This window comes from Tasmannia lanceolata, unplaced genomic scaffold (assembly GCF_043159265.1).
Source record: "Tasmannia lanceolata isolate RefF3 unplaced genomic scaffold, GAP_Taslan_0.1 ptg000006l, whole genome shotgun sequence".
NCBI lineage: Eukaryota > Viridiplantae > Streptophyta > Magnoliopsida > Canellales > Winteraceae > Tasmannia > Tasmannia lanceolata.
Window position 1 is genome coordinate 37054850 of NW_027518683.1, and position 72089 is coordinate 37126938.

The 72089-nt window shown below is 41.2% G+C and overlaps 2 protein-coding genes across 2 annotated transcripts; both read right to left on the reverse strand.

Moving 5' to 3' along the window:
• Positions 1-2467: 2467 nt before the first annotated feature.
• On the reverse strand, positions 2468-4534 carry LOC143878961 (uncharacterized). The gene is made up of 2 exons (XM_077381174.1): positions 3407-4534; positions 2468-3055 (listed from the first exon to the last, which is right to left on the reverse strand). Exons 1-2 carry the CDS (start codon positions 4532-4534, stop codon positions 2468-2470), a joined length of 1716 nt encoding a protein of 571 aa, XP_077237289.1.
• A 55788-nt stretch (positions 4535-60322) lies between these two features.
• On the reverse strand, positions 60323-61928 carry LOC143878962 (uncharacterized). Its single transcript, XM_077381176.1, has 2 exons — positions 61253-61928; positions 60323-61152 (listed from the first exon to the last, which is right to left on the reverse strand). Exons 1-2 carry the CDS (start codon positions 61926-61928, stop codon positions 60323-60325), a joined length of 1506 nt encoding a protein of 501 aa, XP_077237291.1.
• Between the last annotated feature and the right edge of the window lie 10161 nt (positions 61929-72089).

Consider the following 72089-nt stretch of genomic DNA (forward strand, 5'->3'; position numbering starts at 1 on the left):
TAGTTTAGCATAGGACACCGAACTACGTTGGCTCTGATTCTTCCCGAGGCCGGGATACGTAGTGCAGCTAGGATGGATGGCCATCCTGGTCCGAGTCAAGTCCTACATTAGAATTTTAGGATTTGTCTTGTTGAGTCGTGTGTTGCGTATTTTGCTGTGTTTTCTTATTTTCATGTACAGATCCTATACCTTTAGCTGTAGCATGCATGTGCTTGTCCACCAGAACTTAGACACCAATTAGGCATGTCACATATAATCTAACTATTCTTAGGCGACATATCTTTCATTTCTTTTGTGTGTGCTTCTTATTCATCTCCGAGACATGCATGATTAGCTAGACGTTATCTCGGAGATATTCGTTCCCATTTCACATGATTTTCTCCCAAAACTCTTCAAAATTAATAATAAATGGCATAAGAGACCAGGTGCTAGCACTTGGGCGAATTGGGGGCGCCTAATCCCTTCCCCATTCGTCATCAGGCACGAACCCTTTGTATCTCTGGTTATCTGTTGCGACAGAGCACAGCATGGGATCCAGGGCCCACTTCCTTGGATGGCGACTCTTTCTTTGCTTAAGGTGCGTCTCGAATCCGGGCTAGTCCCCGAATCGAGAGGTATCTCACTTTACATCGCCGCTCATGCTGTGAGGGGCACTCTTTCGAGGGTTCCTTGGTGGGGCTCTCTTTCACGTGGATGGTCCAGAGACTCGCGCGGGGGCCCGTCCCCTCACGCCCGTCCCGGATCTGGTTCCACAGTACGTAGATAGCCTCCTTTAAAATTCGTCTCTCCACCCCCTTTTTTTTTTTTTTTTTTAATTTCTTTTGTCTCTGACTGGTTTCGTTTTCGTCTATCTTTCAGAGATGCAGCAGCAGTCGTTAGTGGATAAGATGAGGAAGGGGGCCTTCGGGACGGTCCGTCAGGGCCAGAAAAGGAAGGCCCCAGAGACGGCGAGTCCGGCTCCGACTCAGGACGCACCGCCCCAGCCCAAGCCCAAGAGTTCGGTGAAACTGGTGAGTTCATCCGGCCGGGGCGCAGGGTCCTCGAAGACCGTGGCGACGTCTGCTGGCACCCTTCCGCCCCCGACGAGGCACGGTGATAACGTTTTTCGGCCGAACTGGGCCGTCCAAAAGACTGATTCCGGCCTTGGAGAGAGCCGGGTGGCTGTAGAGATTCAAACTAAATGTATTCTTGACAAAGACAAGCAACAGGTTCTCCACGAGCCGCCGGCTACGGCCGAAGAGGCCGTATTCTCTTCTCTTTATCAGGTAAGATGGCTGACGAGTACGCTTACTCTTTGCTCGCCTTCTGCTTTGTTTGCTTGTGTTAACACTTGCTCCTCTGTATTTTTACAGATCGGAGTGTACTTCAATGATCTGCGGGGGAAGAGTAAGAAATTCTCTGATGCTATAACTAAGTCTGAGGAGGAGAATGGGAAGTTGAAAAAGGAGGCGAAGGAGCTGAAGAAGTCCGTAGAAAAATCTGCCGAAGAGATCAAGCGGCTGAGAGAAGAGTTTGCCGCTCAGCTGGCCGCGCAGAAGGAGGAGGCGACGGAAGCCCTCAACGCTCAAAGGGAGAGAGCCCTATCGAGGCAGGCGACTGCCGTTCAGGAGAAGGAGGACGAACTCCTTCTTCTATCTAGTGAGGCCTACAAGATAGGGTTCTTTGACTGCCTTGGGCAGGTCAAGGATTCCAATCCGGGCGTTGACCTGTCGAGGATGGTTATACCTGATCCACCGGCGCTCACTGACGAGGAGCCGGCCGCAGCTGACGCACTCTTGCCCCCGGGGGCAGATCCAGCGCGGGATGGGGGCGATGAGGCGCCCTGAGTTCTTTTCCTCCCCTTTTTTGGCGATTTCTTGATTCCTTTTTGTAATGGCCCCTTGGAGGCCCAACTCCCTTTTGTAATGGTCCTCTGAGGCCCCAACATATGAATGGAAAGAACTTTTGTTTGTCTAACTCTTCAATGCTTGTCCGTCTCTAGTTTATACTGCTTTTTTGTATGATGCGTAACTATCGCTCCAGGTAGGAGTCATGGACTTAGGAGTGGACTCCCGATTCTTTGCGGAGACGAACCGTGGCGAACCAAACGTCGAGTACCCTAGTTTTAGTGAACTGGGTTTCGAAGGAGCTTTGGTTTTTTGCATCCGGGCTGGTTCCGGACCAGGAGTGGGCTCCCGGTCTTTGCGGAGACGAGCCGTGGCGAACCAAACGTTGAGTACCCTAGTTTTAGTGAACTGGGTTTCGAAGGAGCTTTGGTTTTTGCATCCGGGCTGGTTCCGGACCAGGAGTGGGCTCCCGGTCTTTGCGGAGACGAGCCGTGGCGAACCAAACGTTGAGTACCCTAGTTTTAGTGAACTGGGTTTCGAAATCTGACGGACACGAAGGCATTTGCAAAAAGAAAAGGTTCTTTCATTCACATTCAGGAGATATTTACAAAGTTTTTTTTTTGTGTGTGTCGGCTACTTTGCTACTGATGATATTTGCGAAGGTTCTTCGAGTTCCAGGCATGTGGTAATAGTTGTTCCTCGAGTGTTTCCAGTCTATAACTTCCCGGGCGAATCACCTCTTTTACTCGGTAAGGCCCTTCCCAGGTTGGGGAAAGCTTTTCGGCCTTCTTGGGTTGGGAGATAGCAGCTTTCCTTAAGACAAGATCTCTAACTCGAAACTCTCTAGGGCGTATCTTCGAGTAATGGTAGCGAGATACTTTCTGCTTGTAGGCGGCGACTCTTATTCGGGATTCTTCTCTGGCCTCCTCTAATAAGTCAAGATTCGCGCGGAGCCCGTCACCGTTGAGCTGTTCGTTGAAGTTGGAAATTCTAGCGGACGGGGTGCCTACATTGACAGGTATTACCGCCTCTGTTCCGAAGGACAGGTTGAATGGGGACTCACCCGTTGGTGTGCGCGGGGTGGTGCGATAGGCCCATAGGACGTGATACAGCTCATCTGCCCATCGACCAACTTTTTTGTCCAGTCTTTTCTTGATCCCTTGCAGCAGGATTCGGTTTGTGACTTCTGTCTGCCCGTTGGTCTGTGGGTGTGCTACGGAGGTGAACCTCTGCGCAATTTTCAGGTCGGAGCAAAACTTCCGAAAGTTTCGGCAGTCGAACTGTTTGCCGTTGTCTGTTATCAGGGCGCGAGGAATCCCGAATCTACAGACTACTGATTTCCAGAAGAAGTTCTGCACATTCTGTTCAGTGATCTGGGCTAGAGGTTCAGCCTCCACCCATTTGGTAAAGTAATCAATAGCCACCACTACGAAGGTGCGCCTTCCGGAGGCCGGTGGGAAGGGGCCCAAGATATCCATTCCCCAAATAGCGAAGGGTAGCGGGCTGACAATTGGGGCCATAGATACGGCGGGCTGATGAATGGTGGGGGAGAACTTTTGGCATTTCTCGCATCTCTTTACCAGGGTCAGCGCGTCTTGTCTCAACGTTGGCCAGTACAGACCTCTAAGGAGGACTTTGATCGCCAGGGCTTTGCCCCCCAAGTGCTCCCCGCAAATACCTTCGTGTGTCTCCTGCAGGGCATACGTGGCGTCGCTGGGCCGGAGACACTTTAAGTATGGGAGAGTATAGGATCTTTTGAACAAGTTCTCGCCATCAAGTGAAAAACGGGCTGCTCTTTGGATCACCTTGCGCGCTTCTCTCTTGGCCTCAGGCAGTTTCCCACTACGCAGGTAGTCGACGATCTCATCCATCCAGCAGGGCTCGTGTTCCACCTGCATTATCTCAGCAGCCTTTCTTTCGATACTGGAGGCCTGTAGGAACTCCATGCATATATTCCCGAGAGTCGTGTATCCGGATGCGGCCAGCTTGGACAGTACATCTGCCTTTGTGTTGTCCGTTCTGGGGATTCTGACAACCTCAAAACTTCTGAACTTGGAGGATAGTTGCCGGACCTGGGAGAGGTATTTAATCATTCGCTCGTCGCGGGCTTCGTATATACCTTGGATTTGGTTGGCGACCAACTGGGAGTCACAGTAAGCTTTCAATCTCTGGGCTCCGGTCTGGACTGCAAGATTCATTCCGGCGAGGAGTGCTTCATACTCAGCCTCATTGTTGGAAGCGCGAAAGCCGAACCTCAAGGCGTAGTCTAGTGTGAAACCGTCCGGCCCGGTTAAAACCAGACCGGCTCCGCAACCAGCCTTGTTTGAGGATCCGTCCACGTGCACTTCCCAAAGTGCTTCGGCGATTGAAGGATCATGCTCAACTGGTGGCATGGGGATGGTTCCTGCTCTGGCTTCACCTTCTGCTGGTTCTCCGGCTGTAGTAGCACCTTTCGCTGCTGGGGCTTGGGCGATTTCAGGTTCGGCGATCTGCTGGGGGATGGAGCACTCAGCTACGAAATCTGCCAATACTTGAGCCTTGATCGCGGGCCTGGGCATGTACCGGATGTCAAATTCACTCAATTCCACGGCCCATTTAACCAATCGTCCTGAAGTATCTGGCTTGTGGAGGACTTGTCTAAGCGGCTGGTCAGTTAGGACCTTTATCGTGTGAGCTTGGAAATACGGTCTCAACTTCCTGGCCGCCATTACCAGCGCGTAAGCCAATTTCTCGACCCGCTGGTACCTTATTTCGGCGTCGTGCAAGGCTTTGCTAACGTAGTAGACCGGTTTTTGTTGGCTGCGCTCTTCACGAACTAGGACCGCAGCCAGAGCCAGGGGGCTTATAGATAGATACAAGATTAGCTCCTCACCGGGCTCCGGTTTTGTCAATAGCGGTGGAGAGGACAAATATTGCTTCAGCTCCTCGAAGGAGGTTTGGCATTCCTCTGTCCAGGGCGAGGTTTTGAGGCCTTTGACTGCGTTGAAAAAAGGGAGACACCTCTCTGCAGATTTTGAGACGAAGCGCCCCAGCGCGGCTATCATCCCTGTCAGTCGCTGCACTTCTCTGATGGTTTTCGGCGGAGCGAGCTCCACCACGGCCTTGATTTTTTCTGGATTGGCCTCTATCCCTCTCTGGCTGACCATAAACCCCAGAAACTTCCCCGAGCTGACCCCAAAAGTGCACTTGGTGGGATTGAGTTTCATCTTATTGTCTCTCAGGACTTGAAACGTTTCTTCTAGATCGGAGACATGATCTTGCGAGCTTAGGCTTTTCACCAGCATGTCGTCGACGTATAGTTCCATGTTGGCCAATCTGATTCCGGAAGAGTTTGTTTACAAGCCTCTGATACGTGGCCCCAGCATTCTTCAGGCCAAAGGGCATGACACGGTAGCAGTAAGTCCCCTGATCCGTTACGAAGGAGGTCTTCGGGATATCTGACTCATACATTCTGATCTGGTTATATCCAGAGAAGGCGTCCATGAAACTGAGCACTTCGTGACCTGCGGTGGCATCGATGAGCTGATCGATTTTTGGGAGCGGGTAGCTGTCCTTTGGACAGGCTTTATTCAAATCCGTGAAGTCGACGCAGGTTCTCCATTTCCCATTGGCCTTTTTCACCAGGACTACGTTTGCCAGCCAGTCCGGGTACTGGATTTCTCGGATGAAGTCAGCTCTTAGGAGTCTCTCCACCTCTTCTCTGATCGCCATCTGCCTTTCGAGGGCGAAGTGTCTCTTCTTCTGCTTCACCGGCCTGCAGGTCGGGTCGACACCTAGTCTGTGCGAACTGACCTCCGGGTTGATGCCGGGCATGTCCGTGGGGGCCCATGCGAAGACATCCGCATTGTCCTGGAGGAACTGGGTGAGGTTGTGCCGGACGCCGTCGTCAAGAGAGGAGCCGATCTGGACTACCTTTTCGTCATCTTTCTCGCACAGGGGGACGGGGACAAGGTCTTCGGCGGGCTGAGTTCCCTGAGCTTCGTCCCTCAAGTCCAGTAGCTCGATTGGCAACGACTCCGTCGCATTTCTGCCCTTAAGCGCCATTGCATAACATTCCCGAGATTGCGGCTGGTCTCCTCGAACTTCTCCCACGCCATTGGGCGTTATGAACTTCATCTTCTGGTGATAAGCGGACGCGACGGCGCGGATCAGGTTCTGGCCAGGCCGTCCTAAAATAGCGTTATAGACCGAGGTGGCCCTCACTACTAGGAAGTTGACCATGGCGAAGGCCTGGCAGGGCGGTTCTCCGACGAGGACAGGGAGCTCAATTTGTCCCTCAACCTTGACTACTTCTCCTGAAAAGCCGAAAAGATCTGAGTTTGCGGGCTTTAAGCGGTCGTCACCTATCATCATTCTTTCGAAGGGGTGATAGTACAGAATGTCGGCTGAGCTCCCGTTGTCTACCAGGATTTTCCTCAGCTCCCAGTTTGCGATGAGCATAGTCAGGACTAGGGCGTCGTCATGTGGTAATATCAGGCCGTCAAGGTCCGCGTCCGAGAAGGAGATCTCATTCTCCGTCTTCGCTTTCTTGCTGCATGTATGCACGGCATTGACCCGGCGCGCATATGCTTTCCGAGCAGCGGAGGAGGTGCCTCCAGCCGCCGGGCCGCCCATGATTGTGCCAATGACTCCTCTTGGTTGGGAGCCGTGTGCCTCTGGCGGTGGACTGGGCGGCGATGGAGACTGTCTTCGGACTGGGGGCGGTTGAGACCGCCGAGGGCTTCGGCCCTGGGGACCCTTCTCCTTGGGGTCACTCCCGCGGGTGTCACTCCGGACATATTTTTTCAAGTAGCCTCTGCTGATTAACTGCTCGATCTCCTCCTTCAGCTGTCGGCAATCGTATGTATCGTGTCCGTGGTCCCTGTGGAACCGGCAGTACTTCGATTTGTCTCTCCTGTTTCCCTTGGAGATCATTGGAGTTGGCCATTTTATGAACTCTTCTCCGCTGATGGCCGCCAATATATGCCTCCGGGAGGTGTTGAGAGGGGTGAAGTTTTCTTCCCTCCTGTGCGGGGATTTGTCCCTTCTGACGACCTTGTCGTCCCTGCACTGCTTAGCATGGGGCTTGTCTTGGTTCCTGTCATCAGAGGTTCTCCTCCGACTCGAATCCAGAGCTGCCAGTGTCTCTTCTACAGATATGTACTCCTCTGCCCCGGACATTAGGTCTGCCAGGGAGTGAGGATTCCGGCGGGCCACTGCTCGGTGGAAATCATTCGATCTAGCACCCGCGAGAAGCGCGTTCGTAACGGCCGAGGGGTCCAAATCTGGCACTTGGAGTGCCTCCCTGTTGAAGCGGCTGACGAAGGCTTTGAGAGGTTCATTATCCTCCTGCCGCAAGGTCATCAGGGATGCTGCTGTTTTCCTTGGCCTGCGGCTGCTCATGAAGTGACGAACTAGGTCTTCTCCGAAGTCCTCGAAGTTATTGATGGAGTTCGGTCGGATCCTTGAGTACCAATCCCTAGCTGCACCTGTGAGGGTTGTCGGGAATGCTCTACAGAGGAAACCGTCTGACGCACCGTGGAGGAGCATCAATGTCCGGAACGTCTCCAAATGGTCGACGGTGTCAGTGGTCCCATCATACTGCGGGATAGCTGGCATTTTAAACCCCATTGGTGCTGGGGCACTCATCACATCGTCGGTGAACGGCGTTCTGCTCGAGAACGCCCTAGACACAGGCCGGCCTTGATCCTTAGCCAGCTCTTCGATTCTGTGGCCCATCTCTTCTATCCTTCGCATCACTGGGTCGTCTTTATGTTCTGGTGATCTGTTTCTCCCCACGGATTGGCCTGCGGCAGAGCCGGAGTGGCTCTCCGGACTCCGACGACGGGACCCTGATTTCGCCTGTGGCGCGCGCTCCTCATGAGCTCGGCGCCTTTGCGCAGAGCGAGACCTAGACCTCCTACGGCGGTGCGGCTCTGTCTGCGCATGCCTGGCTATGGGGTGACGGACTTGTCCGGGGGAATGGTGAGTCCGGTCTTCACTACGACGCGACGACCCTCCCCTGTGGATTTCTGGCCTTTCGAGGACAGGTTGTGGAGCTTCCGGAGGAGGTTGGGGAGGCGCCTGGAGCAGCTGCTGATACTGACCAACGAGAGCGGTCATCTGTTGGAAGAGAGCTTGGACTTGCTCTGGAGTCGGCATGGAGTTAAGATTTACGGAGCGAGGCTGGTTTTGTTCAGCCGTGGCGGAGGCTGCCACTACCAGCGAGGCGAGTCGCTCACTCCGAGTCCTGCCGGGTAGCACGGCTCGGGTGGTCCGTGCGGTTGGCACCCGCGCACTCTTGCGTCCTGCCATTTTTGTGAAGTGGTTGGAACCACCTTTAGTTCAGTGGTCCCACGGATGGCGCCAATCTGTTAGGCCCAAAATCGGTTAACAGATATGGCAGTGACGTAAGAGCCGAGCTGGAGGGAAGTAGAGTCCGGATGAGCTGTGTTCTGCACAGGAGCAAACGAGGTCAGAATGACCGACCCGGAGTGTACTCCGGACAGGCCCTTCGACACTCAAGTCAGTATGAGCCGGAGTGAAGAGGGTGTTTTAAGAGTGGTGGGTGAGAATTCAATACCCGATTTATGAGCTTTGGAAGCCTTTTTATAAGGAAGGTTTGGGGTAGGTAGGGAGTTAATGCCTCCAACGCAGGTGTCGACCAGCTATAGGTTCGGGTTCACCTACCCCGAGGGAATTACCAAACTACCCCTGCTGGCGAGGGTCCTGCGGTGGGCCCTCCTCTAGCCACGTGTTGGAAGCTAACAGGCTGCTGCGTTGTCGCACCCCATCAGTTTGGATGTTGGTGGGTCTCGTAAAGATAATCCCAATCTTCTCTCTCAGTCGAAGATGTAGTTAAAGCTTATCCCAATCAATCTCTCATTGCATTGCAACTAAAAAATTGCCTTAACAGGGTTAAAGCTAACTTATTAAAGAGGAAAACCATCTAATTATGGATTCTTTATTGGAACGAAAAAATAGCATATAGATAACTGATAAAAGTGGAAAAGCGACCAATTAGGGATTTTTCTTTAACTCTAGTTAAAGAGACGGATTTTATTGCAAGAAAAATGATAGCTTGTCGAATTTGTAACCAATCATATCCAGAGTACATTGAAGCGGCTAATAAGCCACTTGATGCTAGCATTCCTCTAAAAAATAAAGGTTATTTTTTTTCCCCAAAAATTAAGGGGGGCAATTGCCCCCCTTCCCTTTCATGTGCCATCGCCCCTGGTCACGTGTGCAATATATCTACGGATACTGACAAATAAGGACGTCTCATGTATACATTTTAGCGTAGTTTTGTCATTTGGCATCAAGGTTTCCTTGGATTCCGTTGTTTTCTTGTCTTTGTGCTATGTGGACGTAGAACCTGCAGAAAGCACGGGAAATTTTGTAGCATGCCTAAGCTTAGGAAAACGAGTAAACGGGACCATCTTCCCTTCCCCAAAATACGCAAACAGAAAATGTTCATATTTTTACCGTACTACCTTTCTGTTGGGACTTGAGATTGTAAGCCATAAGTAAACGATAAGTTTCACATGAGCCCATTGGAGCTAATCAGAATGATCTAGACCCTTCATCTGGCAAGCCCCACCCTGTAGATTACATAGCGTGAAAATCATTTGAATGGAAGATTCCTAATATTTAGGCTGCCTACTTCACATGTGCGGATGCTAGAAGATTAGTTTTAAATATTATGGAATAAAGTACAGAGTAGGTCATGTAATCTCCAAGATGGGTCCGCTAAATGAAGCGACTAGATTCCATAATCCGTTTGGTTGCCGGTATTTTTTTGGTTCTCGGGACTTTTGTGGAACAAAATACTTCCTGGGAGATTGGTGGAAAAAAAACTCCCTGGAAGTATCCCGGTAAAATAAAAACTCCATGTTTGGTTGACCGGACTATGGTGGGAAAAAAACATCCCAGTAAAATAAAAATCCGCTTTGTTTGGTTGCTTGAACTGTTGGGAAGAAAAAAGTTCTTCTTTTGGTTATTTTGGTTCGTCGGATTTCGTGCGGGATTATTTTGGTTCCTGGGATTTTTTTTCCAGCTTTGGGTTTCATGCGGAGTTATTTTGGTTCGTGGGATTCTTTTGGGCCCACTATATAACCAGCAACCAAACGTGGGTTTCCTGCGGAAATTCCACAAAAGTCCCAAGAACCAAAAAAATTATGGCATCCAAAAGAAGGTGGGCAACATAAGCTTTTCTCACTTACGGGTGCAACTCTAGTTGGGTTGGGTCAGGTTGAAACCAACCCTAATCAGGTCTAAAACCCTAAACTGTCAACCAGACCCTGACCCGACTCTACTCTCAACCTGATTACCCAAATTGGGAAATTTGGTCGAGTCGGTCAGATTCTAGTTGAGACATTAAATTTTCGGGTCGAGTCGGGTTGACCAGGTTATGGTGATGTCTTTCTCCTTTCGGTTTGTATGTTCTTAAAAACCAAAACAGAAAAATAATAGAATTTTTTGTTTTTCAAATGTCGGATTTTGATGCTGGTCGAGTTAACCCGGCACCTCAACCCGAACTCGAACCCGACTCAACTCAAACTCAACCCGACTTGCGATATTTTCGGGTTGAACCCGACATGTACGCGTTGAACCCGACCCGAGTTGCACCCCTAATCTCATTTGCTTCCCATAGTAACAATCCTTAAAGAGGGATTAAATTTAGTAAATTTGTTTTGCTATCAAATGACCAAATTACTCTATTCATTAAAAGCTCGTATTAGTAATCATATGACCAACACTGTCATACTCAGTTATAGTATCATTACTCGAGGGATTAAAGGCATGTTTGGCACAAATAAAAAATATTCCATGTAGGGCTACGCGAGTGAGTGAGAATTCTGATAGGATGGGTGTCATGAGGCCAAAATATGGATCTATGATCGTGCGGCTGATAGAGAACCTACGCTTGATACCTACAAACATAGATAAAGGGGGTCAAGGGGTCCGGGCTTGATCCTGGACAACCACTTCGATACCCAAGTAAGATTTCAACTTCAACCAAATAAATGAACCAGCAAGATAATGGCGTAGGTAACTAGATTACCAGACCCATCTAACGGTTCTTTATGGGGTGTGAGTGATCCAAAGATGGGGTAGGGTCCGGGGAAAGGGGAGTGATGGTGTCTAGCACCTTTCTCTCCTCCTTATCACTCCCCACGCAGATGTCACCTGGAGTTTTCTTAGAGCATGGAAACGCACTGTCGACTGGAGAAAGAAACTTATGCCTGATCCTTCAGACTTCAATAAATTCGATCTGGCGAAGATTATGGCTGGTGACCCCATTGATGTTTCTGAATTCAAAGAGGAGAAGAATCTGAAGAGGTATAAGCTATATCGAGCCCCTAGTGGGAGAATTTTGAAGGTACGTGAAGAGGTGGGAGAGAGCTCTGCCAGTTATCGTGGTGAGCCCTACTCCTCCTAGTTGGTCCTTCCACTCTTTGACTTTCTATCCTCAACAATTGTTCATGTCACTGAATGTCATTTCATCGTTTGTTGATGGCAGATATGGCATCAAAAGATACTCCCTCCAAGGGAAAAGTGGTCGTGGGGGAATCCTCAAAGAGTACGGTTGGGGTTAAGGACAAAACCCCATCTTCCCCTATTTAAGGGGTAGAACCTTTCGCCAAAAAGGCTGCATCCTTGCGCGCTCTCGAAGGAAAATCCGCTCATTCCCTCAAGGCCAAGTCTACTATTATGTCTGATCCCCCGAGCCGAGTGGAAGGATCCAGCATGACAAAGCTAATTCTGGGTCAGACTCCCCTGGTTGACCAACAACTAAAAATGCAAGGGGAAATGGTCAAACCGAACTAGAGAATAGGAGAGGAAGATAATGGTCTTCAAAATCCGCGGGTTAGCATGGAGATGGGCCTTATGACTGCGCTACCCGGCGAGGAGGCCGAGTTGGAGGGTCACTCCCTAAAGTTGATCGCTGTCCATTATCTTAACTTTGCGCATGGCGTAAGTGTCCTTTTTTCCTTTTTCGCTATATGAACCTTTCCTTTCCCCCTTCCTTCTGTGGTTACTCTTGAGTGATATTACACAGGCCCAGAGTTTTACGAGGAGGATGCTGGAACACATGCTTGAAGACGAGTCTGAACTGAACACTTTTCGGGAGAAATATTCTCGCACAGATGATCGTATTAGAAGACTGGAGGAAGACCTAGGAAAGGCCCAAGCAGAGAACGCATCATATGTTGACACTGTGAAAGACCTCACTGATAAACTTAGGTGGGCCAAACAAAGGAGAGACCAAGCTGAGAACAATCTGCTCGTCGCCCGGACCACTCGTGCTGAGGATCTGGCTAGGGCTCGAGAAGAGTGGTGAGATTCTACAGAATTTCACATGGCGGCAACAATCTTCTGCTTACATGTCAAAATTGATGCCTTTTCCGAATGCCGTCAACGAGTACATGAGATCGATCCTTCTTTCGCCTTAGACCAGCTGATGCAAGATTCTGAGAAACCTACGCATGAGGCAACTTCGCAAGAGGGAGCGAGAGGAACAGGGGACGGGGAAGCAACAGAGGTACCCACGGAAACTGTGCCCCCTTTGGAAAAGAATCAATAGGTAAGTACTTCTCCTCATTCCCATTGGATTTTTCAATAACTTATGGAACTTTTAATTGGCCCTGTAGAGGTCATTATGTTGGGTTTGTCATAACTATGGTATATACTCTGTTCCTTGGTAGCTAAGTTTTACCTACAAACCTTTTTAGTTTATGTATAAATGCTCGTTCATACTTTTCATTACCAATTTCTGAGAGATCGTATGCTGACTCTTCCTGATATGGAGAACGTCGAACCCATCCCTGGATGGTTATAGGAGAGAAAGAATGCCTCTACCACACCGATATGGGTGCGATGTTTGGGTATTCCTTTTATATGACAGTCACCTTTCTCTCGAGTGATTAGCTCGGAGTCCGTAGGCCCGCCTGTCCTTTGTAGGAGCAGGTCTTTTACATGGGAAGCGTTTTAGGGTATTATTCGGGGGATCATTCCCAATTTCACCTCTTAACTTCCTGTTCCCTTCCGGGCCAGCTCGTGGCTTGGACCAGAGGGTGGAGATCCATATTGATTCTTTTGTAGATATTCGAGAAAACGTCATTTCATTAATCATTAACACGATTACAGAGTGACGTCGATCTTGCCAAAAGAAAACAAAACACAAAATACATTGTACTTTTTTCAAACAACCTTACCTATTGATTCTACTGATAAAATATTCGCAAATTGTCCATGCTCTAGCTCCTAGGAACAAGAGTGCCATCGAGATGTTCCAATTGGTAGGCTCCAAGTCGGAGTACTCGAACGACTCGGTAGGGACCCTCCCATCTTGGGGCGAGTTTTCCTGAGTTCGTCGCAATACTAAATCACCTGGCTGAACTGACTGGTTCTTTGTCCTTGAATTATAATATCGAGCAACTTTTTGTTGGTATGCCACGATCCGTAATCGGGTCTGTTCTCCTTTCTCCAAGATAAGGTCGAGGTTATTTCTGAGAAACTCAGAATTTTCTCTTTCATCAAAATTCTCTACTCTGAAGGACGAGATCCGACTTCTACAGGAATATCCGCTTCCACACCAAATGTTAAACTGAACGGGGATTCACTAGTAGTAACCCGCGGCATTGTTCGGTAAGCCCATAAAACGTTAGGTAATGCATCGATCCACGACTTGCCTGCCGCCTCCAGGTGCTTCTTGAGGCTCTGGAGTAGTATGTTGTTTGTTACTTCTACTTGGCCATTAGCCTGCTGGTGTTCGACTGACGCGAATCTCTGCTCTATGCTGAGTTTATCGCAGAAATCAAGAAACTCCGATCATGCAAATTGAGTCCCCTTGGAATCCCGAAGCGGCAGACAACATCATAGTAGAAAAACTTTTCGGTCGCCTTAGAATTTGGTTTCACAATAGCTTTAACTTCCACCCATTTAATAAAGTAATCAATGGCGACGTAGAGCATAGTATGCCCTCCCGGAGCCTTTGGGAACGGACCCACCAAGTCCATTCCCCACATTGCAAAGGGCATGGGGCTGGACACTGATGTGTACGGAGTTGCCGGTTGCCGAGGAATTGTTGCAAATTTTTGACAAGGACCACACCTTTAGACAAATTTCTTGGCGTCATGAAGAATGGTCGGCCAAAAGTACCCGTACCTCACGATCTTCTGTGCTAATGTTCTACCTCCCCCGTGGTCGCCACAAATTCCTTCATGCACTTCCCTTAAAGCATAGTCAGATTCAAATGGCATGATGCAATGGAGGTACGTCCAATGTATGAGAGTTTATACAACTTCTCTCCATGAAGTATGTAATGGGCTGAAATAAACAAGAGGGGGGTGAATTGATTTTAAACACTAAATTATCCCTTTTGAAAATTTAAGTAGTGAACCTAGTTTGAATTTTCTTCTTTAGATTAGATTTTTGGTTACTGCAAGAAAGATTAAAAATAAAAGAAATACCAAACCAAAAACAAGAATGAAGGTGCAAGAAAAAGGAAAGAACACACCGATATATAGTGGTTCGGGCAAAGCCCTACTCCACTCTTCTTAAGATCGTCCTTAAGGTTTTCCACTATTGGAGACCTCCACAATGCCCGGCTCCTAGGCGATTACACTTCCAAGGGATATTAAATAAGGATGCCCTTACACCTTTACACCGACTCTCCTTCTTCGCCGAGTTTTAAGCGATGCTCCCTAAGGTATTAAGGTAGGATTCCCTAGCCACCTTTACAAGAAATGGAAGTTGAATAGCTTGGCTTCTCTTGAAAGCTTGATGCAATTTGTAGTCCCTTGATTGCTCTTGAATAATGGTTGCAAGTGAAAGCCCTAAATCCCAACTCAATAGATTTGCAAGTTGCAAGGCAAGTTTGGGAAGAAAAACAAAATCTTAAACTCAAATGGGTTGCAAGTATTCTTGAATGCTTAAGGAGGTTTTTCAAATGTTCAAGAGAGAGGAAATAATCCTCTTGATGTTGTATATATAACTTCCTTACAAAATATGATCGTTTGGGGGTGTAGATAACAAAAATCACAAATTAATTCAAATCCCAACGGCTCTTTTTTGGTCTGTCGCGAGGTTCTCGGAGTTCCGAGAACCATTCTCGGAGTTCCGAGAGAACGGCCAGAAGAAGAAAATATTCTACTGGATCATTTCTCGGAGTTCCGAGAAAATGGCCAGAAGCTACTGGACCATTTCTCGGAGTTCCGAGCTCGGAGCTCCGAGCTCGGAGCTCCGAGAAAAATCTCGGAGTTCCGAGAAGCCTAAAAATCAGCAGATTTTGTGTTTTTATTGCTTGTTTGATTTTTTGGCTTTTGGAACTCAACTCCTATGATAATTTTGGAATGTTTATGAGGGTCCCAACATGTTGGTCCACCACATAACCATTCACTAATCCATTTTAAGTTCTTAAGTGTGTTTGAAAAACTCTTTTAAAAAACACTTTGCCTTGTCTTGGAAATCTAAAGAGAAAGGATGTACAATGATACCTATGTAACCTTCAACTTCTCTTTAGTCTTGGTCTTCAATTGATCTTCCATCTTTTGTATGCTTGCTTGAGAGATGATGTGAGCTCCACTTAGCTCCTTTGACTCTTGTGTTGGTACGTCTTCAAGCATGACCATGTAGTGTGTTGGTTTCTTCAATGATCAATCCTATCTTAAACACAACACTTCAAGGTAAATTGATTAGTATTCAATAACACAATCAATTATGTTTAGAATCATCAAAACAAGATAGGAGAGTAGACCCTTGGGCTTACAATCTCCCCATTTTTTATGATGACAAACAAAATTGATTATGAGGTGTGTGTGGAGTGACATAGTAGGCAAGTGATTGCTGGAACTCACCCTCAATATATGCACACAGATAAATTATAACAATTAAAAGCATATGGTACATATAGTCAATTGAATAGATAATCAATTTCAAACTTCTCCCCCTTTTGTCATCGACAGAAAGGGTGAACTAAAATATACAGCATATTTAGGAGTAAATGAAGATTGAGTTAGATACTCCCCCTAAATCAATGCTTATGGTATAAAAATATTTAGCCAAGTAATGCACATATACCTGTTCATGATCGAGATGTTGACATAAGTCAAATTGTTAAGTATTTTTAATTAAAGTGAAGGTACCTCTCCAACTTAGAAAACTAAGAAGGCTAAGAGTACCAATTGAGTGATTTTTAAGATTAATATTTGACATCTCATTCATGCAGATACTACCAAACAAAGATGATATATATAAATACTATATAGATAAGCTGGTGAAAGGCACAAAGTATTTATTTGGCAATTTCTTTGACTTGATCCGCACTCCAAATATTTAAGGCACTTCGGATATAGCAAATTCTATCATCACTAAGGGGTTTTGTAAAGATATCCGCCAATTGATCCTCAGTGTTGATATATTTTAAGCAAATATCCCCTTTTTGTGAGTGATCTCTATTGAAGTGGTGCCTAATCTCAATATGTTTTGTTTTAGAGTGTTGTATGGGGTTCTTTGTCAAACTTATAGCACTAGTATTGTCACATTTAGGGCTGGCAATTTCACCCGAAAAAGCGGGGATCCGCCCCGCCCCGTTTGGGGAGGGGATTCCCCGATTTGAGAGGGTAAGGGCAAGGGGAAGGGGATTTTAAAAATTCCCCGGTGCGGGGAGGGGAAGGGGAAGGGGATGGAGTTGTCCCCTCCCCGACCCGCCCTGCCCCGCCTCGCCCCGTTAATCAATGCCATTTTTTGTATATTTTTAAGTGTTTTTTTTTAGGAAAACTACTAGAAACTCTGTGGATCGGCTACAAGATTCCCCCAAACATAGACTTAGCTTGTCTTTTCCTTTTAATTAGCTTCTGAGAGCATTTTGGGAACTATAATAACCTTTTGATAGATGTTGAAATAATAAAGACAAGCTGAGTGAGTGAGTGTATGCAATTATCAAAAAATCGTAGTGCCAACATCGGTAGCCAAAATAAATTGCATTTTATTATTAAAAGTATGGTATGGCCCGCACCATACGATGATCCAAACCATCCATTAGATGGGGCACACCCTAAATAGGTTGTGCCCCAAAAATCATTTCCATAGGCTGATCCTAACCCTCCGATCTATAGAGGAATAGGATCATGCAGTACCTCTACAGATCGGAGGGTTAGGATCAACCTAAGGAAATGATTTTTTGGGCGCAACCTATTTAGGGTGTGCACCATCTAATGGATGGTTTGGATCATCCTATGGTGCGGGCCATACCTTACTTTTAATAAAGTCAGGAGTGCGATCATCAGAATACAGTAGTGCTCATAACATTTCCCAAAATTAATGATCCAAAATGGGGTTTGGATGTTGGGTACTCTAAGTGGCAGGCTATGATACCACTTGATCTAAAATTGAAGTTGGATCGAATCCAATTAGCAATGTGCGGAAATCCCATCATCCAACAACAGCTACTGTCGGTCCAATGGCTCCATCCATCCATCGTCCACACACAAATACCGAATATGGATCTGCCCTCTCTTATTAAATCTTCAAGTAAAAAAACACTGCAAACAAGTGAAATCTGGACGTTCGTTGCTGCCCAGCATTTCAATCAATATATAAAGAAGAGAAGACAAACTCCTTATACCAATCTCTTGCTAATTTAATTAACAGCTAGCCTATCGATTGTTAGTTTATAACATTTTTATATATTGAAATTGCATCAAGTTGATTAGGGACACCCAGCATTAGTGTATCAATGACTAAAGAGGGGGTAATGTTGGGGCGGGGATTTTGTCCCCGAAGGATGCGGGGAGGGGAAGGGGAGGGGAAGGGGATTAGATATTCCCCGCGGGGAGGGGAGGGGGATTCCCCACCATCCCCGCAGAGGGGAGGGGAAGGGGAGGGGGGAAATTCCCCGCAGAGGGAAAGGGGTAGGGGACCCCAACATCCGGCCCCGAACCGCCCCGTTGCCAGCCCTAGTCACATTGGATGAGAATATTTTTCATTTTAATTGCATAGTCCATCAATGTACTTTTCATCCATAGGACTTGTGCACAGCAAGCTCCAGCTGCCACATATTTTGCTTCTGTTGTGACAGAGCTACTGAATTTTGTTTCTTGCTAAACCATGAAACAAGTGATTTTCCCAAGAATTGACAAGTCCCACTAGTGCTTTTCCTATCCACTCTACATCCAGCAAAGTCTGCATCTGAATATCCAATGAGAGTGAAGGCAGATGATCTTTCATACCATAGTCCCAGACTTTGGGTTCCTCTTAAGTACTTGAAGATCTTCTTGACTGCCGATAGGTGAGACTCTTTTGGATCCGATTGAAATCGAGCACAGAGACAGACATTAAACATAATGTCTGGTCTGCTGGCTGTCAAATAGAGTAAGCTACCTATCATACCCCTATACATCTTTTGATCTATAGATTTGCCAAATTCATCATTTTCTAGCTTAGCAGTTGTACTCATGGGAATTCTTGATGTTTTACTGCTATCCATGCCGTACTTCTTTAGTAACTCCTTTTTATATTGTTTAATTTGGAGTCCTAAGAAGTAGGTTAACTCACCCATCATGCTCATTTCAAATTCATTTTTCATTAGAGTTGCAAATTCATCACACATTTTTTGATTAGTTGAGCCACAGATGGTGTCATCTACATAGATTTGTACAAGGAGGATATCCTGATTTTCTCTCTTGATAAATAAAATTTTATCCACCTTTTCCATCTCAAATCCTTTTTCAACTAGAAAAGTGCAAAGCCTCTCATACCAAGCTCTAGGAGCTTGCTTTAATCCATATAAAGCTTTATCAAGCCTGAAGACATAATTTGGATGTTTGAAGTTTTCAAAACCTGGAGGTTGCTCAATATACACTTCCTCCTGGATATAGCCATTTAGGAAGGCACTTTTGACATCCATTTGATATAGTTAAAATCCTTTATGAGATGCATATACCAAGAGTATCCTAATAGCTTCCATACGGGCAACAGGAGCAAATGTCTCATCATAGTCTATTCCTTCCTCCTGATTGTACCCTTGGGCTACAAGCCTAGCTTTATTTCTAGTGATAATTCCATTTTCATCCAATTTGTTTCTATACATCCATCTCGTGCCAGTGACTGGATGATCACTAGGTCTAAGTACTAGCCTCCACACCTTGTTCCTTTCGAATTAACTCAACTCTTCTTGCATAGCCATCAACCAATATTCATCCTTTTCGACTTCCTTGATGGACTTAGGCTCTAATTCGGATAGGAACGCCAAGTTGTTGCTCACACTACGATAGTATGATCTAGTTCTTACCGGCGATGTGGCATCACCTAAGTTTTGGGATTCAGGATGATCTACCAATATTCTTCTATCCCTAGGCAATGAGTCATCATCTACATTTTCTACTTCCTCACTAGGCAATGTATTACTTGTAGATGCATGGGAAGGAACATTTGTCTTAGGTAATAGATGTTCAATAGGTTCATCCTCATCATGTGGCATTTCTTGAGGTGTTGGCTCTCTCTCATCAAATGTCACATGCATGGATTCTTCTACAACTAGCTTTCTTCTATTAAATACTCTATATGCCTTGCTATGTGAAGAATACCCTAAGAATATGCCATCATCCGACTTCCTATCAAATTTGTGTAAATTATCTTTAATGTTCAAGATGAAGCATTTACAACCAATCACTCTAAAATAGCTTATATTTGGTTTCAAGTTTTTCCAAAGCTCATAAGGTGTTTTCTTAGATTGGCCTTATATATACCCTATTTATGATATAGCAAGCGGTGCTAACCGCCTCTGCCCAAAAGTATCTAGGGAGATCATTTTCATGCAACATAGTTCTAGCCATTCTTGGAGGGTTCGGTTCTTTCTTTCTACAACCCCATTTTGTTGAGGTGTCTTGGTGCCGAAAAATTGTGTTTGATGCCATGTTCATTACAGTAAGTGTCAAAATGTACATTTTCAAATTCCGTTCCATGGTCACTTCTAATGTAAGATATGGCAATACCTTTTTCATTTTGTATTTGATTACACAATTTAAGGAAATTTTCATAGGTTTCATCTTTATGTGCTAAAAATATGACCCATGTCAATCGTGAGTAGTCATCCACGATGACAAACACGTACCTCTTTCCGCCTAAGCTACTTGTCTTCATTGGTCCAAAAAGGTCCATATGAAGTAGTTACAAGGGGTAGGTGGTTGAAATCATATTTTTAGGGGCAAATGAGCTTTTTAATTGTTTTCCTAATTGACAAGTTCTACAAATATGATCTTTGGTGTATTTGAACTTAGGCAATCCTCTAACAATTTCTTTTGAGGAAAGGGTCGAAATGAGATCCAGTCCGGCATGACCCAACCTCCTATGCCACAACTAAGAATCTTCACTAATGGCATTAAGACAAGTCATATTTTGGAGTCTAAGATCATCTAGTCCAATAATGTAAATGTTATTGTCTCTAGAACCTATGAATTTCACTTCTCCATTTATCTTATTTTTAACAATGCATTTGTCGAGGTTGAAGACTACTTCAAAACCATTATCACATAATTGACTAATGCTAATAAGATTATGGGATAAGCCATCAACATAAAGCACATCATGTATGGGAGAGGTAGAGTTACCTATGGTGCCTTCTCCTTTGACTTTTCCTTTCTTGTCATCTCCAAAGGTAACATCTCCACCATCCTTGAGTGATAGGGATGCAAATTGAGTGAGGTCTCCGGTCATATGTCTAGAGCATCCACTATCAAGGTACCATGTGTTCTTCTTGTTATGGCTTTTAAGGCATACCTACATATGAATAGGCAAGTGAGATCATTTTGGTACCCAAATCTTCCTAATCTTGCTATGTTCATTTATTTTCACTTTAGAGTTCAATTTGATTTTATCTTGTTTAGCATGCATGCAAGCAACTTTATAATGACCTTCTAAACCACAATAAAAATAAGTTTTTGTACTACTAGAAGAAGCCTTTACAAGTTTGTTTTTATAGTTGGATATTGTAGTATTCCATTTGTGTCCAAGTCCACTTTTATCATGTGGCATTCTTTGAATGTTAACAAGCCTATCCAATTTCAATGAACTATGTTCAAAATTTTCAAATAGTTTCTTTAGTTTATCATATTCAAAAGATAGTTTACTATTTTCATGCTTTAGTTTGTTGTTTTCAATAGAAAGTTCTTGATGATTTTCATTTAAGATTTTGATAGAAGCATTTAAATCATGAATTTCAACTTTGTATTTTTCATTTTCATCCTCTAAAAATTCATGGTCTTTCTTTAACCAACCAAATTCTTTTATCATGTTAGAGAGAGAATTTTCAAGTGATGCATTTTTATCAAATTCAATCTCAAGTTCATCATGTGCATTTTGCAAGGAATCTAGAACTTCTTTTAAAACAATGACATTATTTAAAGTATTTACCTCTTGATTGTCGTTTGTTGAGGCCATGAAGCAAACGTTTCTTGCAATCAAGCAATCTTCTCCATCGTTTTGTTCGCCTTCACTTTCAATTTCCTCATCCCATGTGGCGGTCATTCCTTTCTTGCCTTCTCTTCTCTTGAAACGATTGTTTGAAGAAGGCTCATTGTTGAGTGGACAATCCGGGCGAATGTGTCCAAGCTTCTTGCATCCATAGCATCGGGGTTGAGACGATCCATCACCGAGCTCTTCTTTCTTCTTGAATGGAGGATTGGTCCTTCTATTTTTCATGCCTCCCATGTTCCTTTGGAAGAATTTGATCCTTCTTGTTAGGAGGGCAACTTCATCTTCCATGTCTTCCTTTACATCTTCATTGTCACCTACATTACAAGCAAAAGCAACTCCTCCTTTTTCAATTTTAGTTTCAATTTCGGGTGCTTTTGTTTTGAAAATCATTTCATTGGTTATCAAAGACCCTATTAATTCATCTAGGTTTAATGTATTCATATCCTTGGCTTCGGTGATTGCGGAGGTTTTGGATTCCCATGACAAAGGTAGGGATCTAAGGATTTTGGTCACTAAATCTCTATTTGAAAATTGCTTTCCAAGTCCCCTTAATCCATTTACAAGGTTTGTGAATCTAGTGTACATGTCGGCAATAGTTTCATCGGGTGTCATTTGAAAGAGTTCATATTGCCTAAATAAGTGATTCATTTTAGATTCTTTGACTTGGTTGGTTCCCTCATGGGTGACTTCTAAGGTGTCCCAAATTTTTTTAGCCGAATTCAAATTTGACACTCTATTGAATTCTCCGGGAGACAAAGCACAAATTAGGGAATTCATGGCTTTGGCGTTGTAGTTTGAGGCTTGTTGTTCGGCTTCGGTCCAATCATTTAGATTTCTAGTGGGTAATATATATTCATTATTAATTGCTCTCCACATTTGGTAATCTTGGGTGAAAAAGATTTTCATTTTGGTTTTCCAAAATCCATAGTTTGTTCCATCAAAGTAGGGTGGCCTAGTGTTTGAGTAACCTTCATGATGTTGAGGATGATTTGCCATTTTTAGAATTTTTACTCTAGACCGGTTAGGGTTTTAAAAATTAGAGACAAGGCTCTGATACCAATTGAAATAAACAAGAGGGGGGGTGAATTGATTTTAAACACTAAATTATCCTTTTTGAAAATTTAAGTAGTGAACCTAGTTTGAATTTTCTTCTTTAGATTAGATTTTTGGTTAGTGCAAGTAAGATTAAAAATAAAAGAAATACCAAACCAAAAACAAGAATGAAGGTGCAAGAAAAAGGAAAGAACACACTGATATATAGTGGTTCGGGCAAAGCCCTACTCCACTCTTCTTAAGATCGTCTTAAAGGTTTTTCACTATTGGAGACCTCCACGATGCCCGGCTCCTAGGCGATTACACTTCCAAGGGATATTAAATAAGGATGCCCTTACACCTTTACACCGACTCTCCTTCTTCACTGAGTTCTAAGCGATGCTCCCTAGGGTATTAAGGTAGGATGCCCTAGCCACCTTTACAAGAAATGGAAGTTGAATAGCTTGGCTTCTCTTGAAAGCTTGATGCACTTTGCAATCCCTTGATTGCTCTTGAATAATGGTTGCAAGTGAAAGCCCTAAATCCCAACTCAATAGATTTGCAAGTTGCAAGGCAAGTTTGGGAAGAAAAACAAAATCTTAAGCTCAAATGGGTTGCAAGTATTCTTGAATGCTTAAGGAGATTTTTCAAATGTTCAAGAGAGAGGAAATAATCCTCTTGATGTTGTATATATAGCTTCCTTACAAAATATGACCGTTTGGGGGTGTAGATAACAAAAATCACAAATTAATTCAAATCCCAACGGCTCTTCTTTGGTCTGTCACGAGGTTCTCGGAGTTTCGAGAACCATTCTCGGAGCTCTGAGAAATTCTCGGAGCTCCGAGAAATATTCTCGGTGTTTCGAGAAATATTCTCGGAGTTCCGAGAGAACGGCCAGAAGAAGAAAATATTCTACTGGACCATTTCTCGGAGTTCCGAGAAAATGGCCAGAAGCTACTGGACCATTTCTCGGAGTTCCGAGATAACTCTCGGAGTTCCGAGAAAAATCTCGGAGTTCTGAGAAGCCTAAAAATCAGCAGATTTTGTGTTTTTATTGCTTGTTTGATTTTTTGGCTTTTGGAACTCAACTCCTATGATAATTTTGGAATGTTTATGAGGGTCCCAACATGTTGGTCCACCACATAACCATTAACTAATCCATTTTAAGTTCTTAAGTGTGTTTGAAAAACTCTTTTAAAAAACACTTTGCCTTGTCTTGGAAATCTAAAGAGAAAGGATGTACAATGATACCTTTGTAACCTTCAACTTCTCTTTAGTCTTGGTCTTCAATTGATCTTCCATCTTTTGTATGCTTGCTTGAGAGATGATGTGAGCTCCACTTAGCTCCTTTGACTCTTGTGTTGGTACGTCTTCAAGCATGACCATGTAGTGTGTTGGTTTCTTCAATGACCATGTACGTCTTCAAACACAACACTTCAAGGTAAATTGATTAGTATTCAATAACACAATCAATTATGTTTAGAATCATCAAAACAAGATAGGAGAGTAGACCCTTGGGCTTACATGGGCCGACCTCGCGATTAACCTTCGGGCTTCCAACTTGTCGGTAGGTAGTATTCTGTCTTTCAGATATTGCACAATAGGGTCCATCCAATTGGGTCTTGTTCGAATTTCCACGACTTGCTTCTCTTCGATGCTGGGTCAGAGTAAAATTTCGGTATACATGGAACCAAAGTTAAATGTTTCCTCAGAGGCCATCTTGGAGAGAACATCTGCTCGAGTATTCATTCCCCTTAGGTCTGCACAATTTCAACCTCTTTCAATCCTGCTAATTTTTCCCCTACCTTCTTCAAATATCTCATCATTCTTGATTCCTTCGCAGCGTAGAGTCCGTTCACTTGCCCAACCACCAGCTGTGAATCGCTGTGGACCTTCAATTTGTCCACACCCAATTCTATGGCTAGAGCCAATCCCGCCAATAGGGCTTCGTATTCAGTCTCATTGTTAGAAGCCTTAAAATTTAGTCGTAGAGCGTCCTTCGCCAAAAACTGATATGGGCCCATTAGGACTATTCTAGCACCGCACCCTCTATTGCTTGCAGAGCCGTCCACATGAAGTACCCACGGGTATACCTCTGTATCAGTCTGTTGATCGGTCTCCACTGGTGGACGGTCCTCGGGATGGGGGCTGTCTTCAGATGGAGGTCTGGCTTCAATTGTAACATCCCCCACATCTGGTAGATCTGGTGTTAGTGCGGTATACTCCACAATGAAGTCAGCGAGGGCTTGAGATTTGATAGCCGACCGCGGTCAGATTTGAATATCGAATTCTCCTAACTCGACCGCCCAGCTTATCAGTCGCCCCGACATCTCGGACTTCTGTAGAATCTTTCACAAGGGCTGATCAGTTAACAGTACGATGGTATGAGCCTGGAAATATGGATGGAGCTTCTGAGTGGCAGTTACAATGGGAAAGGCAAATGTTTCAATATTTTGACACTGAACCTCTGCACCATGGGGGATTCGGCTCACATAGTAAACCGGTTGTTCCTGTTTGCCTTCTTATCGAACAAAGACAGCACTCACTGTCGTTGAACTCACCGCTAAATAAAGGAACAACTCTTCTCCGGGCTCGAGCTTAGTGAGGACAAGTGGTGATTGGAGATATTGCTTCAACGAATCAAATGCTTCCTGACATGCGGGGTTCCATTCAAATTCTTGTATGTTTTTCAAGAGCTTAAAAAACAGTTGACATTTCTCAGCTGATTTGGACATGAAGCGACCGAGAGCTGTAACACGTCCGGTCAGTCTTTGAACTTCAACAACTCTGGACGGTGGTTCCATGTTCAGAATAACTTGAATCTTTTCTGAATTAGTTTCAATGCCCTTTTGGCTGACCATGAAACCCAAAAATTTCCCAGAAGTTACACCAAAAGCATATTTTGCCGGGTTGAACTTCATCTGATACTGGTGCAGAACGTCGAAGATCTCTCCAAGGTTGTCGATATGTCGTTGAGCCTTCAAACTCTTTACCAGCATGTCATTCACATAGACCTCAACATTTTTTACGATCTGTTTCTGAAACAATTTGTTAACGAGCCTCTGATAAGTAGCACCCACATTTTTCAGACCAAACGGCTGATGAGCACATTTATGTGTGAATTGTAGGTAGGAAATGATTATCTTTTAACTTTTAGAGCAGTGCTATTTGATGTGTTTTCCTTATTTTTGATGTTTCAGGGTTATTTCAAATTTTTCAAGGAAAATGGAGCTAAAACAATGAAATTTGAAGGAAATAGCATCAATGGCCAAGATCATCCCTTTGAGAAATTATAACCCACTAAATGAAGAGCTAGGATCAGCCCATGGAAGAAAGTATTTGGAAACAATTCACAATATTGCAGCCCAATAAAGGGAGTCAAGCCTATCAAATGTACGATCAAGATCATTCAATGAAAAAGATAATTTGGAGCAACTTAGTGATGCACTGGCTGAACAAATGAATGGTTCAGATTATTCTATGAAGAGGGTTTGAGGTGCCACCTACTTACTTTGTTGAGCCCACCAAATAGACAGTTGGGTCCATCTTATGGGAAATAATTGAGAGAGCCCAACCAATTTACATTGTGGCCAGTTCAAATGGACAGTTAGGTTCATCCCATAGAAATGATTTTTGGGCGCACCACACTGTGTGAGCACTAGTGGATTGTCTGTCCCCATTTATGTAGACCCACCTCATAGATGGTTCGGATGATCATTTAGGATATGAACCTCCTACATTGTGGTTTGATAAGTGAACTGTCAAGATCAATTTTGGGGATGAATTTGGAACAGCCCACACAACGGACAGCTTGGATTACGCATAGAGGAATTTACATCGAGGCCTAATCAAGTGAACGGTTTAGATCTATCATGGTGTGGTCTAGATCATTTTAATTTTGGGTGCAACCAAAGTACACCATGGCCCATTTAAGTGGATGGTTTAGATCAACTTGTGGGAGTGGAAAAAGAGGCAAGGCCATTTAAGTGGACGGTTTGTACCCCATAAAATGAACGGTTTGGATTATCCCATGATGTCCACTTCTCACTCTCTTTCTTATTTTAAAGTGGGCCCAGTTAAGTGAATTACATCTCTCTGGAGTAGAATTTTCAACATATGAGTGGGTCCCACCCATATATGGCCACCCATTTTGGCGTGAATTACATGAGTAAAAAAATATTTTTAGATATGTTGGTTTCTTTCTTTGCATGGATTGGATGATGAATTAGAAAGTTAACATAAATGTGCACGCATGGTAAGCAAGAAAGAGAATGGCATATTAAAATGGACAGTAATAGTAAGGATTTTTTTTTATAGAATTTTAACATAAATGGCATCTTGCCATTCTACCATACATGCTCATTCATGTCCAGCAATGCATGCCTATGTCGGTTTGCAAGTTTTGAGGCAATATATAAGTGGGTCCCATGTTTCCAAAACAAAGAACAGCAGCCCTCTCACGTTTTTGTTAGAAAATAGCATTTTATAATTGTTATTCCATATATAAATGGGACCCACTTGCTAACTTGGCTTGCTCCTACGTTTTGGGTTTGTAGAAAGAATAGTAGGTTTATAAATTGCAATTATCTATCATAGAAAGTGGGTCCCATTTGCTATTTAATATTACTCTCATAACTTTTGGTAATATATTAATATATTTCTTTTGTCTTATAGCAAAATTCCATCCACTCTCCCACGTTGAAAATTCAAAAAGGAAGAGACAACTTCCCAAAAATGGGTGCTAAGTTGCTGAAATTGTGAAAAAAGAAAAGAGTAAGTTTGCTCTTACCAACAAATACTAAAAGTTTCAGAAATTGCCAAAGACAGGTGGGGTTGCCAAAAATACAAAAAGATGCCAAGATTGTGTCTTTTCTTGGTGATGAAAATAGAAGGGGAAGAAAGCTACATATGGGAAAAAAGAAGACATTCTCTAATTCTCTCTACTTCTCTACCACTCTCAAGCTCTCTCACTCTTTCATATTTTTTTGGTTCTCTAGTTTGTAATACTTGGAATTTTCATCAACAAAGATCTCTCCCACTTGGAAATTTGGTTCAACACTAATCTTCTTCAACTTTATGTTTCAACACCGTCATATCTCTCGACCATGCCATTGGCTTTCCCTTTTCGTATGGATGATTGTTGATTGACAAAGATTAAATTCAATATAATTAATATAAATTAGATGGTTAATTCGATTAAATACTCATAAATAATGACATCTTTTAGATCTTATTATTTATTGACTGTTTAGTTGGATTTCCAACCTAATTCAAATGATTGTTTTAATTAATCAATTTTATCCAAACCCATGGTGGATTCTAACCCTAAGTACTCTTTTATATTGAATTAAGATTTTTACACTATTCCAAATTGCTTTTGCAATTTTCCAATTAACTTAGGCCCTTAGAATTTTGGTTTTCTAATTAAATTAGATAAGTAGTTAAAAGAGATCATTAGAACCTTGGTACACTTTGCCTAAATTAGGATTTTAAATCAAAAAGATCTTAGTTAAATTTGATTCTTAGATTGATTAGAATATATGCTTATATATAGTGTTAGCTCCGAGGTCAAGTCCACGGAAATCTTGAGTCCATTACAGGCAACATTATATCATAGCTAGTATTCTAATCGATACAAGAATAGGATTGACAACTAGATTTCTCTTCCCTGAGTTCGACCCGTATTTACACGATCCATGCACTTGCGGTTATTTAATTTTTCAATCAACGGCATCATTGTGTAGATAAACCTTGCTCAATGATGAATTCGGTCTTGGGTGTAGTTAGTTAGCTTCTCCAGTGTTGAAGATAGCTTCTCCAGTGTTGAAGATAGCTTCTCCAGTGTAGTTAGATTCTCCAGTGTTGAATCAATCGGCCAAGAAGGTGAACGTAGTTAGCTTCTCCGGTGTCGAAGATAGCTTCTTGGATTCCAAGAATTTGCCAACGAATCTGATCTTGTTGGCGGAAACTTAACCAATCAGCCCAATCGCTTTTATGATCGAAGGAAACATCATGACGCCATTCGCTGAAGGTGTACAACGTATGATCGAAATGTACAGGAGCTGCAGTTTTTAGCTTGTGGCATAACCACACCTGGAGTAATGCAGGACATCCTGAGAAGGACCCAACGAAAGAGCGAACATAACAGCCTGGACCTGAACTGGCACGAAGACGAGCCATATCATCCAATCCATTGAAGGTTTCTGCAAGTATAGTAGGAATTGGATTGGCGCCACGATCCATTTGATCAACGAGATCTAAAAGAACAGTTGACACAAAGCGAGAAGGCTGGACAGTTAGGAACGTAGCAAAGGAGCAGAATCTCAAAGCGCGACGTCGGGCCTTTTGAATATCAACAGCACCAATGTGTCCAATAGGAGGGTAAATGTCGATCAGCTGTTGCATGGACACTTCTTGGCCTTTTATGAAAGAGTCTATGGATTCATCTGGATTATTCATTAAGCGAAGGGACAAAGGACGATAATTCGGCACACAGGATGGCTTCCCCAGAGGGCCATCCACAGGATATTCCAACAAGGCACAACATTCTTCAAAAGTGGGACACATTTCTTGGTTGCCAAAACGAAAAACATGATGACCGGGATCCCAACACTCTGATGCGGCATAGAGTAATCCCCAATCGAGCTTAATAGTTGCTATGTAGCCAAAGAGATTTTTCTCTTGCTCACTTATGGCATAGATGTGTGATTCCTTTAATGTACCACGGATCCAATCGAGAATTTTACGAGTAGACATGGTGCCTGTAAGCTAAGAGAAGGGATACAAGAATGATCAAGATTACATGAACACGAGATTGGGATAAGTTCCTGCCAGTATAAAGAAAGTATGAAGCCATGATCGAATCGTATGAATGAAAGACACCTGATCAAAAGATTAGATGAGATTACATAAGATTACTTTCAACGGGTAGATCAAGAATAACTAATCCTACAAGATCTTAGGAAAGATGGGATTTATATCCTAACCCCAAAGGGAAAGTTTTTTTTTTTTTAATCTTTTTACATTTTGACAAGGGTTACCTGAAGGCATCAATCCTAATCATAATCTAACGGAGTGGAGAGAGGATCTCGACTCATGACTTTGTTTGTGTACCTAAGGACCGATCGTAGCCATTGGAAGATGGACCATGGCCTAATCTAGACACAAATGGGTAGGATATCCTAAACTAGGCTCACACAATGGATGCACGTGTGTTCGTATACTACATGCATGTGTGGGTTAATCAGGGGTAAGGCCAAGAGTTCCCTTAGCGCGAATCCGTATTCGATATATTGTACCAGTGTCCGGCGTATCAGTACGTGAACAAGAGATCCGTTTGCGCACCATAAAGGTACTAGGCTAAGAGTGGAATGTTTCTCTAGCACAGAGGCACCAGGTGATGAAATTCCAGTCAACCATGCTAGATAACACTCCGGGTTCCTAAAATAGCCTAAAATAGGACATGTGTGAATGTGAGATGCAAGGGTTTAGATGCAAGTGATGTAAGTGAGTGCAATATGTTTGCGCAATCTATGATGCCTTCAGGTTTTGTTAGATTAAGTTTGAGTATTATGTGATGAGAAAGTAAACAAACTAATCTATCAAGCATATAGGAGATAGAGTTTTTATTAGCCAGTTAAATTAAATTTAAATGAGTTATCCTTTGAAGTTTTAATGAAGTTAGGTGGTCCCAGGCAGTCGCCAAACTGTGGGACCCAATCCCGCGAGAGGTGTGAGGCGCGAGGCGTCACACTCTCTCTTGGTCTCTCGTACCCACGCGAATGGCATGTGCTTTTTATTATTGATTTTAATTACCCAACCAAGCAGGCAGCAACCAAGCCATAGGGTGCAAACAAACGTGCAACCCAGTACCCATAAGGGCAGGGGTAAGCCGCCGAGCCTAGCAAGGTGTGATTTAATTCATCTTTTCCGTGAACTTGGGATCACTAAGGCAATCCGAATTCCATACAAAAGAGAGTAACAGAGTCGCCACCTAGATGAGGGATCTAGGACCCATAATTAACCAGAAATCTAGACTCGTTACCTGGTTACAAGAATGGAAGGTATGTGGAGTTACCACCACATGCACCATTCCTGCCCGATAATCGGTCTTCAATTTCAAAAGTTAACTCTTTTGAATTTCTTTTAAATGGCTCATTTAACTCTATATTAATGTGCGAACTATGTGACATGCATCCTATGATCTAATTTCAATGTAAATCCTATATGTGTATCTTCATTTCTTAATTTGTTTGAATTCAATCTAAGTGAAAGTTCTCCTAAAATTCTAATTTCATGGAAAGTCCTAAGTGATTTAATTAAGAATTTATAAGAAAATTAATATATAAAACCCCACCACTTATGTGTGGAGCTGACTCGTGATTGGTATGCCATCAAGCATCCAACCTGCCTACGTACCCAAGCCTCATTCGGATTAGAGTCGACGTAGTTCGGTGCACTTAAGCTAAGCTACTTATGCCTAACTCATCTAAGACACCGATCTAAACTGGATTGACTGTTTCAACAGTTTTAAGAGAAGTTATTTAATTCAAGTTGAAGCTTTTATTATCCTAAGACTTCATCTAAGATGCTATATAATCCTATCTAAGTGCAAGTTGTCCCTTAGACTAATGCAGGTTAACATACATTCTAGGTAACTAGGCTTGTCCTAAGGAAAGATTGGGTAACTTGATCTATGGCACCGTTGCTATCCGTAGCAAACGTCCGTGATGAGGCTGGACTCCTAACTCTAGGACTCCCTAAAACCTAGGACACGACATGACGTAAGTGTTCCTAAATGGGGCTCTAATGGTTCTTACGATAGAAACCGCAATCCAACGGTTCCGAAAGACACGAGGTAAATTGATTCAATTTGTTGAAGTTAAAGATTTTCAGATTTCAAGGATTTCCGGTTTCTAAACCTCTATGGAATATCAAAGGCTCTATGGTTCGCAAGCTTTAGCCTTGAATTGCAACCACGGAAGGGAATCGTGCTCTCAACCCTCGTATAATTTAGCATATAAGTTATGGTATCTTATTGCCTGGCATATTTCTCAGGATTTCCGTGGACAGTGGACCTCGGAGCCAATAACATACTATAATTTACACACTCTAATTATGTTGGATTGATCGCAATTAATATACGATTATGGTTACGATCTCGGCATCTAGATTATCCTAGCATGGCCATTTTACAAAGAAAATCTAAGACTCCTAAGATTCCTGTTTCCGCGGCTTAAGGAATGAATACGTGATAGAAAATTAAAGTTCCCTGGAAGTTTTCATAATGATTTTGGTTAATTTCAATTTTTAATAGATTTTATCAATTTCAGATCATATGGATGACTTTACAAATGAACGCATTGTAAACAAACTCAAAATAAATTGAAATTTCTACAGTAACAAGATATGAATAAATATAGTCGACTGTGAAAATTTCATGAATTTTAAATACGATTTACCATCAATTTCAGATTTTTAAAGATTTAGATCAGATTATGAATTTACACAGTATCCCTTAGGAAATAAGATCCAAATCAATTGAAAATTTTACACTAACATGATATTTGTAATATAAGACTACTGTAAAATTTTTGAAATTTTAATTATGATTTGATATTAATAAAAAACCTCACAATATATGGTTGTTTCAAAAGAAAATATCAAACGACATACCAAATAGAGTCCTAAAATCATAAAAATTCATGGCAGGATATATCAGCATCATATTATTTTACTACAGAATTTCATTAATTTTAGAACTTATTTGGTATATTTTTTATTTTTCTTCTTCAAAAAGATGTCTTTTAAGAGTTTTCTATTTTTTAAACATGATTTTTGAGAAAATTATGACTTTGAAATATGTCCTTTAACATTGCTCTGATATGATGAACACAAAAAAATTATAATATTCCAAGAAATAGATCATCCTAAGATAACTGTTTTTTTTAATTTCTTAATATCTCGGTCATTAATTCAAATTAAATTTCAATCTTCATTCAAGTTAAATTTCAATCTTCATTCAAATTCTGGAAATCCTTAGATCCAGCGTCTGATCCAATCCGATAGGTCTTTTAGTCCCATTAAATAGATCATTGCATTAAATTTTGAGACGAATCGGACTTCGAAACACTCATGTAAACTCGATTTTGAGCCAACCCATATATTATTGAATTAAATGAGCGTAAATACTAAAACCATGCAAAAATACGTAAAAAATATGGAATAATTCTAGAAAAATCTGAGAAGAATGAACCTACCTTTGGTATCGATCCGAGCCTAATCCGAAACTGCGAGAATCCGAGGATGATGATTTGATGCTGAAATTCCGAGATTGAATTTCAAAGCCTCTCCCAATGTCTGTGAAAAATAACCTTTCCTTTCCCAAGTGTGTGAACTAAAGGATGATCAAACTTCAGTGGAGAGAGAGAGAGAGAGATTGAGAAGCAAGATGAATGGTGTATGGATGATGAAGGATGTGAGGAGACCCGAGAGATGAGAGTTAATGAGAGATGGTTGTGAGAGTGAGAGATGGCTGTTGAGAGAGGGGAGAGAGACGAGAGCTATTGAGAGAGGGGAGAGAGACGCGAGCTGTTGAGAGAGATGAGGGGGCTGCTCGAAAGATGGGATAAGAGGGCTGCTTGTCCCAATTAGTGAGGATTCCCAAACTCCATCATATCCAACACTCAATAGGGTGTGTGGGTAGCACTTGTGTGATCTTGGGCCAAAAGAGAGGGATGCCCAAAACGTGAATATGGAGAGAGAGAGAGAGAGAGAGAGAGAGAGAGTGACACCTCTCAATTCTAAAACAAGACCAACCTCATCCCAATTTTACCGAATGGCTCTTTTTTTAATACACCTTGCAATAGCAGCCCTTACCTCATTCCATATTTAACTTAATCAAATTAGATCAATTCTAAAAACAATAGTTCTATATATATAAACCAAACTGCTATAAGACACGAACCGACTCAATTTTAATATCCCCTTCCCACATGACTTGAGGTCCATATTAGTAACAATGCCCATCATGCAATACAGCCACCTCATTATTCGTCTAAACCATCAACATACCCTCTTTTGTAAAATAGAAACAGATTCTCCTTTAATGTAACTAAATAGAATTCCACTCGAACATTTGTGATAAAGTTTTGATCACCCGGTAGGCAATGTAGCACCCCATCAATCCGTCCATTTCATCTTACCTTGTTAACGAATTTGGATGGGAGATTTGAAAGATGGGAAGAAAAAAAAATGGTTGGTTGGATTACTATGGGGATATGGCTTGGGTCAAGTTCGGTTCGGGTTGCACTGGGTTGAAACGAGCGGGGCGGGTTAGCTTGTGCAACTAGGTGGGGTAAATTGGGAAAAAGAGAGACCACATGGGGGAGGAAAGGAGAGTCATGAGGTGATCCTCACCACCCAATTGATTGGGCGATAACATAGGCGGGTTGCGCCCCGCAAATTATTTCGATAGAACAATCCGAACCATTGATCCGTTTTATGGGCTGCGGCATAAATTGATTGTGCTCCCCAAATCGTTTTTGCAGGCTGATCCGAGCCACCTAATTGATTGGCCTCAATGTACATCAGTCAAAATTCTCACCCTTTGGAATTTCACTTATAGCACTACGCAAATCGATATCGGCACCACAATGCTAGATTTACACCATGTAATAAATTATTGTGGGTCCACCACCATGGTCAAATTCTATGAAATAATTTAGTGAGCCTCACACGTGATTGTCGAATGATGGTTTCTGCTCATTGACCAAAGCCCAAGAAAATCCAATGCTTGATCATTTTAAAGCGGGTCCTCTCCCATTGCTAGATTTCATTGAAAACATAACTCTCCGCTGCAAACAATGTGTGGACCCTCTTGTTTGAATTCTTGCGAATAACCCTTCTCAACACTTAGCGGAAAAATGCAAAATACGACGGAAACGACCGAAAAGATTTGAGAAAATGTAAGAGATGGACACAAAAATGGAAAACACTAAAAAAACTGATAGGAAAATACTAACTTCTTTGTTGATTAAAGCGGAGCAAAATGGGGGTGTCTACAGATGCCCCTCTTTGGCAGAGATCGCGTAGTGATCGTTTGCCGAAGCAAAAGAGACAGCATCATTTTGCGTAGCTTTATCCAACAAAGGACACTCCACACAAAATGCAACCTAAATGCAAGACTAAATGCAACCTAACCTAATGCAAGACCCTAGATGAAGTCCTAGAATTTATTCAAGATCATTTTCTCTAAACACTCTGACTTGGTAGTTCAGAATAACGGAGAACTGAATTCAATATAAGAACGAAAATCACGTAACCGTTCACAAACGGGCAATGAGAGAATGAGATATCATTTTCGAATGGATTCTGAAGAGAAAGAACAAAGATCGTTCTCAAACGGTTTTTAGAAGAAAATGAGACACCGTTCACAAGCGGGCTCAAGGAGGATAAGAGACCATTCACAAATGGACTTGGAAAATGAGATACCGTTCACAAACGGGCTCAAAGAGGATATGAGGCCATTCACAAATGGACTCAGAAAATGAGACACCGTTCACAAACGGGCTCAAGGAGGATATGAGACCATTCACAAATGGACTTCGAAAATGAGACACCGTTCACAAAAGGGCTCAAAGAGGATATGAGACCATTCACAAATGGACTCGGAAAATGAGACACCGTTCACAAACGAGCTCAAAGAAGATAAGGGACCATTCACAAATGGACTCAGAAAATGAGACACCGTTCACAAACAGGCCCAAGGAGGACATGAGACCATTCGCAAATGGACTTCAAAAATGAGACACCATTCACAAACGGGCTCAAATAGGATAAGAGACCATTCACAAATGGACTCGGAAAATGAGACACTGGTCACAAACGGGCTCAAAGAGGATTGAGGCCATTAATAAATGGACTCGGGAAATGAGACACCGTTCACAAACGGGCTCAAGGAGGACATGAGACCATTCACAAATGGACTCAGAAGATGAGATACCGTTCACAGACGGGCTCAAAGAAGATATGAGGCCCTTCACAAAAGGACTCGGAAAATGAGACACCGTTCACAAACGGGCCTAAGAAGGACATGAGACCATTCACAAATGGACTTCGAAAATGAGACACCGTTCACAAACGGGCTCAAAGAGGATAAGAGACCATTCACAAAAAGACTCGAAAAATGAGACACCGTTCACAAACGGGCTCAAAGAGGATAAGAGATCATTCACAAATGGACTCGAGAAATGATGAGATACCGTATTTGTACGATTCCCAAGGAATATGAGATACCATATTTGTATGGATCCCAAAGAGGAATAAGAGACCATTTTTTTAAATGGACTAAGAAAGGATGAGACACCGTATTTGTACGGTTTCCCAAAGAAAATGAGCAACCATATTTGTATGGATCCCCAAAGAGGAATAAGAGACCATTTTTTAATAGACTCAGAAAGAATGAGATACCGTATTTGTACAATTCCCAAGGAAATGAGATATCATATTTGTATGATGTTCAAAGAGAATTAAGAGATCATTTTTTGAATGGATTTAAAAATATTAAAACACCGTATTTTTATGGATTTTAAGGAAACAAGACATCATAGTTGTATGATGTTCAAAGAGAATTAAGAGACCATTTTTTAATGGACTCAGAGAAAATGAAATACCGTATTTTTACGGATTCCAAGGAAATGAGACATCACATTTGTATGATGCTCAAAGAGAATAAGAGACCATAGTTGTATGGACTCGAAGATAATGAAATGCCGTATTTATACGGAGTTCATGGAAAGACATCACATTTGTATGATGCTCAAAGAGAATAAGAGACCATTTTTTAATGGAGTCAAAGAGAATGAAATACCGTATTTATACGGAGTTCATGGAAATGAGACATCACATTTGTATGATGCTCAAAGAGAATAAGAGACCATTTTTTAATGGACTCAAAGAGAATGAAATACCGTATTTTTACGGATTCCAAGGAAATGAGACATCACATTTATATGATGCTCAAAGAGAATAAGAGACCATTTTCAAATGGACTAAGAGAGATAAGATAATTTGAGTTTTGACAGAGATATCAGAAAAAAGAAATCGAAATCTCCACTTAATAACTTTGGAAGCAAAGGATTTAATTACACCATATAATAAAGGACTTCCAAGGCCCGAATTTGGGACGCCACTTCATTAGCAACCTGCCCTGGTTTGAGGCATTCTAACTTTCTTCTATTCATTGACCAGAGATCATTCTTTAAAGATTTTTCGCCATTCATGACAGTCTTGTCTTTTCCAAGTTTCTCAGAACCTGTTATGAACCTGTTTTCAGAGTGATTGCACCCTACAACAATTCTTAAAATAGAATTTGTAAAATCTTTTTTTTTCTAACAATTAAAACTATAGGTACTTGCAATAAAATGACGAAGTAAGAAATATTACTCAAGTAATCCTGTGATGCTTCTGACTTATCAGTATTTTCTTTTGGGTTAGGCTAGCCTCTTTTAAAGAATGTTTCTTCATTGATAAACATCTTCACTTATTTTTAAGACAGTAATACTTCATATATCTTTCTATCAACTTTCCGATTGCTAGAAATTAATGTCCCTAGTTTCAGAAATCGTTGTTATTTTTGCCTGACCTACTGCGATTTCAGAGATCGATATAATTCTTTTGGCGTAAACCCAATCTTACCACGACCAAGTTCCCTTTTTTGGATTTTCAACTTGGCGGACCGCTCGGCTTTTGCTTTTGCCTGAATCGCCTTTTCAAGTTTTCGACTCAGCAGGCCACCCCCTTAACTTTTGCCTAAGCCGCCCTTTCAGGTTTTTGACTTAGCAGGGGAATGATCCTAAATTTCGCCTAGATCGCCTTTTCAGGTTTTCAATCTAGCAGATCTTCAAGCTCCACGTCTCTCTTCTTCCTTTTTTTTTTTATTTTTATTTTTTCTTTACTTGAACACCAAAAGGACTTTATAGGTGAGGTAGGGCTTTTCAAAGAATGGCTTTAGGTTTTGCAAAAATTTCGACCGAACCTGTGAACAGGTTGCCTACGTATCCCAGAGTAGGAATCAGGCTAAGTGTAGTTCAGGGCGAATGCCCCTAGTTTGAAGGTATTTTAATTTTTCTTTTCTTTTCTTTTCTTTTCACTCAAAATTTTTTCTTTTTTTTCTTTTTGCAATGATTGAATTTCTTCTTTTGAAACAACCGAACTCGGTTTGACCGAGCTGCCTACGTACCCCAGTGTAGGGATCAGGTCATGCGTAGTTCAAGGTGGATGCCCCTAGTATATTGGGTTTTTGAAGAAAAATGTTACTTAGGCTCAAAAGGGTTCGCAAAAGGTTATATATTTTTTAATTTTGGGTTATGAATTTGGGATTTATTCGGCTAAAAGACGGCCTTCTGGTGTTCAAGCATAGAACCTCTTGAGTTGATCAATATTTGTTGGTTATGGCAATATTTCTCCATTTAAATTACGGAGCTTGACAGCTTTTCCGGGTAAGATTTGGTCCACAATGTAAGGTCCTGACCAGTTTGGTTTGAACTTGCCCCTTGGGTCAAACACTGGTGCTCGATTATCTTTCAGAATAAGATTGCCTTCTTCTAAATCTCTTACCTTAACCTTTTTATTAAAAGCCCGGGCTATTCTGCACTGGTAACCCTGCATATGGTAAAGCGCCTTAAACCTCTTCTCATCTAGCATGTTCAACTCTTTATATCTGGCATCTGTCCATTCATTTTCTGGCAACTTAGCCTCAGTTAACACTCGGAGGGAGGGTACACGGATCTCAACAGGTAGCACTGCTTCCATCCCATAAACAAGAGAATAAGGTGTTGCCCCAGTTGAAGCTCTAATTGATGTTCTATAAGCCCACAAGGCGTATGGTAACTTATTTGACCAATCCTTATAAGTTTCTGACATTTTGCTAATGATAGTCTTGACATTTTTGTTTGCAGCTTCTACCGCTCCATTTGTCTGCGGCTGATAAGGTGAGGATTTATGATGCTTAATCTTGAACTCTTGGCAAAGACTGATTACTTCCTTCTTGAAATGAGACTCATTATCTGAGATAAGTTCATGGGGAATTCAATATCTGCATATGATATTGGTTCGTATGAATTTGGCAACTGATGCGGATGTAAGCTTTGCGTAAGAAGCGGCCTCAACCCACTTGGTGAAGTAGTCAATCGCAACAAGTATGTACTCGTGACCAATAGACGATTTGGGAGAAATCTTGCCAATAATGTCAATTCCCTACACCGAAAACGGCCAAGGAGAGGTAAGAGAATGCAATTCGGTGGGTGGTACATGGATGAGATTTGCATGTATCTGACATTTATAGCATTTCTTCACAAATGTGTGACAATCTGCTTCCAATGTTGGCCAATAGTACCCCAGACATAGGATCTTCCTTGCCAACATCTTCCCATTCATATGAGGCCCACACACCCCTTCATGAATATCTGCGAGAATTTCTTCTGCCTGATCTTTAGTGACACATAAGAGTTGAATTCCGTCGAAAGACCGTCGATACAACTCCCCTCCACAAATGACAAAATTAGCTGCCAATCTCTGCAAAGTCTTCCTTTCTTTATTCGAGGCCACGTCGGGATGCCCCTGGGCTGAGATATAGTTCTTTATGTCCGTGTACCATGGCCTACCATCGGGACATCTTGCAGCTATTTTTATAGCATCAACATATGCAGGAGCCCATTGCTCCTGAACCGTGATGGGCCTCATCTTCATATTGTGAGGTATGTCAATCATAGAAGCTAACGTCGCTAAGGCATCGGCGAATCTATTCTTCAACCTTGGTAAATAACTGAAAGTGATTCACCAGAATTGTTGAACAAGAACATCCAAGTATTCATGATGTGGCTGTAGCTTTTCTTCTCTGGTGCTCCACTCTCCTTGAGTTTGGCAAATGATTAACTTCGAATCTCCATATACGTCAAGATTCTCTATGCCTAAGGCCAATGCGGCCTCAAGCCCAACAATGCATGCTTCATACTCTGCCATATTGTTGGTGCAATTAAATTGTAACTTAACGGCAAGGGGAACATGCTCATTTCGGGGTGACACAAGCAATGCCCCTACTCCTTGCCCTGTTTGGTTTGCTGCTCCATCAAAATAGAGGGTCCAACCAGTTTCTGGATATTCATCTTCTACCATCATGATCTCTTCATCTGGAAACATCGGCTTGAAAGGCTGACTTTCTTCTCGGGGTGCTTCCGCCAATTGTTCAGTAATGGCTCGGCCCTTTACTAATTTTTGGGTTACATGGGTGATATCAAATTCAGATAACAACAATAACCATCTGGCAGTCCTGCCTATCAGACAACAAAGAGATACTTCAGAGGATCCATCCTTGACAAAAGCAAGACCTTATGTGATAAAAGATAATGCCTGAGTCGCTGAGTAGCCCAAACCAAAGCTAAGCAGGTTTTTTCTAGGACAGTGTACTTCTATTCATACTCCAACATCTTCTTACTAAGATAATATACAGCCTTTTCATGCTTGGTTTCTGGATCTTGTTGTGCTAACATACAACCCATGGTGGTTTCTGTTACTGACAAGTAAAGCAACAATGGATGTTCCGGTATTACTGGTGCTACTATCGGTGGTTGAGACAAACTTTGCTTTATCTTCTCAAAGGCCTGCTGACATTCCTCTGTCCATTCTTTGGAAGTATTATTCTTTAAGAGCTTAAAGATAGGTTCACAAGTTGATGTAAGATGAGCAATGAATCATCTTAAGAACTGTATCCTTCCTAGGAATCCTCGAATTTCCTTCTCGGTTTTAGGCGGCGGTATCTCCTGAATAGCCTTAATCTTCTGAGGATCTACCTCTATACCCCTTTGGCTCACCATGAATCCTAACAACTTACCAGAGGTAACCCCAAATACACACTTGCTAGGATTCAGGCGAAGCTGGTATTTGAGTATTCTTTCAAAGAACTTCTTAAGGTTCGGGATATGATCTCTCCTTTCCTTGGCTTTTACAATCATATCATCGACATAAACTTCGACTTCTCTATGTATCATGTCATGGAGTAAGGCTGTAGCTGCTCTTTGGTATGTCGCACCAGCATTCTTAAAACCGAACGGCATTACCCAATAGCAATAAGTCCCCCATTGTGTAATGAACGAGGTCTTAGTCATGTCCTCGGGTGCCATCTTAATTTGATTGTAGCCTGAGAAACCATCCATGAAAGATAGTAATTCATGCCCGGCCGTATTGTCTACTAGGATATCGATATGTGGTAGAGGAAAATCATCTTTTGGACTTGCCTTGTTCAAATCCCTGAAATCTACACACATTCTCACCTTTCCATCTTTCTTTGGTACAGGTACTATATTTGCGAGCCATTCTGGATATTCCACTACTTGCAGAAACCCAGCATTCAACTGCTTAGTAACCTCTTCCTCTACTTTCAAGACCCACTCGGGCTTCATTCTCCTTAGCTTCTGTTTTTTAGGTTTAATTCCTGGTAACAAAGGTAGCTTGTGGTGAATAATGTCTTCGCTCAACCCGGGCATATCTTTGTAGGACCAGGCAAAAACTTTTTTATCTTTGTAGGACCAGGCAAAAACTTTTTTATATTCCCTAAGTAGGTTTATTAATTCATCGCACTCTTCAGGAGATAGAGTATTTCCAATTCGTATTTCCTGTATTAAATCTTCTGTTCCGATGTTTATAATTTCGATTTCATCTTTAAGAGGCTGGGCTCGGTGCTCTTCCTCTTGTTTGAGCATATGCTGCAATTCAAGGGAAGTTTCGTCGATCCCTTCTTCCTCATCTGAGGATGGAGTGTTATCATTAATAAAGTCAGAAGCAAACACAGAGTCATACTGAGAATCAGATTTCATTGACTTGAAAGAAATTACATCATCATCATTGGACTCATCCTGAACAGGCTCAGGATTCATATTATAAATAAAATCAGAAAATGACTCACCTAGACTAGGCACTAACACGGACTTAATCGACTTGACTGGACTCGACTTAGCAATAAGATAAGTAGAAAAAACATTAGAACTCCAGTTTGAAAGATTTTGTGTTGCAGGTGCAATCTGACTCTGAGGTTCAGTAAATGTAGCATCATTCTGAATAACCGCTACTATCACATCTTCACGGTCTGTCTCTTCTTGTTCTTCAGAATGGTCTAAAACTGGCAACTCCTGCCAAGCAACATCAGGCTCATCTTCTTCAAACAAGGACCCCAACATATCTGGCTCAAGGTAGACTAACCAGTCCTCAATAGTTTTCTCAACATAATGCACCGGCGGTTCTGTTTCTCGGAGAGCAAGGCCACTAAATATTTCAAAACCAGGTATCATGATTCCTGTCACCGAGTCATACCATGGTTCAGAAAACCCATAGTATGGTGAAGTCTCGCCTTCTTTGACAAAGTGACCGTTCATCAATAAGGAGTATGGAGCCATTGGGAGTACCCCTCCTGTGCGGCGGATTTCTTCCCTCAATTTTAACAATTCTGCCATTGCTTCTTCCTCTTCCTCAGTAGGTATATATCCAAGACCGATAGTTCCATGGTTTGCTTTGATTGGGCGTCAGTGAGACGCCTTGCTTGGATCACGACCCAAATTCATAGCAGGAAAGTAATTCATTTTTCTCATTATCTTGGCAACCACAGGACTGATGGCAAAAGGTAAACACCACTCCTCCCGAGAGGCCTCTTCATAGGAAATAGCAGCAACGTCGAACGCGAAACCATTCAAGTTGTAGTCTTCTGCTTTTGCAACTGGAAGGATCAGAGTTTCTCCTGTTATTTGTCCTATTTCTGGCTCTTCCTCACCCCTGACAGTGATCAACTTTCCATTTTTGCTGAACTTCAATTTTTGATGAAGGGTTGAAGCAACAACGCCTTCCTTATGCAACTAGGGACGTCCCAGAAGCATATTAAACAAGGCCTTGATATCAATAACCTGAAACTCAACCTCAAATTCTTAACCACCTACAACAATTTTGGTGGTAAGGACCCCGACCACATTTCTGCGGGTGTTGTCATATGCAAGGATTCCAAGGGTTGATTCGGCAAAATCAGTGGGGCCAAAACCCAAGGTAATGGCAGTTCTCGACGGACACACATTCAACGCAGATCCGTTATCCACTAACACAGATGGTACTTTCTTACCTTCACAGACAATGGTGACGTGAAGAGCTCTAGCATGATTTCGACCTTGAGGAGGCAACTCTTGATCTGAGAAGCTAATGACTCTGGCAGCCTGGGTTAGAGCAACAACTTCAGCCAGTTGTTCCGGAGATATTTCTAAGGATACCTGTGTGGTATTCAATTCTTTTAACATGGCTTCTCTGTGTTTCTTTGACGCTATCAACAATCCCCAAACAGATATAACAGCCTGAGTTTTCTTCAACTGTTGCACAACCTCATCATCTGGGTCTTTCACATATTGCGACTCTTCTCCTTGAGCCATTGCCCCTGGATTTTCGACTCTCAATTCAACAGGTTTGAAAATTCTTCCGCCCCTTGTAACATGTCTAACTTCATCTAATTCTGGCTTATCATAAGTAATAACTTGAGGGACTTGTGGCTCATAGGTGATTACCAAGGGAGATACAGACTCTCTTAGGTATGATTCATCACAGAAGATGATTTGAGGTTCAGAAACGGGTTCTAAGGCACATATGAGGGTGAGAGGGTCAAACTCAGAATCTCCTATAGTTATGGCATTAACGGCAGCAGGATGATTAGCATGACCAGGTAGCGGGTTTTGGGTAACATTGGGTCTTGGCTGGAATGCAATGACTTTCTCATCAATGAGTTTCTGAATTCTAAATTTCAAAGCAATCCAGTTGTCAGTAAGATGACCAGGACCCCTGTGACACTCACAGTGTTGGTCAACTCGCCAATTTGCAGGCAGAGGATTTGGGGGAGGCCGGATGGCAGGTAGGGTTATGCGACCTGAGGCAAGACACTGCTTAAGTACTTCTGAAGATGGAATAGGAAGAGGGGTAAATTCTACCTGGGTTCGTTGCCGAGGTGTAGCCGCGGGTTGGGCATAGTCCATCACTAGAGGTTCTTGGGACCTAGATGACTGAGCATTGGAACGAGAAATATTACTAACTTGGGTTGGGGGAGATTTTTTGAAATCCCTGGTGTTTGGGTTACTACGGTTGAATACACCTTGAGCCATAGCCTCCTCTATTTGGGTGCCTGCCACGATGAAGTGTTTGAAGTCTGGATAATATTGCAATGACATGTGATACTGGAGTTGGGGGGAAATATTTTTCATGATTATTTGAACCTGCTCTTCCTCAGAAGGGCGCTCCATCATCTGGGCTGCTAGTCTCCTCCATCTTTTCACAAAGGTTAGAAAAGATTCCCTCGAGTCCTACTTGGTTCTCTCTAAATCCTTTGTAGTGATTTTCGTCCCATCATCATATTTGAATTGCTTGATAAATTGTTCACCGATGTCCTTCCATGTCTTATAACGAGTTTTGTCTAGGATCATGAACCATCTCCTAGCAACTTTAGTGAGCGAAACAGAAAATAGTTGGGCCATTTGCTCAGGAGATAAGCCTTGAGGCTAACACATAATGGTAAACATCTGCAAGTGAGTGACGGGACAACCAACGCCTTCATATTTATCGAAATTTGGCATTTGAAAATTGGCAGGGAGACGGATTTCAGGAAACAATGTAAGATCACTTGGGTTGAAACTACCCTGGTCTTGAAGCTGGATGTCTTGAACCTTCCTGGTAAGACTTTCTAATTTCTCCATCATTGTCTTATCAACCGTGGATTGAGAAGGCTTATTGCGATCCTCGTAGTACTGTTCTTTTTCTAAGTCTTCTTCGGTTTTATCAGGGATAGGGATGAACACTGGCTGGGCAGGTGCTGCTGAAGTAGCTGTATGGTGCATAGGCCCTTTATCTTTGGAAGACGACGGCCCCAACTTCTCAGAAAGTTGAGCCCTGATAACTCGGTTCTCCTCTTTGAGCTCTTGAAGTTGCTGGAGACTTAAGGTGAGAGTATCGGTAACAGCAACGAGTGGAGGATTATCTTCGTTTTCTGCCATTGGCAAGGATTAGGGTGAGAGAGAAGCAGATGACGGGGTCCTCAGAGAAGGTGGTGGAGAGACAGATTTCCTCTCCAACCGTGAAGAAATCCGAACCCAATGAGTAGTAGGCTTAGCTATGGTGTTACTGCCCTGAAATATTTGAAAGACATATTTCAAAATCACAGAAGGAAGCAGACAATGATACATACATAGACCAGGATAATGAGAGAGAAAGATGAACTTTATTGATCAATCATTAAAGCTTGAGTACATGGTTCACTCTTATTAAATCACAAATAAACTGACAGGACTAAAAAGACTAAACATTCTTTCTAGACTTTTTCTTCGGCCGATAATCTTCCTCAACTGACTCCTTTAAAGGTTTGATGATTTTGACATCCCAAGCAGATGAAACGGCTTTGACGATCTTAGGCTTCAGATCCTCAGGCGGATAAAAATGACGAAGGGGAGGCACAATAGATTGCTCCCTTCCATACTGACACAGAATCCTGGCAGGAACATAAAATGAAGTCTTTTTAAGACCAAGAAGGCGAACGTAGTTAGCTTCTCCAGTGTTGAAGGCAGCTTCTTGGATTCCAGGAATTTGCCAACAAATCTGATCTTGTTGGCGAGAACTTAACCAATCAGCCCAATCACTTTTATGATCGAAGGAAACATCATGACGCCACTCGCTAAAGGTATACAATGTATGATCAAAGTGGACAGGAGCTGCAATTTTTAGCTTGTGGCACAACCACACCTGGAGTAATGCGGGACATCCTGAGAAGGACCCATTGAAAGAGAGAACATAACGACCTAGATCTGAGCTAGCACAAAGGCGAGCCATATCATCTAACCCATTGAAGGTTTCTGCAAGTATAGTAGGAATTGGATTGGCGCCACGATCCATTTGATCAACGAGATCCAAAAGAACAGCTGACGCCAAGCGAGAAGGCTGGACAGTGAGGAACCTAGCAAAGGAGCAGAATCTCAAAGCGCGACGTCGGGCCTTTTGAATATCAACAGCACCAATGTATCCAATAGGAGGGTAAATGTCGATCAGTTGTTGCATGGACACTTCTTGGCCTTTTATGAAAAAGTCCATGGATTCATCTGGATTATTCATTAAGCGAAAGAACAAAGGACGATAATCCGGCACACAGGATTGGCTTCACCAGAGGGCCATCAACAGGATATTCCAACAAGGCACACCATTCTTCAAAAGTAGGACACATTTCTTGGTTGTCAAAACGGAAGACATGATGATCGGGATCCAAACACTCTGATGCGGCATAGAGTAATCCCCAATCGAGCTTACTGGTTGCTATGTAGTCGAAGAGATTTTTCTCTTGCTCACTTATGGCATAGATGTGTGATTCCTTTAATGTGCCACGGATCCAATCGAGAATTTTACGAGTAGACATGGTGCCTGTAAGCAAAGAGAATGGATACAAGAATGATCAAGATAACATAAACATGAGATTGTGACATGTTCCTGCGAGTTTAAAGGAAGTATGAAGACATGATCGAATCGTATGAATGAAAGACACCTGATCAAAGGATTAGATAAGATTACATAAGATTACTTTCAACGGGTAGATCAAGAATGACTAATCCTATGAGATCTTAGGAAAGATGGGATTTATATCCTAACCCCAAAGGGAAAGTTTTTTAATCTTTTTATATTTTGACAAAGGGTTACCTGAAGGCATCAATCCTAATCCTAATCTAACGGAGTGGAGAGAGGATCTCGACTCATGACTTTGTTTGTGTACCTAAGGACTGATCATAGCCATTGGAAGATGGACTACGCCCTAATCTAGACACAAATGGTAGGATATCCTAAACTAGGCTCACAAACGTGATGCACGTGTGTTCGTATACTACATGCATGTGTGGGTTAATCTAGGGGTAAGGCTAAGAGTTCCCTTAGCGCGAATCCATGCTCAATATATTGTACCAGTGTCTGGCGTATCAGTACGTGAACAAGAGATCCGTTTACGTACCATAAAGGTACTAGGCTAAAGGTGGAATGCTTCTCTAGCACAGAGGCACCAGGTGATGAAATCCCAGTCAACCATGCTAGATAACACTCCGGGTTCCTAAAATAGGATGTGTGTGCATGTGAGATGCAAAGGTTTAGATGCAAGTGATATAAGTGTGTGCAATATGTTTACGCAATCTATGATGCCTTCAGGTTTTGTTAGATTAAGTTTGATTATTATGTGATGAGAAAGTAAACAAACTAATCTACCAAGCATATAAGAGATAGAGTTTTTATGAGCCAGTTAAATTAAATTCAAATGAGTTATCCTTTGAAGTTTTAATGAAGTTAGGTGATCCCCAGCAGAGTCGCCAAACTATGGGACCCAATCCCGTGATAGGGTGAGGCGGGAGGCGTCACGCTCTCTCTTGGTCCCTCGTACCCATGCAAATGGCGTGTGCTTTTTATTATTGATTTTAATTACCCAACCAAGCAGGCAGCAATCAAGCCATAGGGTGCAAACAAACGTGCAACCCAGTACCCATAAGGGCAGGGGTAAGCCGCCGAGCCTAGCAATGTGTGATTTAATTCATCTTTTCCGTGAACTTGGGGTCACTAAGGCAATCCGAATTCCACGCAAAAGAGAGTGACAGAGTCGCTACCTTGACCAGAAATCTAGACTCGTTACCTGGTGATGAGAATGGAAGGTATGGGGAGTTACCACCACATGCACCATTCCTGCCCGATAATCGGTCTTCAATTCCAAAAGTTAACACTTTTGAATTTCTTTTAAATGGCTCATTTAACTCTATATTAATGTGCGAACTACGTGACATGCATCCTAAGATTTAATTTCAGTGTAATTCCTAAATGTGTATCTTGATTTTCTTAATTTGTTTGAATTCAATCTAAGTGAAAGTTCTTCTAAAATGCTAATTTGAAGGAAATCCTACATATTTTAATTAAGAATTTATAAAAAAACTAATATACAAAACCCCACCATTTGTGTGTGGGGCCGACTCGTGATTGGTATGCCATCAAGCATCCAACCTGCCTACGTACCCAAGCCTCACTGGGATCAGAGTCGACGTAGTTCGGTGCACCTAAGCTAAGCTACTTATGCCTAACTCATCTAAGACACTGATCTAAACTGGATTGACTGTTTCAACAGTTTTAAGAGAAGTTATTTTAATTCAAGTTGAAGCTTTAATTATCCTAGAACTTCATCTAAGATGCTATATGATCCTGTCTAATTGCAAGTTGTCCCTTAGACTAATGCACGTTAACCTACATCCTAGGTAACTAGGCTTGTCTTAGGGAAAGATTGGGTGAATAGTGTAACTAGATCTATGGCAAGGTTGCTATCCGTAGCAAACGTCCGTGATGAGGTTGGACTCCTAACTCTAGGACTCCCTAAAACCTAGGACACAACATGACGTAAGTGTTCCTAAATGGGGCTCTAATGGTTCTTACGATGGAAACCGCAATCCAACGGTTCCGAAAGACACGAGGTAAATTGATTCAATTTGTTGAAGTTGAAGATTTTCAGATTTCAAGGATTTTCGGTTTCTAAACCTCTATGGAATACCAAAGACTCTATGGTTCTCAAGCTTTAGCCTTGAATCGCAAACATGGAAGGGAATCGTGTTCTCAACCCTCGTATAATTTAGCATGTAAGTTATGGTATCTTATTGCCTGGCATATTTCTAAGGATTTTCGTGGACAGTGGACCTCGGAGCCAATAACGTACTATAATTTACACACTCTAATTATGCTGGATTGATCGCAATTAGTATACGATTATGGTTATGATCTCGGCATCTAAATTATCCTAGCATGGCCACTTTACAAAGAAAATCTAAGACTCCTAAGATTTCTGTTTTCGCGGCTTAAGGAATGAATACGTGACAGAAAATTAAAGTTCCCTGGAAGTTTTCATAATGATTTTGGTTAATTTCAATTTTTAATAGATTTTATCAATTTCAGATCACATGGATGACTTTACAAATGATTTCATTGCAAACAAACTCGAAATAAATTGAAATTTCTACAGTAACAAGATATGAATAAATATAGTCGACTGTGAAAATTTCATGAATTTTAGATACGATTTACCATCAATTTCAGATTTTTAAAGATTCAGATCAGATTATGAATTTAGATAGCATCTCTTAGGAAACAAATTCCAAATTAATTGAAAATTTTACAGTAACATGATATTTGTAATATAAGACTACTGTAAAATGTTTGAAAATTTTAATTATGATTTGATATTAATAAAAAACCTCACAAAATCTGACTGTGACTATGTAGTGTGTTGGTTTCTTCAATGATCAATCCTATCTTAAACACAACACTTCAAGGTAAATTGATTAGTATTCAATAACACAATCAATTATGTTTAGAATCATCAAAACAAGATAGGAGAGTAGACCCTTGGGCTTACATGGGCCGACCTCGCGATTAACCTTCGGGCTTCCAACTTGTCGGTAGGTAGTATTCTGTCTTTCAGATATTGCACAATAGGGTCCATCCAATTGGGTCTTGCTTGAATTTCCACGACTTGCTTCTCTTCGATGCTGGGTCAAAGTAGAATTTCAGTGTACATGGAACCAAAGTTAAATGTTTCCTCAGAGGCCATCTTGGAGAGAACATCTGCTCGAGTATTCATTCCTCTTAGGTCTGCACAATTTCAACCTCTTTCAATCCTGCTAATTTTTCCCCTACCTTCTTCAAATATCTCATCATTCTTGATTCCTTCGCAGCGTAGAGTCCGTTCACTTGCCCAACCACCAGCTGTGAATCGCTGTGGACCTTCAATTTGTCCACACCCAATTCTATGGCTAGGGCCAATCCCGCCAATAGGGCTTCGTATTCAATCTCATTGTTAGAAGCCTTAAAATTTAGTCGTAGAGCGTACTTCGCCAAAAACTGATCTGGGCCCATTAGGACTATTCTAGCACCGCACCCTCTATTGCTTGCAGAGCCGTCCACATGAAGTACCCACGGGTATACCTCTGTATCAGTCTGTTGATCGGTCTCCACTGGTGGACGGTCCTCGGGATGGGGGCTGTCTTCAGATGGAGGTCCGGCTTCAATTGTAACATCCCCCACATCTGGTAGATCTAGTGTTGGTGCGGTATACTCCACAATGAAGTCAGCGAGGGCTTGAGATTTGATAGCCGGCCGCGGTCAGATTTGAATATCGAATTCTCCTAACTCGACCGCCCAGCTTATCAGTCGCCTCGACATCTCGGACTTCTGTAGAATCTTTCACAAGGGCTGATCAGTTAACAGTACGATGGTATGAGCCTGGAAATATGGATGGAGCTTCTGAGTGGCAGTTACAATGGGAAAGGCAAATGTTTCAATATTTTGATACTGAACCTCTGCACCATGGGGGATTCGGCTCACATAGTAAACCGGTTGTTCCTGTTTGCCTTCTTATCGAACAAAGACAGCACTCACTGTCGTTGAACTCACCGCTAAATAAAGGAACAACTCTTCTCCCGGCTCGAGCTTAGTGAGGACAAGTGGTGATTGGAGATATTGCTTCAACGAATCAAATGCTTCCTGACATGTAGGGTTCCATTCAAATTCTTGTATGTTTTTCAAGAGCTTAAAAAACGGTTGACATTTCTCAGCTGATTTGGACATGAAGCGACCGAGAGCTGTAACACGTCCGGTCAGTCTTTGAACTTCAACAACTCTGGACGGTGGTTCCATGTTCAGAATAGCTTGAATCTTTTTCGGATTAGTTTCAATGCCCTTTTGGCAGACAATGAAACCCAAAAATTTCCCAGAAGTTACACCAAAAGCATATTTTGCCGGGTTGAACTTCATCTGATACTGGTGCAGAACGTCGAAGATCTCTCCAAGTTTGTCGATATGTCGTTGAGCCTTCAAACTCTTTACCAGCATGTCATTCACATAGACCTCAACATTTTTTACGATCTGTTTCTGAAACAATTTGTTAACGAGCCTCTGATAATAGCACCCACATTTTTCAGACCAAACGGCTGATGAGCACATTTATGTGTGAATTGTAGGTAGGAAATGGTTATCTTTTTACTTTTAGAGCAGTGCTATTTGATGTGTTTTCCTTGTTTTTGATGTTTTAGGGTTATTTTGGATTTTTCAAGGAAAATGGAGCTAAAACAATGAAATTTCAAGGAAATAGCATCAATGGCCAAGATCATCCATTTGAGAAATTATAACCCACTAAATGAAGAGCTAGGATCAGCCCATGGAAGAAAGTATTTGGGAACAATTCACAATATTGCAGCCCAATAAAGGGAGTCAAGCCTATCAAATGTACGATCAAGATCATTCAATGAAAAAGATAATTTGGAGCAACTTAGTGATGCACTGGCTGAACAAATGAATCGTTCAGATTATTCTATGAAGAGGGTTTGAGGTGCCACCTACTTACTTTGTTGAGCCCACCAAATAGACAGTTGGGTCCATCTTATGGGAAATAATTGAGAGAGCCCAACCAATTTACATTGTGGCCAGTTCAAATGGACAGTTAGGTTCATCCCATAGAAATGATTTTTGGGCGCACCACACTGTGTGAGCACAAGTGGATTGTCTGTCCCCATTTATGTAGACCCACCTCATAGATGGTTCGGATGATCATTTAGGATATGAACCTCCTACATTGTGGTTTGATAAGTGAACTGTCAAGATCAATTTTGGGGATGAATTTGGAACAGCCCACACAACGGACAGCTTGGATTACGCATAGAGGAATTTACATCGAGGCCTAATCAAGTGAACGGTTTAGATCTATCATGGTGTGGTCTAGATCATTTTAATTTTGGGTGCAACCAAAGTACACCATGGCCCATTTAAGTGGACGGTTTAGATCAACTTGTGGGAGTGGAAAAAGAGGCAAGGCCATTTAAGTGGACGGTTTGTACCCCATAAAATGAACGGTTTGGATTATCCCATGATGTCCACTTCTCACTCTCTTTCTTATTTTAAAGTGGGCCCAGTTAAGTGAATTACATCTCTCTGGAGTAGAATTTTCAACATATGAGTGGGTCCCACCAATATATGGCCACCCATTTTGGCGTGAATTACATGAGTAAAAAAATATTTTTAGATCTGTTGGTTTCTTTCTTTGCATGGATTGGATGATGAATTAGAAAGTTAACATACATGTGCATGCATGGTAAGCAAGAAAGAGAATGGCATATTAAAATGGACAGTAACAGTAAGGATTTTTTTTTATAGAATTTTAACATAAATGGCATCTTGCCATTCTACCATACATGCTCATTCACGTCCAGCAATGCATGCCTATGTCGGTTTGCAAGTTTTGAGGCAATATATAAGTGGGTCCCATGTTTCCAAAACAAAGAACAGCAGCCCTCTCACATTTTTGTTAGAAAATAGCATTTTATAATTGTTATTCCATATATAAATGGGACCCACTTGCTAACTTGGCTTCCTCCTACCTTTTTGGGTTTGTAGAAAGAATAGCAGGTTTATAAATTGCAATTATCTATCATAGAAAGTGGGTCCCATTTGCTATTTAATATTACTCTCATAACTTTTGGTAATATATTAATATATTTCTTTTGTCTTATAGCAAAATTCCATCCACTCTCCCACGTTGAAAATTCAAAAAGGAAGACACAACTTCCCAAAAATGGGTTCTAAGTTGCTGAAATTGTGAAGAAAGAAAAGAGTAAGTTTGCCCTTACCAACAAATACTAAAAGTTTCAGAAATTGCCAAAGACAGGTGGGGTTGCCAAAAATACAAAAAGATGCCAAGATTATGTCTTTTCTTGGTGATGAAAATAGAAGGGGAAGAAAGCTACATATGGGAAAAAAGAAGACATTCTCTAATTCTCTCTACTTCTCTACCACTCTCAAGCTCTCTCACTCTTTCATATTTTTTTGGTTCTCTAGTTTGTAATACTTGGAATTTTCATCAACAAAGATCTCTCCCACTTGGAAATTTGGTTCAACACTATTCTTCTTCAACTTTATGTTTCAACACCGTCATATCTCTCGACCAAGGATTCAATCATTGCGAAAAGACTAAGTGTTCTTTTATTTTTGTTCTTTCTTCCAAGAATTAGTTCAATGTATTTGTTTCAAATTCAATTAAAGTAGAGCTTTCTTTGTTTATTTAATGGCAATTCCAATTCCCCTCTCTATTTTCTATGTTTCTTTCCTCTTCTCCATGAGTAGCTAAACCCACTATACTTAGGGTTTAGATGAAGCCATGGGGAAGGAGAAAGTGAAGTAATTAAAACTAGTAGATTATATAACAAATTATGTAGGGTTTTATTTTTGTACAAATCCCAATCATCCATGCCATTGGCTTTCCCTTTTCGTATGGATGATTGTTGATTGACAAAGATTAAATTCAATATAATTAATATAAATTAGAGGGTTAATTCGATTAAATACTCATAAATAATGACATCTTTTAGATCTTATTATTTATTGACTGTTTAGTTGGATTTTCAACCTAATTCAAATGATTGTTTTAATTAATCAATTTTATCCAAACCCATGGTGGATTCTAACCCTAAATACTCTTTTATATTGAATTAAGATTTTTACACTATTCCAAATTGCTTTTGCAATTTTCCAATTAACTTAGGCCCTTAGAATTTTAGTTTTCTAATTAAATTAGATACGTAGTTAAAAGAGATCATTAGAACCTTGGTACACTTTGCCTAAATTAGGATTTTAAATCAAAAAGATCTTAGTTAAATTTGATTCTTAGATTGATTAGAATATATGCTTATATATAGTGTTGGCTCCGAGGTCAAGTCCACGGAAATCTTGAGTCCATTACAGGCAACATTATATCATAGCTAGTATTCTAATCGATACAAGAATAGGATTGACAACTAGATTTCTCTTCCCTGAGTTCGACCCGTATTTACACGATCCATGCACTTGCAGTTATTTAATTTTTCAATCAACGGCATCATTGTGTAGCAATATAAACCTTGCTCAATGATGAATTCGGTCTTAGGTGTAGTTAGTTAGCTTCTCCAGTGTTGAAGATAGCTTCTCCAGTGTAGTTAGCTTCTCCAGTGTTGAATCAATCGACCAAGAAGGTGAACGTAGTTAGCTTCTTCAGTGTCGAAGATAGCTTCTTGGATTCCAGGAATTTGCCAACGAATCTGATCTTGTTGGCGGAAACTTAACCAATCAGCCCAATCGCTTTTATGATCGAAGGAAACATCATGACGCCATTCGCTGAAGGTGTACAACGTATGATCGAAATGTACAGGAGCTGCAGTTTTTAGCTTGTGGCATAACCACACCTGGAGTAATGCAGGACATCCTGAGAAGGACCCAACGAAAGAGCGAACATAACAGCCTGGACCTGAACTGGCACGAAGACGAGCCATATCATCCAATCCATTGAAGGTTTCTGCAAGTATAGTAGGAATTGGATTGGCGCCACGATCCATTTGATCAACGAGATCTAAAAGAACAGCTGACACAAAGCGAGAAGGCTGGACAGTGAGGAACCTAGCAAAGGAGCAGAATCTCAGAGCGCGACGTCGGGCCTTTTGAATATCAACAGCACCAATGTGTCCAATAGGAGGGTAAATGTCGATCACCTGTTGCATGGACACTTCTTGGCCTTTTATGAAATAGTCTATGGATTCATCTGGATTATTCATTAAGCGAAGGAACAAAGGACGATAATCCGACACACAGGATGGCTTCACCAGAGGGCCATCCACAGGATATTCCAACAAGGCACAACATTCTTCAAAAGTGGGACACATTTCTTGGTTGCCAAAACGAAAAACATGATGATCGGGATCCCAACACTCTGATGCGGCATAGAGTAATCCCCAATCGAGCTTGATGGTTGCTATGTAGCCAAAGAGATTTTTCTCTTGCTCACTTATGGCATAGATGTGTGATTCCTTTAATGTACCACGGATCCAATCGAGAATTTTACGAGTAGACATAGTGCCTGTAAGCTAAGAGAAGGGATACAAGAATGATCAAGATTACATGAACACGAGATTGGGATAAGTTCCTGCCAGTATAAAGAAAGTATGAAGACATGATCGAATCGTATGAATGAAAGACACCTGATCAAAAGATTAGATGAGATTACATAAGATTACTTTCAACGGGTAGATCAAGAATAACTAATCCTACAAGATCTTAGGAAAGATGGGATTTATATCCTAACCCCAAAGGGAAAGTTTTTTTTTTTTTTAATCTTTTTACATTTTGACAAGGGTTACCTGAAGGCATCAATCCTAATCCTAATCTAACGGAGTGGAGAGAGGATCTCAACTCATGACTTTGTTTGTGTACCTAAGGACCGATCTTAGCCATTGGAAGATGGACCACGGCCTAATCTAGACACAAATGGGTAGGATATCCTAAACTAGGCTCACACAATGGATGCACGTGTGTTCGTATACTACATGCATGTGTGGGTTAATCAGGGGTAAGGCCAAGAGTTCCCTTAGCGCGAATCCGTGTTCGATATACTGTACCAGTGTCCGGCGTATCAGTACGTGAACAAGAGATCCGTTTACGCACCATAAAGGTGCTAGGCTAAGAATGGAATGCTTCTCTAGCACAGAGGCACCAGGTGATGAAATTCCAGTCAACGATGCTAGATAACACTCCGGGTTCCTAAAATAGCCTAAAATAGGACGTGTGTGCATGTGAGATGCAAGGGTTTAGATGCAAGTGATGTAAGTGTGTGCAATATGTTTGCGCAATCTATGATGCCTTCAGGTTTTGTTAGATTAAGTTTGAGTATTATGTGATGAGAAAGTAAACAAACTAATCTACCAAGCATATAAGAGATAGAGTTTTTATGAGCCAGTTAAATTAAATTTAAATGAGTTATCCTTTGAAGTTTTAATGAAGTTAGGTGGTCCCTAGCAGAGTCGCCAAACTGTGGGACCCGATCCAGCGAGAGGTGTGAGGCGCGCGGCGTCACACTCTCTCTTGGTCTCTTGTACCCACGTGAATGGCGTGTGTTTTTTATTATTGATTTTTATTACCCAACCAAGCAGGCAGCAACCAAGCCATAGGGTGCAAACAAACGTGCAACCTAGTACCCATAAGGGCAGGGGTAAGCCGCCGAGCCTAGCAAGGTGTGATTTAATTCATCTTTTCCGTGAACTTGGGATCACTAAGGCAATCCGAATTCCACACAAAAGAGAGTGACAGAGTCGCCACCTAGATGAGGGATCTAGGACCCATAATTAACCAGAAATCTAGACTCGTTACCTATTTACAAGAATGGAAGGTATGTAGAGTTACCACCACATGCACCATTCCTGCCCGATAATCGGTCTTCAATTCCAAAAGTTAACTCTTTTGAATTTCTTTTAAATGGCTCATTTAACTCTATATTAATGTGTGAACTATGGGACATGCATCCTATGATCTAATTTCAATGTAAATCCTAAATGTGTATCTTGATTTCTTAATTTGTTTGAATTGAATCTAAGTGAAAGTTCTCCTAAAATTCTACTTTCATAGAAAGTCCTAAGTGATTTAATTAAGAATTTATAAGAAAATTAATATACAAAACCCCACCACTTATGTGTGGAGCTGACTCGTGATTGGTATGCCATCAAGCATCCAACCTGCCTACGTACCCAAGCCTCACTAGGATCAGAGTCGACATAGTTCGGTGCACCTAAGCTAAGCTACTTATGCCTAACTCATCTAAGATACCGATCTAAACTGGATTGACTGTTTCAACAGTTTTAAGAGAAGTTATTTAATTCAAGTTGAAGCTTTTATTATCCTAGGACTTCATCTAAGATGCTATATGATCCTATCTAAGTGCAAGTTGTCCCTTAGACTAATGCAGGTTAACCTACATCCTAGGTAACTAGGCTTGTCCTAGGGAAAGATTGGGTGACTAGTGTAACTAAATCTATGGCACAGTTCCTATCCGTAGCAAACGTCCGTGATGAGGCTGGACTCCTAACTCTAGGACTCCCTAAAACCTAGGACACGACATGACGTAAGTGTTCCTAAATGGAGCTCTAATGGTTCTTACAATGGAAACCCCAATCCAACGGTTCCGAAAGACACGAGGTAAATTGATTCAATTTGTTGAAGTTAAAGATTTTCAGATTTCAAGGATTTCCAGTTTCTAAACCTCTATGGAATACCAAAGGCTCTATGGTTCGCAAGCTTTAGCCTTGAATCGCAACCATGTAAGGGAATCATGCTCTCAACCCTCGTATAATTTAGCATATAAGTTATGGTATCTTATTGCCTGGCATATTTCTCAGGATTTTCGTGGACAGTGGACCTCGGAGCCAATAACATACTATAATTTACACACTCTAATTATGCTGGATTGACCGCAATTATTATACGATTATGGTTACGATCTCGGCATCTAGATTATCCCAGCATGGCCATTTTACAAAGAAAATCTAAGACTCCTAAGATTTCTATTTCCGCGGCTTAAGGAATGAATACGTGACAAAAAATTAAAGTTCCCTGGAAGTTTTCATAATGATTTTAGTTAATTTCAATTTTTAATAGATTTTATCAATTTCAGATCACATGAATGACTTTACAAATGACTTCATTGTAAAAAAACTAGAAATAAATTGAAATTTCTACAGTAACAAGATATGAATAAATATAGTCGACTGTGAAAATTTCATGAATTTTAGATACGATTTACCATCAATTTCAGATTTGTAAAGATTCAGATCAGATTATGAATTTACACAGCATCCCTTAGGAAAAAAGATCCAAATCAATTGAAAATTTTACAGTAATATGATATTTGTAATATAAGACTACTGTATAATTTTTTAAAATTTTAATTATGATTTGATATTAATAAAAAACCTCACAATATCTGGTTGTTTCAAAAGAAAATATCAAACGACATACCAAATAGAATCCTAAAATCATTAAAAATTCATGGCAGAATATATCAGCATTATATTATTTTACTACAAAATTGCATTAATTTTAGAACTTATTTGGTATAGTTTCCATTTTTCTTCTTCAAAAAGATGTCTTTTAAGAGTTTTCTATTTTTTAAACATGATTTTTGAGAAAATTATGACTTTGAAAGATGTCCTTTAACATTGTTCTGATATGATGAACACAAAAAAATTATAATATTCCAAGAAATAGATCATCCTAAGAGAGTTGTTTTTTCCAATTTCTTAATATCCCGGTCATTAATTCAAATTAAATTTCAATCTTCATTCAAATTCTGGAAATCCTTAGATCCAACATCTGATCCAATCCGATAGTTCTTTTAGTCCCATTAAATAGATCATTGCATTAAATTTTGAGACGAATCGGATTTCGAAACACTCATGTAACCCGATTTTGAGCCAACCCATATGTTATTGAATTAAATGAGCGTAAATACTAAAACCATGCAAAAATACGTAAAAAAATACGGAATAATTCTAGAAAAATCTGAGAAGAATGAACCTACCTTTGGTATCGATCCGAGCCTAATCCGAAAGTGCGACAATCCGAGGATGATGATTTGATGCCGAAATTCCAAGATTGAATCCGAAAGCCTCTCCCAATGTCTGTGAAAAATAACCTTTCATTTCCCAAGTGTGTGAAATGATCAAACTTCAGTGGAGAGAGAGAGAGAGATTGAGAAGCAAGATGAATGGTGTATGGATGATGAAGGATGTGAGGAGACCCGAGAGATGAGAGTTAATGAGAGATGGTTGTGAGAGTGAGAGATGGCTGTTGAGAGAGGGGAGAGAGACGAGAGCTGTTGAGAGAGGGGAGAGAGACGCGAGCTGTTGAGAGAGAGCTGTTGAGACAGGGGAGAGAGACGCGAGCTGTTGAGAGAGATGAGGGGGCTGCTCGAAAGATGGGATAAGAGGGCTGCTTGTCCCAATTAGTGAGGATTCCCAAACTCCATCATATCCAACACTCAATAGGGTGTGTGGGTAGCACTTGTGTGATCTTGGGCCAAAAGGGAGGGCTGCCCAAAACGTGAATATGGAGAGAGAGAGAGAGAGAGAGAGAGAGAGTGTGTGTGACACCTCTCAATTCTACAACATGACCAACCTCATCCCAATTTTACCGAATGACTCTTTTTTTAATACAACTTGCAATAGCATCCCTTACCTCATTCCATATTTAACTTAATCAAATTAGATCAATTCTAAAAACAATAGTTCTATATATAAACCAAACTGCTATAAGACATGAACCGACTCAATTTTAATATCCCCTTCCCACATGACTTGAGGTCCATATTAGTAACAATGCCCATCATGCAATACAGCCACCTCATTATTCGTCTAAACCATCAACATACCCTCTTTTGTAAAATAGAAACAGATTCTCCTTTAATGTAACTAAATAGAAATTCCACTCGAACATTTGTGATAAAGTTTTGATCACCCGGTAGGCAATGTAGCACCCTATCAAGCCGTCCATTTCATCTTACCTTGTTAACGAATTTGGATGGGAGATTTGAAAGATGGGAAGAAAAAAAATGGTTGGTTGGATTACTATGGGGATATGGCTTGGGTTGAGTTCGGTTCGGGTTGCACTAGGTTGAAACGAGCGGGGCGGTTTAGCTTGTGCAACTAGGTGGGGCAAATTGGGAAAAAGAGAGACCACATGGGGGAGGAAAGGAGAGTCATGAGGTGATCCTCACCACCCAATGGATTGGGCGATAACATAGTCGGGTTGCGCCCCGCAAATTATTTCGATAGAACAATCCGAACCATTGATCCGTTTTATGGGTTGCGGCATAAATGGATTGTGCTCCCCAAATCATTTTTGCAGGCTGATCCGAGCCACCTAATTGATTGGCCTCAATGTACATCAGTCAAAATTCTCACCCTTTGGAATTTCACTTATAGCACTACGCAAATCGATATCGGCACCACAATGCTAGATTTACACCATGTAATAAATTATTGTGGGTCCACCACCATGGTCAAATTCTATGAAATAATTTAGTGAGCCTCACACGTGATTGTCGAATGGTGGTTTCTACTCATTGACCAAAGCCCAAGAAAATCCAATGCTTGATCATTTTAAAGCAGGTCCTCTCCCATTGCTAGATTTCATTGAAAATATAACTCTCCGCTGCAAACAATGTGTGGACCCTCTTGTTTGAATTCTTGCGAATAACCCTTCTCAACACTTAGCGGAAAAATGCAAAATACGACGGAAAAGACCGAAAAGATTTGAGAAAATGTAAGAGATGGACAAAAAAATGGAAAACACTAAAAAAACCGATAGGAAAATACTAACTTCTTTGTTGATTAAAGCGGAGCAAAATGGGGGTGTCTACAGGCTCATGCATCTTAATTTAGGTGTAACCGAAGAAGGCATCCAAAAAACTGAGGAGTTCATGCCCACAAGTGGCATCGATCAATTGGTTTATGCGAGGCAAGGGGTAAGGAACTTTTGGGCAAGCACGGTTCAAATCCGTGAAATCCGTGCAAGCTCGCCAACTACCATTGGCCTTTTTTACCATTACAACTTTGGCCAACCACTCCGGATATTGAATTTATTTGATGAATCCAGCCCGCAACAATTTATCAATCTCTGTCTTGATGTGGGCCTGTCGCTCCACCGCGAAATTTCTCTTCCTTTACTTAACTGGGTTGAGGTTGGGTTTACGTTCAACTTGTGAACTGTAATATCTGGAGATATTTCTGGCATATTTGAGGCTGACCAAGCGAAAACACTTTCATTAGCCCTTAAAAAATTCACTAGTTCAGAGCGTAAAGTACCTGTCAATAAAGAACCTATTCGAACAATTCTGTCGGGGTGAGCCTTAGATATGGAGATTGAATCAAGTTCTTCAACCTGTTTTCCCCTAACAATTTGAGCCCGATCCCTCGAATCCTGACTGTCGATAGTGAAATTTTCTTCTAGGGCATTGATCTCCTTTAAGCTAGTAAAGTAACATTTCCGCACAACCATTTGATGTCCCTGTACCTCTCCCACACCCTCCTGGGTCGAGAATTTCATTTTGAGGTGGGGGTGTAGATACCACTGCTCCCAAATCTCTCAACGCTGGTCTTCCAATGATAGCGTTGTAGGCGAAGGGTTACATCGACAACTAGAGAGGTCATCATGACCGTTCTTTGGAGAGGATACGTCCCGAACGTAACAGGGAGATCGATCTTGTCGTTGATCTGTACTGATGCCCCGAAAAATCCATAGATGTAGTATCCTGTCGCTCCCAACCTGTCCTCGCCTAGATTCATCTCTTCAAACGTTCCAACATGCAACACATTTACTGAACTGCCAGTGTCGACCAAGATTTTCCCAACATCATAATTAGAGATAATTAGTCGAATAATCACCGCATCATCATGCAGAATCTGTAATTCTTCATAATCTTTGTCAGAAAAAGAAATAACTTGATTTACCTTTAGAGAATCCACCCAAGCCTTTTTCGAAGGCACTTCAAGGGAGAAGACGTGTTCAGCATATGCACATCGTTCTGCAGTAGTTGGACCTCCGGCCGCAGGTCCCCCAACAATGATATTGATATTTCCAGCTATGGTAGGAGGCTGTTCAGGATCAGGTGCATGCTGATGGGACCTATCCTCACGATGCCCTCTAGGGGATTGGTGGTGTCTGGAGGTGTGATGGCAATCGCGGGAATGATGCCTGCTTTGAGATCGTTGTGGAGAACGGCGCCGGCTTCGTGAGCGGTGGGGTGGGGAACGGTGATGTGCTTTCGATCGAGTGAAGGGTCTCTCTATCCTTGTTGGACTTCTGAGATACTGGTTTAACTGGCCTTCATCAACTAATTTCTCAATCTGTATGCTGAGATGATAGCAATCATCTGTCTCGTGACCATGATCCAAATGGAAATCACAATATTTTCCAGTGAGGCACTTCTTAGGATCAGTTTTCAACTTCCTAGGGGAGGGGGGTCAGAAGACCTTGGTCTCTTATCGCAAAAAGGACATGCGACAAAGGAACCTTCAGAGGAGCATATCCCAATCTTTCAAAAACTGGGACAACGTTCTTATTAGCTGGCCTATCATCCACCCGCAATCTCCCAGACGGCCTCAGATCTTCTTTCTTTTTATCGCTAGGACCCGCCTGATCCCTGTTCCGGTCACGACTAAAAGCTTCCTCTGCTCGGATAAGCTTGTTAGTTTTAGACTCGACTTCCTGTAAGTCCCTAGGCGGTCTGAGTGTGAGGTGCACTTTCAAATTTTGATCAGTGGTAGTATGCTTCAAGGCGGCTACCACTATCTGAATGTCAATCTTGGTGTGCTGACATAGCTCAGCGTTGAACCTAACCATGAAATCTCTTAAGGTTTCATTTCTTCCTTGCCGGAGTGCAAGGAGGGCATCTGCAGGATCATGGTGAAAGCAATTATTGCCGAAACGCGTAAGAAACTTCCTACCAAACTCATGGAAGGAACCGATGGAGCCAGACTCCAAGCGCAAATACCAGTCACTGGCACCAGTCCTTAACAAGGAGGCAAATGCCTTGCACATGAATCCGTCTGATGCATCGTGAAGGGACATTATCCTCTTAAAAGTTTGCAAAAATTCCAGCGGATCGATGGTGCCATCATAACATCCAAATCGTGTCAAATCTATCATTGCATCAACTGGAGCCTTGGTTATTTCTGAAGTAGAAGGGGAGGAAGTCTCCCTTTCTCATTCATCCAGAATGTCATTCGTGTAGGGCTTCTTTATTTCTCGCTTGACCTCTCGGATCTGTCTTTGGAGTTCGGCGAATTGGTCCAGACCGAGCTGTTGGGCAGAGGTTGCTACTTCTTCTTCGCGAGGAGGAGGCGACCATTGGGGTCAGCCTACACGAACATGATTAACATGGCTCCGTGTAGCTGGTTTAGAGGTGGGCGGTCGACGCGCTTTGGTTTGACAGGCTCCCTCTTTGAGAGGTGTAGGACTGTTAGTAGAAGGAGAAGCACCATAATCCTGTTCCGTTGTCATCGAGGGTGGCGATCTTCTTGTGACTCCCCACTGTCCGACTCGTATACTTCAGCACGTCCACGAGGGGTAGGGGGATTTTTCGGAGCTGGAGGTACAGGAGGAGGGGGCAAACGCGAGAGGATTTCTAAACGAAATTCATTAAACATTTCCATAGTAGGAACCATTTGAGGGGCACTTGATATGGGCAAATTCTGCCTCGAAGCTCGCGAAGCTTGCTCCCTAGAAACAAAAACGTCCACCGTTACAAGTTGAGCTCGGCTCCTGGTTACCACTCCATCTTCTTGATGGAGGAAAGGGTTTCTCATTGCCACAAAATGTTCTAGCAAAAAGAGTCCTACAGATGGTGCCAATCTGATGAGGCCAAAATCTGGATCTGTGATCGTGCGGTCGATAGAGAACCTCCGCTTGATAAAGGGGGTGAAGGGGTCCGGGCTCGGTCCCGGACAACCACTTCAACACCCAAGTCAAATTTTGACTTCAACCAAATAAATGAACCAGCAAGATAATGGGGTAGGTAACTAGATTACCAGACCCAACTAAGGGTTCTTTATGGGGTGTGAGTGATCCAAAGATGGGGTAGGGTCCGGGGGAAGGGGAGTGATGGTGTCTGGCACCTTTCTCTCCTCCTTTCTTTTGGTTATCCCCACTTTAATGGGCAATTAAAGCCCTCCTTTAATAGTGAAGAATGTTCCTCTGGTTTTTTCCTCCGTTTTTTGAAAAGTGGGGATCCCTTTGTCGATTCAAGTCCTCCTGTCGTTGTGTGTTTTTTTTCTGCATGTAAGCTTGTCTCCCATGCATGCAATTTCTTTCGTTGTTTGCCACGTGGACTCTCCTCATCATTTGAGGAAAAAGGCTTCAGATTCTCGGATTGGGTAGAATGTTGGTCGCCATAGAAGATTAATAGCGTACACCACTCGTTTATTGTCTCTTGTAGATAATAGATAAAGATAATGATAAGTAATGATGAGAGAACTTTTAGTGATAACCATGGACATGTGGCATGATCGTACAATTATACCGTATTTTAGCCCATTAGGGTGTGAGGGCAGCAGAAACGTCCCCTCTAAAACGTAAGGAAAAAAAACCTAAATTTCAGCCTGGTGTTTTTTAACCTATTTTTAGGGATTTCCCATGCTCTCTCTCTCTCTTTCTCTCTTTCTCTCTCTCTCTCTCTCACCTCTTCTAACTTGCTTCCTCTCCCATCTTCTCTGCCTATCTCTCATGACCACAAATATTTCATGTAATAAACTTTTAATTGTGGCCAAACATGCCCTAAATTATAATAAATGCATTTTCATATCAAGTGACAAAATCTCTCTCTCTCTCTCTCTCTCTCTCTCTCTCTCTCTCTCTCTCTCTCTCTCTCTCTCTCTCTCTCTCTCTCTCTGTTAAACAACCAGTTACTCCAAAAGCTTAAGCTGTTGGAGAAGACGTTATTTATTCTTTTATACTTTAACACTCCCCCTCACGTGTGGCCTCTCTTTCTTTGGGTTAGCCTACACGTGGCACATGTGGCCCCACTTTTGGGTTGACCATTGCATGTAGGGCTGCAAATGAACTGAGTAGGATCACGAACATGTTGGGGTTCGGCTCACTAAAAGCTCAACTCGGACTCGTTCGTTTACTAAATGAGCCAAATCTGAGCCCATAAATTAGGCTCGTTAAATAAACGAGCCAAACTCGAGCTTTGTATAGTTCGGCTTGGACAAGCTCGTGAACTTTTTAGGCTTGGTTCATAAGCAAGCCGAGCCGAGCCGAGCTTTAAGGCTCGGATTATGTTTGTTATTGTGGGACCCAATCCCGCGAGAGAGGTGGGGCGCGAGCCGCCATGCTCTCTCTTGGTCTCTCGTACCCACGCGAGTGGCGTGTGCTTTTTATTATTGATTTTAACTACCAACCAAGCAGGCAGCAACCAAGCCATAGGGTGCAAACAAACGTGCAACCCAGTACCCATAAGGGCAGTGGTAAGCCGCCGAGCCTAGCAAGGTGTGATTTAATTCATCTTTTCCGTGAACTTGGGATCACTAAGGCAATCCGAATTCCACACAAAAGAGACCGACAGAGTCGCCACCTAGATGAGGGATCTATGACCCATAATTGACCAGAATTCTAGACTCGTTACCTGGTTACGAGAATTGAAGGTATGGGGAGTTACCACCACATGCACCATTCCTGCTCGATAATCGGTCTTCAATTCCAAAAGTTAACTCTTTTGAATTTCTTTTAAATGGCTTATTTAACTCTATATTAATGTGCGAACTACATGACAAGCATCCTAAGATTTAATTTCAGTGTAATTCCTAAATGTGTATCTTAATTTTCTTAATTTATTTGAATTCAATCTAAGTGAAAGTTCTCCTAATATTCTAATTTCATGGAAAGTCCTAAGTGATTTAATTACTTTTAATTTAAGGATTAATATACAAAACCCCACCACTTATGTGTGGAGCCGACTCGGGCTTGGTATGCCACTCAAGTATCCAACTTGCCTACGTATCCCAGCCTCACTGGAATCAGAGTCAATCGTAGTTTGGTGCACCCGAACTAAGCTACTTATGCCTAACTCATCTAGAACACCGATCTAGACTGGATTGACTGTTTTAACAGTTTAAGAGAAATTATTTAGTTTAGGTTGAAGATTTTATTATCCTAGGACTCCATCTAAGATTCTATATGGTCCTATGTAAGTGCAAGACATCCTTTTGACTAATGCAGGTGAACCTACATCCTAGGTAACTAGGCTTGTCCTATAGGAAAAATGGGTGACTAGTGTAACTAGATCTATTGGCACGGTTGCTATCCATAGCAAATGACCGTGATAAGGCTGGACTCCTAACTCTAGGATTCCCTAAAACCTAGGACACAACGAGACGTAAGTGTTCCTAAGGGGCCCTAAAGGTTCCTACGATAGGAGACCGTAATCCAACGGCTCCTAAGACGCGGATCGAGTTAATTTGATTTGTTAAACTTAATGATTTTTTTATTTTTGAGGATTTTTTATTCTTAAACATCTAAGGAATATCAAAGGCTCTATGGTTCGCAAGCTTCGGCCTCGAATCGCAACCATTGAAGGGAATCGTGCTCTCAACACTTGTATAATTTAGCACGTAAATTATAGTATCTTATTGCCTGGCATATTTCTCAGGATTTCTGTGGACAGTGGACCTCGGAGCCAATATCATACTACAATTTACGCACTCCAATTATGCAGGATTAATCGCAATTAGTATACGATTACTGTAATAACCGGTAAAAATATATATATATATATATATATATATATATATACATATATACATATATATATATATACAAATAAATAAAAATGGCCTCATAGGTGGGTAATCATCGGCCATTACTCATTTTTCTCCGAGTTAATCGGGCATGAGGACATCTGGCATAATGGGGCGTACGCGATTCGAACCCAACGCTGAGCGAGGATTGAACGGCTTCCTACCACTAAACCACCGTCCCAGATGTCAACTAAAAATGAGTAGATACTTACACATATTAAAAATTACCAATAGTCACTATTCATAATTACTATTCACAATAGTCACTATGCAAGATTACTATGCATAAATACTACGTAAGATTACTATGCAAGTTCACTATTGAGATAAACTATTCAAAATTACTATTCATAGTAGGACCCACCGAGTACTATTCACAAGCGGGTCCCACATCAGCGGGCCCCACCAACAGTGGGTCCCACATCAGCAGGCCCCACACAAGCGGGTCCCACATCAGCGGGTCCTACCACCAGTGGGACCCACAACAAGCAGGACCCACAATTAGCGGGACCCAACGCCAGCGGGACCCATCACTAGTGGGAACCACTACCAGAAGGACACACCGCAACCACTTTCATTAACTCATTGGTTAAGCGGGTCACTCCACAACCACTATCATTAATGAGTAGTTGCGCTTCACCGACGAAAATAATAATTAAATAATATTAATCATTCTGTTACTATTCAAGCAGCCTTTACTATTCATTTATTTATACCTTTACTATTCATATATTTTTAAAAGCATTTAAGAGAATCATTTAAGAGGGTAGTTGTGAATTTAATAATGTAGTATCTATAAATAGCGGCTCTCATTTTGTTATTTCGACAAACCCTAGTAGAGCTAAAAATTTAGAGAAGAAAGAGTAAGAGAGAGAGGGAAAAAGAGAGAGAGGAGAAGGAAAAGGAAATCCACTTCATCACTACCAAGGTAAGTCTTTCATATAGATAGTTAAAGTATTTATTATGGGTAATATGGTTGGTTCTACCACCTATGTAAATATTAGGATAAAGCATGCATAAGAGGCAATAACTCGCTATAGATTATGCAAGTTTTATCATCTTATTTGAACGGTGAAATGCTAGCATAGTAACCGTAATGTAAACTTTAATCAAAGAAAGGCGAACTGCTGAGCATAGTAGCCTATCTTATTTGAACGGTGAAATGCTAGCATAGTAACCGTAAAGTAAACTTTAATCAAAGAAAGGCGAACTGCTGAGCATAGTAGCCTATCTTATTTGAACGGTGAAATGCTAGCATAGTAACCGTAAATTAAACTTTAATCAAGGAAAGACGAACTGCTGAGCATAGTAGCCAAGAAATAAACTAAACCAAAGAATGGTGAACTGCTGAGCATAGTAACCTGTGGGGTCCACATGAATAGTAGCATGTGGGGTCCACATGAATAGTAGCATGTGGGGTCCACATGAATAGTAGCATGTGGGGTCCACATGAATAGTAATATGTGGGGTCCATATGAATAGTGCATGCTGGGCCCCATGATTTTAAAAATTTAATAGAAAGAACACTGAACACAGGGAACATTATTTTGGACATAGATGGACATTACCTGGACAAAAAGGACACTGCCTTAAAACATGAATTTGATTAAATTAGAATATATTTACAGGTTATCCACTCCAAGGTGTAAGCTCAAACAAACCTGTGACCGGAAAACTATAGGTAAGGGTTGTAAGGGTTTTCGTCCATTGATTTTCTTTTGATATATGTAAGAGTTTTCTCCATTGATTCTCTTTTGATATACTGGATGTGAATATTTCATATTCTTTGATTCTCTTTATACGCAATTGCTATAAGAGTTTCTATCCTTCTAAGATCCACAACTGATGAGAATCCAAGGGGGATCCTTTCTTTCAGATCCCATTCCTTTCAGATAAATGACTTTACTGATAAAGCTATAATTCTATTTGTATCCTCGAAACTTGTTTCTGTGAGATATGTTTATGTTTAGGGTTTATCTTGTGATACCCTAATTCTGAATATGGACTGAGTTATGATATGATGACGGGTGGACGTGTTATAGTCCTCCATGTGCACGTGGGTAAAGACGACTCTAGAGAGTGTAAATCTAGAGGATTATGAGCCGAGGTATGGCTATGAATGAAAGCATCTATGCTTAATGAAGTCTATATATATAATTCTTGATATCAGTTCTGTAAGTTTTCTCTATACGTTTGGAAAGTATGTTGTGCTTATTCATTCTTTCCATGTTTATAATGTGAGATGTCCTATCTGCAAAATATCATGTTCTTATGAGCTTGACAATTCTACATCACTTGTTGTTTATACCCTACTGGGCTATTTGAGTTCACCCCTTTTTCCTTGTTTTATTGTTCCAACCCCCAGGTGAAGTATAGATGAAAGATGAGGAATGCTAGAGTTGAATCCAGAACTGTTCTAAAGGACAAATATGTTTTAAATATGTATCAACTATGCCTTGAATTAAGATGTAATAAGTTAGACCTAATTTCTGTAAACCCTCTAAACGTAGTTGTTGTATTTGAGATCTTGGGAATAATGAAAGTTTTTGAGAAAGATGATGTAATATTCTTCTACGCACCGAGTTGGTATTTCCAAAAAAATCCGGGGCGTTACAATTACGGTTGCGATCTCGGCAATTAGACTATCGCGGTATAGCGAATTTACAATGGAGATCTATGAACCCTAAGGTTTCTGTTTCAAACAAGTTAGGGATTAATTTCATGATGTAAAGTTAAGATTTGTTTGATGTTTTTACTGACTTTTGTGTTGATTTCCGATTAAATTATGATTTATTAACATTAAGACCAGATTGCTAGGATTACACAGAAACCCTAAGCAATCAAACCCCAAATCAGCTGAAAATTTTTCAGTAATAAGATATGGATGATTGTGGCTTATTGAAAAATTTTCATGAATTATCATTAAGATTTGATATCAATTTCTGATTTTTCAAAATTTAAGTCAGATTATAGATTAACACGGTAACTTATAGCATATCAATTTAAAATTAATCTAAACTTTCACAGAATAGAGATCTAGATTATTATAGCTTATTGAAAAACTTATATGAATTTTCATTAAGATTTGATATCAATTTTCAATTTCTCAAAATTCAAATCAGTTCATAGATTAACACAGTAACTTATAGCATATCAATTTCAAATTAATCTAAACTTTCACAGAAAAAAAGATAATCATGAGGTTAGACTACGGTATAACTTTCATAGACTTTTATTACTATTTGATGTCAATTGAATTTCACACAAAAATCGGATGAAACTAAAGAATTACTTAAAAAGCAACCCTAATAGTATCCTAAAATCAAATAAAAAATTTCAGTAGATATATAATAGATTATAAAATTTTCTATCAAAATTTCAAAACTTAAAAATTAAATCTCCTCCATAAAATCGATTTTTAAATAGAAAAGGGGAATTTGTTTTCAAGGAATTGAAACTCATTTATTAAAATAAATTACAAAACCATATTAAAACTTTGTAAAACCAATTAAAATTTTTTATCTAACATTCCAGTAACCAAAGTTACTGGTTTGTAAAGAAAAATTTCCAAAATTTACTAATTTAATATGAAAACGAATTACGGCATGTAAAACAAAGAAGCGATTAGAAAACAAATAAAGAAACCTTTTTTCGAAAAACATATTTCATGAGAAATACAATTTATTATTGAACATTAATTCTGGAGAGTTTCATCAATTTGTAAATGGCCGAAATTTAGAATAATTTAAAACCGGATTAAACAAATTCAAAAAAATCCAAAAATTTTTGGGTGTTCTGAAAATCAAAACATTGGTTTGGAAACAAGATTTCACAAATTTTGGAGATGGTTTGATATACTTTTGGATTCGTTCATCAAGACATAACCCCTTTCGGGGCTATTGTTTGAAAACTAGAACGAAAATTAAAACGGCCAAACCGCGATTGGAAATTAAGTTTCCAGTAGTATTTTATTTTATAGAAATCCCCAAAAATATCAGTTTTTAAAGAAACCCACGTTTTCTAACACTTGCTTTGATAATCCAATTTAAATCCATATTAAATAAAAAACAAAAGAAAATCATTATTAAATGGAGGAAATTTAATTTTTTGGTGAAATTTTGAAATTTGAAAACTTATAATCTATACTATAACATACTGGAATTTTAAGAAAAAATTCATTGATTTGATCTATCAAAAGTAAAACCCTAGCATATTTTTCTACTTTTGATATTACAAAGATAAAGATCCTACCGTTGATCGCACTCCTTGTCTTTAGGGTGCGTAGATCCGAGGTATACGCTTTGTCGCACCCTTTTATAAGATGAAGAAGACCTAAAGAACACCCCAAAAATCCTTGATGTGTGATTTGTTGAAGAAGAAAAGGAATTTTAAGAATCCCTTTTGTGAAGAACCCTTGAGAGATATGAACACACTTCAAGAGAGAAGAGGTTTTTTTTTTTGGGAGGAGAGAGAAAAAGGACGAATTTGGATTTTTTTCAATCTTTTCTAGGATTGTTTGCTTTGATTTTTATACAAAAAAAAGCTAGGATTAAGAGAGAAATAGTAATTTTCAATGTGAGAGCTCCCTTTTTTGGCTTGTTTCCAATTTTCCCCTCTTGCTTTTTTGTTTCCAAATTGGATTTGATTCCAATCTTGATTTCTTGTCAATCAAGACATGCTATTCTCATTCCACATTGCTTCTTTGGAAGAAAACCTTTTTAAGCAATTATTCATCTTTTCCTTCTTTCCTTCTTTTCATTTTTTATTCTTTTTATTTTTCCTTTAACAAATATGATGTCACCATTGTGACATCATCAAGGTTGGGTGCTCAACTCATGTGGGTCAACCATGTGGGCCGCCCACCATGGTGGTTGACCCATATGGGTGAACCCACATGAGCTCCATCTTTACGGGCTTTAGCCCAATGGGCCGTTTAACACTGGTTTCGGGTTTTTCCGTAAAAAATTAATAAAATCTTTCTAAATTCAACATTCTATATATAGACCAAACCCATTTGACATTTATGGTGCATCCCTCACACATGATCGGACCATCTTTTTTGGAAAATAACTTTTCGGACCAAAATGCCCCTATTTGACTGTTAGACATCCAAATACGACCAAAATACCCTCAGATTGATTCACCCCTAAAGGAAAAAATTAAAAATGGAAAATCTTTGTGGTCAAACTTCAAAAATAGAAACTTTTAAAATTGGGTCTTTTTGGTGAGCAATATTAAACAAGATCATTTAGTATCCCCTGAAAATATCCAAAATGCCCTCAACACTTAGAATTTCCAAATTAAGCGAAACTCCTGAGAAATTCTAAATTTAGTAGGTTTTTCAAAATTCAGGAAATCATTCATAATCTCTCAGACATATTTCAGGGATCAAAAGAATTACACAGGAAAAGACCAAATTACCCCGAGGTGCTAGAATTTGGCGAGACTAGGGAAAACCCTGAGAAATTCTAAAAATAGCAGATTTTTGAAAATTTATGAACGGACTCAAGATTTCTTAGACACAACTTAGGGACCAAATATGATATGTTTGGAAATGTCTAAAATACCTCCGAAGTGCAAGACTAAGAGAAAATCTTGAGAGATCTAAATTTAGCAGGTTTCCCAAATCTTACGAAATTACTCCTAATCCATCAGCCGTACCCTCGAGATGGTTTTGGACATATGAGAAATGATTGAAATATCCATAAGATGATGAAAATGTGGAAGCCCCGTGAGTTTATAAAAATAGCAGTTTTTTTCAAAATTTGTAAAATCACTCGAGATTTCTCAAATATAACTCGGGGGTCAAACGAGACACATCGGGAATGACCAAAATACCCCTGCAGTGCAAAATGGGCAAAAATGAGGGAAACCCTGAAAATTCTAAAATAGCAGGTTTTTTTATTTGCTTGGAAACTTGAACTTTCATCTTCCAGAGGCCAAAGAAACCCCTAGAGACCTTCAGGATCGCGAATCAACTTCAAAACTCCCATAATGAAATAAAATCTACCCTAAAATGCATGGATGCCTAATCTAATGCTGAATACGGATTCAAAACTCGATGATACTACCGAATCTTTTGCTTTTTAAAGCGTAGCAAAATGGAGGTGTCTACAGCTATATATATATATATATATATATATATATATATATTACTTAATGGAATTTGTTTGATATCATGTTCTTCGAATGTGTTTACTAAACGAGCCGAATCCGACCCCAACCAAGCTCGAGCCTGGCTCGGCTCCGCTCATTAAAAGCTCGACTCGGGCTCGTTCGTTTACTAAAAGAGCCGAGCCAATCCAGGCTCGAGCTTGATTGAATTTTGGCGAGCCGAGCTCGAGCCCATATTAATAAGCTCGTGACGAACACGAGCCGATGCTCAAACTAAGCGAGCCGAGCCCGAACACCCCAAAGTTCAGCTCGGCTCAGCTTGTTTGCAGCCCTAATTGCATGTTGATTTTTGACATCAAGGAGGTTTGAACTCAAGCTCTTTACTCTGATACACCTGTCA

Bases quoted from the DNA above. Each gene is read 5' to 3' on its own strand.
- LOC143878961 (XM_077381174.1), bottom strand. From the start codon at position 4,534: ATGGCGGCCAGGAAGTTGAGACCGTATTTCCAAGCTCACACGATAAAG. The intron at 3,056-3,406 runs GTAAAGAGATGC...AAAATTGCGCAG, and splicing joins GACAAGACGCGCTGACCCTG to AGGTTCACCTCCGTAGCACA.
- LOC143878962 (XM_077381176.1), bottom strand. From the start codon at position 61,928: ATGATAGATTTGACACGATTTGGATGTTATGATGGCACCATCGATCCG. The intron at 61,153-61,252 runs GTCTTCTGACCC...GTCACGAGACAG, and splicing joins TTTTGCGATAAGAGACCAAG to ATGATTGCTATCATCTCAGC.